Here is a 72,089-nt window from a genome sequence, read left to right as displayed (position 1 = left end):
AGTGTTTTGGGTGTGGCAGGCCTGGAACTACTTTCCCTGGTACTACTTTACCTGGGCTATATAAACCACACCCTGACTGCAGAACACGTTTCGAGTTATTCTGCAACCCGTAGCGTGGCGCTCACCGTGTCCAGCTCCTGGTCTTCGGCATCTTTCTGTAATCCTGCAAGAACAAGAACAAGATTATTCTGTTTTACCTGAGAAAATGTTGGGACTGTACCCACGACGTAAGACTGGGAAGTCTGTGGGTAAATTGAAAGACCTGACCTATGTATTGGCCAAGTGCTGCATAGCCATGAACTGGAAATCTGTGTCAAGCCCGCCAGTTGAGATGTGGTGGAAGGATTTGCAAATATGGACATTAGCAGAGATGGTGGTATGGACGCAGGCAGTCAGCATGCACCAGCAGGACCTAGGGGACGATCTATCGCGGTGGATCGAACTCACACAAACATTATTTAAAGCAGGAAACGCTGTAGAAAAGTGCCACAATGCTGCGGGAGGGAGACGAGATGTATAAAAGGGTAGAATACATGGACATAGAGTTACGGGAGGGAGGGACAAGATATTATACAAAGGCCAGTTGGGGAATGGGAGGTGGAGGGAAGTGACGTTTTTGACGAGGGAATGTTATAATCATACAGTTGGTAAATGTGATTTTGACAAATAGGTGAATTATGAAGCATCATAATGGGAAAAGCGGGCTGTCATTGGAGGTTACTGACATATTTGTTTTCTTTTGTGCTATTTTTTGTGTATGTCTAACTGTATGGCTGATTGTATGGAAAATTAAAAATAAATTTAAAAAAACAATAATCAAATGCATATTGAATACCAAACTAAAGGGAAACTTGAAATTCAGCATATCGAATACCAAACTGAATGGAAACTTAAAATTAAGCATATTCAATATCTGTTGAACACCTGACTGAATGAAACCTTGCCATTAAGCTTATTGAATAACACTTCATGGGCAAAGTAAGTAGCAGAGGACAGTGAAAGCAAAAGTGCCCATAAGAAAGCAACCTATGTAACAATGTGCAAGTGTGAAAGAGTGCCATTGAAAGGTGGGACATGAACAGACCACCAAAAAGTGAACTATATGAGTAAATGCAGTGCGGAATGGCCAAAGACTGTCAAGAGGTGTGTGACACGTTATGTCAGAGCTAAGAGGCTGAACAGGAGAAGCCAGAGGAGTGTAAACATTGCACATAAAGCCAAGAGGCCAACAAAGAGAAACTAAGGGAACATTACTCTGTACACAGGGACAAGTATAGAAGAAACTGTGTGAGTCTAGGGATCCTGGTTGCAAAACCTGTGGTGGGTGCCCCGTGTGGTCTGACAACTGTACCTAGACCAGTGAGCCCTGAATTGTGAGAACCAAAGACATTGTGAAATAAACCAAGGAGAAACACTGCAAGTGAACAGGTGGTGCTATCCAGAAGGAGGGTCAGGTTGACCTCGAGTTGTGTTAAACATTTTGATTTGAAAAAACTAAAACAAGTACAAGGGGCTAAGCTAAAGTTTTGGGGAAGGGAACCCTGAGACTTGTGGAACTGCAAGTATTGTCTTGAGACCGAACCGTCAAGACCCTTTTCTTTTGAACTGTGTTGCTTGGAGCATGGGGATGGGAGCCCCAAGGGTTGTGTGGAACTGTATTACCTTGAAGGTGAGAAAGGTAATTGTGAGACTTTTGTGGAACTTTCTTGAACTTGGGGAAGGGGAGCTGAAAAGGAAACTAAGACCTGGATGATTTATTAACATCCCTACTTGTTGTTTAGATTTATTTGTGAGGGAAAGCATAGGTTTTGGACACAGACAAACATTTAAGTTGAACTCTTTGACTCAGACTTTCCTTAGTTTTGTTCAGGTAGGGAAATCCCACCTTAGTATAGTGCAAGTTAGGCCTTCTACCATCCGGACATTCAATTTAATAAAGTATTTTATTTTGAACTTTGAATCTATTGTCTGTGTCTTTCTTCATGATGCCTTCACATCTTACAGTTCAGAAAAGAACTCAAGACCCACCTCTTCAGGAGTCTCTCCTCCTCAACACCTAGGCCATCACGTTCCCACCCGTGACAACTGACTTGCTAGACACTTCCACCCCTCTACTCCCTACAAACCTGTACAGTGGTACCCCTCGTCTATGCCCCTACGTATCCTACCACCTGATGTATATCCGTTCTGTTGCTACATCTGAAAAATGCTTCGTTGCTTCTCGAAGCTAGGTCTGTGCACAATAAATACCATAATATTAATAACAACTGTAAATCAGCTTGTGTTGAATATATTATCACGTTCCCGTGTAATAACCATTTGGACAAAACCAAACGACCGGCTCAGTGAGCATAAATCGCGCATTCAGAACAAGCTGTTAGCAGCTCCAAAGGTGGCGCACTTTTGGATGTTATGTCATGTTATTGAGATTTATACTGTGTAAAAAACCTTAATTTGGGATACCTAGGGCAAACCACAAGTACAAATTAGACATCCATTACCTGAGGGTGGCTGTGCTCCTACTTTTCTCTCAGAGATGAAAGGGTCTAATGCACAGATGAAGCTCCTCCAGTTTCATTGTATTGGCCACTAGGCTTTACTGACAGATGACGCAAGGGCCAGGCCAGATTATGGGATCCCAGATAATGGGATACAAACTAATGGGATTGTTTTGAGCGGTTGGGATGAATCAGATGAGGAGAAAGGGAATGGATCCTGAGATAACTGTTCGTGTTTATTTTCTTCTCAAGAAGTTAGATGCCCAAAACCGTCCAGATTGACTTTGAAAGAGAAGATTTAGCAGTCCAGTGCTGGTAGCCACAAGAAGTTCTCAACCAAAACACCCCTATCAACAGCATTGAGTGGATCAGGAGATCTTGGGAAATGGACGACTTAGAGTTTATTTGTCACTTAGAAAGTCCACTTTCCAAGCAGAAGTTTGCATTAGTTATTGATTACACCTTTGAATGATTAGGTGTTTTCTTTATTTGCAACATCCCTAAATCATCGACTCTTAAGGCCTTTCATACCCCTTTTTATGAGCGTATGCTAAGTAAATCATTTTTGAAAATGGCATCCAATAACGTCTCATGCCAGGCTGCCTAGCTCAAAGGTCTGCTCTTGTCTATCACAGGGCACCCCTCTACCATGACAGAGGTTATGGCTAAGTAAATAAAAACAGCACCATAATACTCATTATCGTGCACAGACCAACACCACATACCACAACAGTTCTATTCAAAGTAATGACAGGGCATTAGCCATATTACTGATTAAATCCAGGCTGGACGGTAGAGAAATCTCACACCATGACTCACTAGCACAGCGAGATACAGAACTTCATAGAGGCACTAAGGCCCAGGGAGAAGGTGTTCAACATATGGCCATGCCATATCTCCTCCCGCCCACTCCACAAAAAAACAAAACTGGGCGAAAATGAAGCTACCCACGAAGCAAAGGGCATGGTTCCAGCTCCTCTAAGCAATTAATCCATACATAAAAGAACAGGGTACAACCAGGGAAAGAATGAACGTTGCATCGGAGTCACGTGTTTATCTAAAAAACACTACAACAGGTTGTGAAAGTGTTTCTGCAGCAAAGATAAAGAATCGTCAAAGATACAACGTCACAAAACGCCACACACAACATGCATTGCTAAACTCATGAAACTAACTCTGCAATAGGCAATCATAGTCATTTGGAGAACACTAGATCACCACATAAACCATATGCAATACAGTCCATGACTCATTGGAGCCACAGAATGGATGTCATGTTACGAATGTGGAAGAACAGACAGACCAGCGGGGGAGGGTGGCCCAGGGGTGTACTCGGGACCAAAAGAGGCCCTGGAAATGTTTTTCAAAGTAACCCCATATTACACAGTGTAAGCAAACATCCCCCTTTCCCGTAAGAAAATGTGGAAATAAAATAGGCAACCACACAAAAAAGACTCATGATACAGAGGCCTACAGGGAAAACACCAGAGTTCCCTGTAGGCTAGTCAACCCCTGGGATGAGCCTACCCAGAGCAGGAAAGCAAAGAACACACCTCATGGTCTGCAAGACTGTGAACTTAATTGCCTCTATACCTTTCCTGCAAATGAAGATGGTGAGGCATCCTTTCCCCTCACATGCTACGGAGCAGTCTCGAGTGTCTGTTGTTGGAGTGCGAGGGATTATGGGCAAACAAGATTGGCATACATTGAGAGGGGCTAAAGAGTGCGTATAATGGCACATGAGTGCATGACCTGATCAGGTGATCGAGTGCCATATTTAGTTTCAGTAGTGAAGTAAAGGCTTCCATTAAAGCATTCATCAATGTTGCAATTAAGCAATAGGCCCTGAGCAGCAAGGGCCATTACCACTTCAGGTAATACCCCAAGGCCCAAAGTTACAGACCCTAGTGAAGCGAGGGCCGGAACGAAGGCCCTGGGATATTACCTGAAGTGGTAATGCCCCTCTGTGAGGGGCCTATTGCTATTAGTACCCCGGCCATAAGACCGGTGTACTAGGAGTATTTCTTTTCTGTTCCAAAAAGCTCAGGCGATTCGGGACAGAAAAAAAAATGTACAAAAAATGTCCCGCCATGGAAGGGAAAATGAAGTCCGTTTTCGGTTTCCATGGTGGCCATTTAAAATGAATGCGCAAAAGTAAACAAACAAAATGGCCTTAGCGGCCATTCAAAAAATAGGGAAAAATGGAAACAAATAAAATGGCCGCCATGAAAAGGAGAGAAGGGACTACGTGTAGTCCCTTCTTCCTTTCCATGATGGCCTGTTACGGATCGGGAGCGGACGCGCTGGGTCAGAAGTGTTCCCAGTGTGTCCACTCTGCAAATGGACAAAAAAGAAGGTAAGTGGGGTTGAGAGGGAGGGGATTCTTTGGATTGGGGTGGGGGGTGGGAACAACACTTAACTTGAGCTCCGGTGAGGGAAGATGGCAGCCTCCAGCCGTGTGGTGGCTCGGAGCGGCGATTACCCCATTCCGAGCCTCCTCATTAGGCGAGTGGATGCCACGCCCCACCCACCGGGGACAGAAAGGAGGGAACGTTGTGGGGGAGAGGGATTCCCAGTCGGGTAGTACCCGGCAAGGGCCAATGAGATTGCATGTTACAATCTCATTGTCCCTCTCCAGGTACTAGTTAACCATGCCTTTAGGAGGGAGTGGAACCATTAAGGAGAGGGCAGACAGGAAGTGACGTGGAGAGTGGGGAGGCAAGGGAAGGCAAATTCAAGGAAAGGAGAGGAATAAAGAGTTTGGAAATTAAACCTATGCATTGTGTGTGTCACATTATTTATATAACGGCGGCCTCCAGCTGTAGACGAGGGCTACAAACATGTGGCAAGTCCAGGGTGGCAAGTGTTTTGTTTCAGAAGTGAGTCACTTTGCTTCCCCTGCACCCCGGACATAACAATACTGTACAGTACATGCTGAAAGACGTTTCCATAATAGTAATGTTGAAAAGAAACCAAACACTGACTATACACAGGTTCTTGTCGAACCCTGCAATCGACTGTTGACATTTAGGGCGGGATTCATGTAATCATTTTGCCACCTGTGTGTAGATGGAGGACCTTACATAACTTAGCCATCTGGTTAAGAACATCCACTGTGCTCGGTTTTGACGATAGACGTAAACCGGTAATAACAGGACTGAAGTCAATTATAGGTTTGCATAGACTGTAGAGTAACAATGGATTATAAGAAATCCAAATTATAGGGCAACTGAAAGCTGTGATTTAGTATTAGTAAAACAGAGTTCACGAGACCCAGAGGCGTTGCTAGGGAGAGTGTGGGGGGGCTATAGCCCTGGGTCTTTTGGTTGTAGCCACGGATAGAAGCTCAGGAGTTACAACCAAAAGGCTAGCCAGCCCCGGTCCCGACAATCCTGACATTAGTGTAGCCCCGGATATTTTCCAGACCTAGAAACACCCCTGACAAGACCTATAGTGACGATGCAGTTAATGATCACAAATAAAAAGCCGCAGAATGGCTGTATGGTGGGCTATGTTAGGCTTCTGTGCATTAGTATGAAAGTTGATATGGCTTGGACAGGTGTAAAGTTGTGCATTTCTCACTGGCCAAGCCACATACAGCAGGGAACGTTGGCACCCGAATCACTGCTGTCAAATATTTAGAATGTGTCCAGCCCTGAAAACCCACGCGCGGAGCAGTACCCACCCTAGTATTATCGCAATTACCTCAGCCTTAAGAGACAATATTTATAAAGCTCTATCTCAAAGAGTCGAACATTCTTCAAAACAGGGATGGGGACCGAGAGCTGGAGCTCTGCCAATTGTTTCCATTCTTACACAGTAACTATTCTCCCCTGAGAAAGAGAAACCATTTCAGCGGCACCTTCGCTATGTGAGGCATTCGAATGAGTCAAAAAAGAATGCGCCACCGAAAACGCATGCGAGAAAACCCAGGAGGCACAAGACACACTTCCAAAAGCAGCTTGATACATTTGGAACTACTGCCAGCGTGAGAACAGGCACCGACGGCCACACTTCAAACAAGTATACAATTATCCGGCTAGGCCGCAAAGCAAGATGTCTACCTTCAATGACGGCCATAATCGCAATGAAGTGAAATAACATTTTCCAGGAGCTTCTGCTTGACAGGTTAGCCGAGTGGTATTCATTTAGTCAATCTCTGGGTCAATTGTTCAAGCTATGTTTCTAAGCTGTGGCCTTGAAAAAAACAAAGTTGAATATGCAACAAATATTTATAATAATTTTATTTACATTGATTAGTTTGACACAAATGTCTTCTTTGATTAATATTATCTAAATTGAAATCAATGCTACACATTTGAAGTAGAAGTTGTGTAAGTCGTTCAGAGCTGCTTTAGGTAAAGGGTGGCACTCTGTGGCTTCAGGGCAGATCAGTGGCACAGTTCGTGAGCTCGCCTTCTCAGTTAAGGTTCATGCTTTCCCTCGAGGTAGTTTCGGGGCCTTGAAAATATCAACATTTTGGTGGGCATCTGCAGTAGTTAATTTTATGGTTTTAAAACATCTGCTATTATTTATAATGTTGTTTCTTTTGGAGATATAAGTGTTTGGCGCTTGCCACCTGGTATTCAGACTCTGAATAAATCAGCCAGCACAGCAGGAAGACAGGCTGCAACTCTCTCCCTTCTTTAAACTATGTTTTCATTATTTTTGTAATATTGTGCATCATGCCACGCCCACCAGGTATCGAACACATGATGCTCTGCATTGCCTTGTTTCCAAGACAAGTGCTTGCCCCTGAGCTATCCTCCTTGCTTCCATGTTTGCCACCAACGTTTTCATTACGTGGTCTTCACTCTTCTACCCTCAGCAACCTGATCTTGGATCCATTTGCTAGATGGGGCAATTTGGTACCTGGAACATTATACCCAGGATAATGGGCTTGCCCTTGGGACGCTGAGTCTGCACCACCCATGCGGCTTTCAGGAGCTGTCACCCATATCTTCGTGTCAAGGTGGCTCAAGCTTACCTAAGTGGAAAAATTAATTATTACAATATGGAGTTGAAGGAGTGTCTATGCCACAGTCTATTTGATTAGTCATTATGGCTTATATAATGATCAGCAAAATAAATTATATTAGCCCCCAGATTGAATGATATAAGTGCACTGTTTGTTTAACCTTGACAAGTTATAATTTATGAGTGGGATCCAATCCTGAAACATACATTAATATCTAGCTTTTAAAACCACATTCACAAACAGACAAAGGGTGTCATTCCGAGGTTGGAGGTAAGGGAAAAACAATGCCAGTAAAGGATTACCGGCATTGCTTACCGCTACGGGCCATTCCAATCAACCAGACCGCTATTTACGGCACCGTAAAGTACGATGCCGTAAATAGCGGTCAGGGCGCGTGCGCGCGACACACCAAGCCCACATTAGCGGCATGCCGTAACCCGGAACTGATCCCAAGTAATGCGGAAATGCAAATAGCGGCCACCTGAAGGCCAAAAAGACCTTAACGGCATGGAGAAAATACCGGCATCTCCGAGAAGGTGTTAAGAACCCTGAGCAGTGTTTAAAAGTGTCACAGGTGCACACAATCAGCACAGGTGGAGGCAATGGAGTCAGGGCCAGTACAAAAGGAGCACACCCACACATGACACCCCCTCCCACACCAAGATGACACCGATAGTGGTAGCATTACTGGAGCAGGAGGCCCTGCTTGCAAGGCCTCAACTACAACAACAACAGCAGGCCCCACCACAGAGGAGACACAGGAGGAGAATGAGGGTGAGACAGGCCCAGCATGCCCTACCAGTGCAGCCACCGTTACCACGACAGCCCCCAATCCCTCACATCAGAGCCACCCCCTTCAACCTAACACCTGAGCAGATCCACACCCTGTACCGGCTTGACCGTGACACCATCACCACTGTAGTGGACCTGATACACAACGACATAGTGAGCCTCATAGAAATACGCACCACCATTCCCCCCCTACTGAAGGTAGTGTCTGTCCTGCACTTCCTTGCCACAGGCACCTACCAGCACACAGTGGGGCACATGCATGGCATATCACAACCCTTATTTCCCCGGATACTGACCCAAGTGCTGGATGCCCTCCTCAAGCACACAAGGGACTACATATCCCTATCACAGACTCCCCAGGAGATATTTGATACAAAAGTTGCCTTCCATGCACTGGCATGCATGCCACTCGGTTGCAGCCATGTGAACTTGGTGGTCCCTCATGCAAGGGAGGTAGCAGATCGCAACCGCAACCAATACCACTCAATCAACGTGCAGATGGTATGTAACGCCAGCAAGATCATCACACATTGCTGTGCCCGATATCCAGGATCAACTCATGACTCTTTGGTACTGAGGGACTCCACGCTACCACACTATATAGAGCGACATGCTAGATGACGTGCCTGGCTGTTTGGTGAGTTGCCTGACGCGGCCATGGCAGTGCATCGGGGTTGTGAGGTGGGTGGCTGCATACTCCACCTGGGTGGGAAGGGGGGGCAGATGCATACTCCACCTGGGTGGAAAGGGGGGGAGATGCATACTCCACCTGGGTGGGAAGGGGGGGATGCATACTCCACCTGGGTGGGAAGGGGGGAGATGCATACTCCACCTGGGTGGAAATGTTGAAGCCAGAGCACATTGTGCACCTCACCGAACACTGTGCCCCAAAGCAAGTGAAACGGCACATGACTACCAAATCCCACAGTGATGAAGTTCGGCCGACACCTAATACTACATGTCTAACAGGTAACCTGGCCGCATTCAACAACACATGCACCACTCATCGGCAGCCCTCACACATCGTAAGGGCTTCCAACACTATGCACTGCATATGCACTATGTCGCTGCCTCCAGCATATCACCACACAGGACAGTCATCCCTGGGAGTGCATCAAGGTGAGCCCAACAGGGATACCACAGAGTGTCACTGGTTCCGCACACCCATAGGAGTGGTGCAAGTCACCATGGTACTGATTAGTGCAGAATGACGAATATGCTGCTGACTACAGCCAACACTCCCTACTACCAAATCTCACAGAACACAGCACATCAATGATTTTACCCCAGGACTGCTGCATGCATATACGATGCACGTGCTACAAGATGTGAGTGCACACCATAAACCATCTTGAAGATGCTACGCCCTCCATCATTCCATTGCACAGGACACATAGCGGGGCCAGAAATGGGGTAAATGCATCCAGGGACATGTGCATATGGGCAGAAATCACCTGCTGCCATGTAAGACTAGTTCAGTTGTCCACCATGAATGTACAAACACTTACCTTCATTCCCCTCTCATGCAGGTGATGGTTGCTACCCCTTGACGCTGTGGCTCATGACCCCTGTCTAGAACCCACAGAACAGGCACGTGGAGGACTACAATCGTTCCCATACCCGTACACATGTGGTGATTAAGCAGGCCTTTGGCCTGTTGAAGGCACAATCTTGTTGCCTTAGCCGGTCGGGTGGGGCACTCATCTACAGCCATGAGAATGTGTCCAAGATCCCCATGGCATGTGTAATGATGCACAATATGTGCATCCATCGGAATGTGCCCCTGCCCCTTGACATGGGACTGCTACCACCTGATGATGATGAAGGGGAGGAGGAGGAGGAAGAAGGGGCAGGACAGCATCATGGTGCCGATGCACATGAGGGACGTGCCGTGCGGCAAGCATTGATTGAACAATATTTCGGACACACAAGTCAGCAGAGGGTGTGAGGATGTCAGGACATCAGGCACTGGTTGTGGGGATACATGTACACTATGCACTGTGCAATATTGAATGACACATGTGCAATGATGAATGTCCGCTCTGTTTTTTTTAGATGAGCAACCGGTGCATTGAAATTGAAGGTTCAAACGTGAAAAACTAACCCTCCACTACCCTCTCCCCTCCCCCTCCCACCACAACTCCCAAACACACCCTCACCCCCCTCCCCTCCCACCACAACTCCCAAACACACCCTCACCCTCCTCCGCCTCCCACCACAACAACCCCACACTAGTCCCATAAGGACCACATAGGCCACATGTGGATGTCTGCATTGTCACTGTGTGCTCCCAGAGCCAGGGGGAGGCATGTCCGGGCGGCGCATTGTACGTTGAGACCGACGGAGCGGGCTGGTCTGGGTGGAGGAGCATTGAGAAGGTGTGTCCTCCTGCTGGGGCTGTCGTGCAGGAGGTGCAGCCTCCAGAGCATCTGCTATCCGGCCAAGGACCTCGCAGAGCCGGTTTGTGCTGTCTGTAATGACCTTGCCCAGTGCCCTCAGTTCATTCCGCCACTCCTCCCTGGCCTGCCGATTGTCTTGCATAAAGTCATTTATGAGGCCTGTGAGCTTCTGAGCCTGCTCTGCATCAATGGCTGATGTGGTTGATGTGGTTGACCTGCTGGGAATCAGGCTCACATGTCTTTCCGGTGCTTCACTAACGGAACTGGCCACAGGACTGGCATGTTCCTGTGTTGCTCCTTGCCCGTAAGCCCAGGTGTATCACTCTCACCAGAGTCACTATATGAGACTTGGGGGTTGGTTTGGCCATCAGGGGTGTGGGCAATCTCATATGTGTCCTCCTCAGTTGCTCCGCATATGGATGAGGGGCTGTCGGCAACATCAAGGGGGCCCGTGGCTGCAATCTCCCCAGCCACACTAGACTCCTCAGAGTGCGGCGTAGGGCATGTATCTGCCGCCAGTACAGGGTGGGGTAGGGGTGAGGGTCGGGGTTGTGCACCCTCCACAGGCCTTGCTAGAGCCGGTGGTGTGCCTCCAGGTGTATTCCTGCTCGCAGGTAGACGGCGAGCCCTGACTTGGCCCCTGGAGGTGCTGGGCCAGTTGCTTGCCTGGTCCTCGCTGTCATGCTCGCTGCCTGTGGGGGTGGAAGAGACGGACGGCATGAGTGATGATTTAAGAGCCAGCATTTGGACATGCCTACAATATCACAATCAGATTCTAGTGGGTTATCGGCATTTGGGTGGTGAACGGCACATTAATCTATGCTTGGGTGGTAAATGCATGCATATGTCTGTGTCACTCATGTTGGCCGGGTACTGTGCTGGCTCACATGCACACTGTTTTTTTTTTAACCACTTTATTTATTGTTGCACAAGGTAAGCACATATACATTCATGTAATAACATTTCTTACAATAATTTGCACACAAGTCAGTCTTCTTCTGCTCCAGCATTGTCAATATCTGCTTTATCTGCTAAGTATTGCTTATACCTGGCCCATATATTTTTGGGTTTGAATGTGGACAGCACTGAGTCTATATATAGTTCCTCAGTATCATTTGTCCATAACATATCACTGTCCCAATCTGCCTTAGTTGGCGGGCTTGCGTTTTTCCACTTCATAAGTATTGTCCTCTTTGCTATCAATAAGCTAAGGTTTAACTGTCTTCGCCAAGTCAGGTTCATTTTGCCCGTTGCGCCCAGCAAACACAGACATGGCGTCCATTCCACAGGCTGATCTGCCATATCATCCAGGGCTGCACAAACCTCTGTCCAGTAAGTTCTCAATTTAGCACATGCCCAGAGCATATGGTACATTTTCGCCTCTTCACCCGTACACCTCGGACATGCTCCTGATAAGGCAGGGTAGATTCGTGCAAGCCTTTCTGGGGTGTAATGGGTCCGATGCACTACTTTGTAGTGTATTAGTTTGTACCTGACATTGCATGATATTTGTTTGGTTAGCTCGCAGATCCGGGACCACTCGTGGTCCTCAATTTGTTGCCCCTGCCCCAGGTCTTGTTCCCATTTGTTCCTGGCCGTGTGGTTTCCTACTGGGCGCGTTTGCATTATGACTTTATACAGTGATGAGGCTGTGATTTTCTGTGTCCCCCCTGTGAACATATAGCCGAGTCCCATATTTATCTCTGGTTCATTGGGGAAGGTGGGGAATATCCTCTGTACCGCTGCTTTTACCCTCATATATTGTATCTTATTTTTGTTAGTATTTCCCACAATATCTTGTATTTCTTCCCATCGTACAAAAAGTTCCTCAAGGAACAGTTGTCCCCATTGGGCTATACCTCTGGAGCTCCAATGCAAAGCCACCTCCCCTTCTAATGTGAATGATGTTTGAGGATCTCCCCAGAGCGGCATACTCGGGTGGTATAACCTATCTGTCCCATATATGTCTGCCAGTTTGGCCCATGCCGTGACTGTTACCTTCATGGGATCTATGGAGTTGTGGTGTTTGTGGGATGATTTAGTCATCATGTGTAGTGCTATCGTTGCCTCCCATTCTTTTGTATCCGGAGGGGGGACTCCGGGGTTGAGGAAGATTGTGGCCCAATATGCTGCATAGTGCGCTTGTGCTGATAGATAGTACAGTTCTAAGTCAGGTGCCATCAGACCTCCCCTTGTGTATGTGTTAGTTAACGTCTTCCAGCTCAACCTTGGATTTCCTCCCCACACGAAAGAGATACACGCACTATTCATCTTAGTAAACAGGGCTCGACCTGGCCAAACCGGGACTGTATTGAACAAATAAAACAATTTCGGCAAAATTATCATTTTAACTAGTGCTATTCTTCCCATCATTGAGACTGGTAGTGCATTCCAGCATTTCATCTTGGCACATAGGATGTCAGCTAGTGTACTATAGTTCAGAGCCCGGGATAATTGGGCTGTTCTAGCTATGTGTGCCCCCAAATATAGAATGTGTGTCGGGCTCCAGATGAAGCCCTGTAGATCTTGAGGCGCTATTGTATTTTTTGTGAGCGGGAAAATCTCTGACTTGTTATGATTGAGCCTTAAGCCGGAGTATTCGCCAAATCTTCTAACTTCTGCAAGAATTTTGCCCAGTGTGCTATTAGGATTACGTAGATATAGCAAAATATCATCGGCATAAAGGGTAATAATTTGAAGCCTGCCCTCGATCCATAGTCCAAATGAACTGTATCGTGACCTCAATATATCAGCTAGGGGTTCTATCTCTAAAGCAAACAGCAGAGGCGATAGTTGGCATCCCTGCCTAGTGCCTCTGAGTAGTTTTAGTATCTCTGTCAGGGTGCCGTTGACTCTTATCCTAGCATAAGGGAACGCATATAGTATTCATACCCATTTTAAAATATTAGGACCAAACCCGTAATTTCTTAGCACCCCAAATAGGAAGGGCCAGAAAACTGTGTCGAATGCCTTTTGCATATCGAGAGACACCGCAACTCCTTGAGTTTCGGGAGCTATTTTGGCTAGTATGTTATAACACTGCCTTATATTTGTGGCTGTGGACCTGCCCATGACAAACCCAGCTTGATCTTCATGGGGCATCAATGGTGATAACCAAGTTGCTAGTATTTTTGATAAAATCTTTGCGTCTGTTTTTATTAATGACAAAGGTCTATACGAGCCACACTCCTCTGGTGGCTTCCCGGGTTTAAGTAGTAGTGTAATCACTGCCTCTCTGGTAGTTTTGGGTAATTTGCCTTTGTCTAGGGCTTCCAGCCAGATGGCATGTAGTCTGGGTACCAAGAGGTGACTGAATTCCTTATAGAATTCTGCCCCAAGGCCATCCGTCCCAGGGGCCTTCCCATTGGGCAAGGTTTTAATTGCCTCCGCTATCTCTGCCTCAGATATCGGGTTTTCTAATGATTCCCTAGTAGCGTCTGCTAATAATGTTGTTGGTATTTGGGAGAGATATTCATCAATCTCCTCCACAGTGACGTTGCACTGCGGGGAGTATAATGCCTTGTAGTATTCATAGAATGTCTCAAGAACTTTATTGTTATCCGTGGTAACTGTGCCATCAGTTAATTTCAGACATGGTATTGTTGTAGGGCCTCTTTCACCTCTTACTGCTCTGGCCAATAGCCACCCTGGGCGGTCACTCTCCCCGTATCTGCGTGCCGCAGCCGGTTTATCGAAGTATCGGATCTCTTGATCCGCCGCTTCTTTGTATTCATCCCGTTTAAGCTTAATCTCTAAGCTTAACTGTGGGGATGTAGTGTGTGCGTGCAGGGTTTGTAGGGTGGACATTTGCGCTTCCAAGCGTGTTAGCCTAGCACGGATGTCCCTGAGGGTTCCACTCTCTGTAGATAATGAACTGCCTCGTATACAAACTTTAAATGCCTGCCAAAATATAGCCTGACTAGAGACCGAGTTCTCATTTATGTCGAAATATTCCTGTATTTGTTTTGTCAATGCGGTTTTATATATCAGGTCTTGTAAGGCCGCAGGCTTACATTTCCATGGTGGTCTGGGTACCATGATTTCCGGTATGTGCAGTGTTAGCTGTATGGGGGAATGGTCGGAGTATGTCCTGGGGTAAATATGTATGTTATCAATCCATGCCAGCACCTCATTGTCTACCAACCATAAATCTATTCTGGAGTGTATGTCATGTACTGTGGAGTAATATATATATTCCCTTTTCGAGGGGTTTAACGCTATCCACGCATCCTTCACATTTAGATCTGTCATGTGGGTAATTATATTTTGTGCTGCTTTGGTCAATGCCCTCGGTTGAGTTGAAGTACGATCTAAATATGTATCTAGGATCATGTTAAAATCTTCCCCGATTATTAAACAGGACGTGGGGTAGAATACCAGTTTCTCAAACAGTTCGGAATAAAACTCTGAGCCATCTATGTTCGGGCCATATACATTGAGTAAGACTACCTCCTTATCATATAAGGTACCATGGAGCAATACATATCTTCCTTGGGAATCACATTCAGAGGTAGTGCAGGTGAATGGGAGAGTTTTGTGAATTAGCGTTGCTACTCCTCTAGCCCTTCTGGAATACTTTGTATAGTATTGATGTGTGCCCCAGTGCGGTACCAGTTGTCCCTCATAGTGAGGCCCTACATGTGTTTCTTGCAGGAAGATTATTTTAGGGTTCTGCCTGTTGATGTATGCAAATATCTTTCTTTTCTTAACTCGTGCTCGCAGGCCTCGTACATTCCAACTCAGTATTTTTATATGATCTGCGCCCCGTTCAGCCATTGTCTACTACGTAGGTGTGATAGTGTGCTTGATGATGTATTTCCAGTGTGCGATCGGAAATCAAAGTGCTTAGTACCCTTGTGCTTTTTGTTTTAAGTTTTCCCGTTCCTTTACCAACTCCCAACAACCCCCAACTGACCCCTCCCTCTTTCCCCCTCCCTCATAGTTCCCCAAACTTCAACTATGCTCCTCAAGTACCCCCCCTCTCCACCCATCCACTTATCGTGCACCTGCTACAGGGGGAACTGTGGCGATTCCAAGTGCCATGCCTTTTCCGGTCTTTTACAGAATTCTGAGTTCATCATGTTGCTCTCATTAGTGATAACTCATGCAGGGTCTTCTCACAAGATCATGACTTGAATTATACATCATAGCTTCCCCTTATGTTTGACCCCCGGGGGGCCTTCACTTTCATGAATCACTTTTTTTTTTTTAATCATTTACGTGCTTACTATTGGATAACCTCTAAGTTCAAGAATCTTTCTCGTTTGTTTGCTGTGTATATGAGTTTCGATGAAGTTCTCCGCCTCTTCTGGAAATGTGAAAAAATTAATTTTGTTCTGATGGTGGATTTTCAGTCTCGCTGGATAAAGCATTGCCTATTGCACCTGGAGCTCCCGGAGTAGTTTCTTGACTCCTGTGAATAGTTTCCTCTTTTGTTGTACCGCTAGTGTGAAATCTGGGAAGATGCCTATGATGTTGGCTTCCCATCTCAATTCTTGCTTTTCCCTGGCAGTTTTCAGAATGTCGGTAATTTATAAGACGGGCTATTATAGGTCTGGGTATGCGCCTGGTTTTGGTTTTGGAGCGAGTGACCTATGTGCTCTTTCCACAATGAACATTGCCGACCATCCAGGGTCCCCCAGAAGAACAAGAGATCTTCCACTGCCTTTTCCATGGATCCTTTCATTGCTTCCTCTGGAACTCCGACTATGCAGATGTTATTCCGCCAGGATCTAGCCTCCAAATCTTCGCATTTAGCTTTTACCGTACCAAGCTCAATTGCCATTGTTGACACTGTGTTTTTCAAGGTCTCCAGTGCATCCTCTGTGCCAGATATCCTCATCTCTGCCTCAGTCATTCGTGTTGTTGTTTTATCCAGTTGGGATTTGATGGTGGTCACGTTTGCTGTTATTCCATCAAGCTTTTCATTAAGGGAGGAAAAGCCCTGTTGCATTGCCAGAAAGACAGCCTGTGGGTCCATCATTGGTGCTGGGGTCCCCGATTGCTCTGGAGGGGGCGCTTCCTCAGCCATTGCTCGTCCTGACTCTTTTCTCACTGCTGTTGTGTATTTATCAATGGCTCCTTTCCCCTTCTTAGGGCCGAAACCTTTTGGCATTGTTTCCTTCTATTCTCCTCCTGGATTTGGGGCGAGTCCCGGGGGGCCAGCCCAGAAGGCCCCTTTCAATGGTGCCCAAGCCTATGGATATATGGGAGGGTGCGTAGCAGACAGGCGCAAGCCTTGTAATGTTATCAGCGCTGATATGGTACACCAGCAGGTGTCTAGCTATCCATGATTCGTGGACCTGTTATCCGCAGTGTTCTCCTTATAGGGGGACCTTACTCATGCGTTAATCCACCAGCCGCTTGCCATCCCCAGGATAATGATGTTGTTGGGGGGGGTGTATGTTCTCTGTAAACATTTCAGGTGAGCAGTATGATGGCCACCGTGCCTCTCCGTCTCTGTATCTTCTTTTGCGGCTCACCCGCCCGCCCGCCCAAGGGGGGACGCCTCTCGCAGATTGTGGGGATTCCGCCCAGGGGTCGCTCTGCCCCAGAGGCCTCAAGGCAGCCGCTCAGCTCCCCCAGCGCGTCTTACGCACTGTGATGTAGGAGGCTTGTGGTTTCAGTTATGCCTATATGAATATTGTACTGCTTAGTTCTTAACTTGGGGGCAGGGGGCCGGCCCGATGTCGTTGTGTAGGTGAGCGGTCCGGAAGGGAGGCCCGATATCTGATTTCTGATGGGGTACAGGGATCAGCAAGGACTCCTTCCTATTCCCTCCAGGGATCATTGGTGCTGGGTTTAATCCCAGGGCACAGTATGGTCTCCCGCTTGTCCCTCTGGTGTCCTTAAATGATTAATGGGGCCAAACAATGCCTCAGATGTAGTCCACAGGGGCACGTGCCCCGTGTATATCCGCCTACCTGATCGGTGCTTGGGTCAGCTCCTGTGTGTTACCGCTCCTTCATAGGGGCTGCTGCAGTGGTTCTGGGGGGGTTCGCTGGCGCTCGACGGCCTCCGGAGCGCTCGCGGCGCACCCCCAGTGCAGTCGAGTCCTCCTGTCTCTGGTCTCCGTTCGTGATGGCTGGCGCCAGGCACCTCCTCGTCGCACGCGCGGCACCCTTGGCACGTCTTCTTTTCCGCACGTTCACTTTAATATCCTCTGGTTCTCCAGCTGTCCTCTAGTTCGCAGCTTCCACGCTGCGGTGGCAACAGTGGGTCTGGGGGGCATCTCGGGCGCCCGACGGCCACCGGTGCGCCCGCGGTCCTCCCCCTATATGGGTGATTGTTCCTGTCTGTGGCCGCCACACACTGTGATGATCACCGGGCTCCTCTTTCCCGCTTATGCTGCGTTTTAGGCTTGTCTCTCCTTCAGCGCGTGTGATTGTAAGATCGCCGCTGTTTCAACGTTCCGCCAGCTCACTTTCTGAAATTCAGTCAGCTTGTTCTACAGTTGTTACTGCACGTCTTCAAATATTTTCATAACGAATCAGGAACTAATGGCAGATATCTCGGCATTTCGGCCCTCTTGTTCACCACAGCTTACACAGGAGCGGCTATTTCCACTTGTGCGCAACAGCTCCCCCACATGCACACTGTTTACATCAACTCCCCTGTGTGCCTCACGGAATGGGCCTCTTTGTGTGGTATTTGTCATATAGGTTACGGCCTCGCACCTGGCACTAGCATGGGTCTCACTTGTTTCGGCATGATTTAAAGTGGGGGGGATTTGGCCGACCATGCCGTGACACCTTTCCCAGCCCTTACCAGTGACTTTCATGACATTTGCGTTGGCAGTATTGACTCTGGACACTCACCTCCATCAACGGATGACGTTGCCCTGCACTCCATATCTCCAACCCCTTCTATGGCTTCGGGGCCTATCATGGCCGCACACGTCTCCTCCCACGGCATTAATTTAATCGGAGAACCTGGCCCTCCTCCTGTCTCCAGGGCCTGGCTTCTGTTAGCCAAGAGGATGCTCCGCACCCTCAGTCGCAGGTTGTCCCACCTTTTTCTGCAGTCCTTAGTGGTGCGGAGGGTGTTGCCACGGCGCTCCCCTTCTGCGCTACCATAGCCCAGATCTCTTTTTTTTTATTACCGACACCCTCTGCATGTCAATGCTGAATACGGTGTTGGCATGCTCGTGGAGGGTATCCACCATCACTTGGAGCTCATCAGGGCTGAATCGCTCCTTCCTGAGGCGGGCAGCTCCCTTTTTTGGTGCTTTGAGCATTCCTCCTTGATGATGGGATGTTTCCATGGTGTTGAAAGTTTGCCTGGGGTCCTTTCTGGTGAGGATGGCAATGGATTGTGTTTTTAAAGATGGCCACCGTGCTCCTTCCAGTTCCTGTGCAAAGACGCTGTTTCCGGCTCCGCAATTTAACGGTGACCGTAAATAACGATGACCGCTATTTACAGTCACTGCTAATGCCGCGTTACTCTAAGGCGGTAGTGTTCGCTAGGGTGTGATTCATGCCGGTAGAGGGTTTTTCCGCCGTTTTTGCGGCATGGCGCTAGGTTCATTACCGGCATGGCGCAAAGCTTGTGCCCGCGTACTCGTAATAGGGCGCTTATAGGAGTCTATTGCCAGCTCGGACACGCTATTTGCACCATGCCGGTAATGAACGGAACTTACCTCCTAACTCGGAATGAAGCCCAAACACTCTAGATACATAGGGCTTTTCAGGTGTTGCATTAGTCACTGTAGTGCTCAAGGGATAAGTAAAGGCAAGAGCATTACTGGCTTGAATGGCAAGATGGTTCAGTGATTTGATTCATGGACTCATGCATCTTGCAAGGGGTATTACAGAGGGCTACCAAAGGCCCGGCCATTCCAGACAGCAGTGGTAGACAATATACATAATCCCATATACACGTCAGAGAAGCAATCGAGTCACAAAGCACACTACTCTGCCAGACTGGGCATCATCAGTGGCGTGTAGCTTGGGTCTCTAGGCCCAGCAGGCTGAAGACCCACATCTGGGCATACCTGTGCCACTCAGGATGACAAAAGCAAAACTGAAGGGTTTGGCTGGAAGAGCAATGCCAATGGTTATGGTTGATTCAAAGACTTGCATTTGAGTTGTAGACACTGGTTCGAGCTAAAGCTCCCTGCACCTTTTAGGTCTACTCTGTCCGGACACCATGGGGGTTGGCGTGGCTCATACAGAACAAGGGTGATAAAAGAAAGCGCTTGCCCACTAGTTAAGGATATAGTTATAGTTGGAGAGGATCAGAGGAAAGAGATTCTAGAAGCAGTGTTGGATGTAGAATAAGACTAAAATTGAGAAAGAGGACGTTGTGGTGCAAAGAGAAGAAGCAGCAAAGGTTTTAGAGGAGGGAACTGGAGGTGAAAGAGTGGCATATACTAGTTTTAAGAAAGGCAATGTTACATGTGAGTCCAATGAAGAGGAAGGGCATATGGGCAGAAATAAAAACATGGATGGAGGAAAGGAATCTGAGGAGTCTACATGGGATATACCAACTGGATAACCAGAAAGGGTAACAGGTGAACAGGTAGAGAATAATGATATAGGAGCAATGGGTGTAACTACCGGCATTGACAAGCGTAAGAGTGATGAGGAATTTCAGGGGATGGAACTGGAACATAAAAAGACTAATAGGGATGATGTGAATGCAGATGATTGTTACAACCCATGTCTTTATGTATGGCCACACAATCAATCAAATTCTGAGGGAAGGGAATACTACCGCCACTGAGTCTTTGGACTACACGCTTGAATGGGTGCTAGTTAGTGACAAGGATGCCAATGAGAGGAAGCCTATGAGAGAGAGTGGGGCATATACCTGTGCCCCCAAATCCTAGTCCACTCGCTTGAGCAGAGGCTGTGGTTAAGGGAGGCACAGGAGCAACTTGGATTGGAAGGTTCTGTGATTCTGTGATTCTGTCCAGTCTTCTACTCATTTGTTCCCTTTTTTTCTTTCTTTGTTTGCTAGTTGAAAATACATGGTAGTTTGTAAAAAAATAAAAATAATACGCTTTCTCCAAGGATAGGGGGCAGAGCAGATTTTGTGTTAGATTTTCTGTTTAAAGGGAGTATCTAGAAGTTAATAAGAAGATTGAGACTTACAGATTGTATTATAGTAGAATGGCTTTACAGAATACAATAAAAATGGGTGCAGAACAGATGTATTGTATTATTCCTCTGCCCATTGGAAATGCATGGGCGTTAGTCTCTATGGACATTGCGAATGCAACCATTTTTGGGCTGCATACCAAAAGGAGACGTTACAGCTTATTTTATTTAGGAGTGAATAGAAGAGGATATTACAGTGGACACATACATGTAGAAGGTGTGGTGAGAAGAGTGATTTCAATGCTGATTCTAACACAATAATTTGTTCTAACTTTAAAAAGGTGGTTTGTGTATCAAAATAGTGTCCAGAGCAGAAACAACGTAACCATTGTGATGAGTTTAGTTATTTAAACAGGGATTGTTCTCAATCGTTAGCCAGTGCATTACTGAACAAGGGTGATAAAAGAAAGTGCTTGCCCACTAGTTAAGGATATAGTTATGGTTAAAGAGGATCAGAGGCAAGAGATGCTAGAAGCAGTGTTGGATGTAGAACAAGAAGAAACAATCGAGAAAGGAGCTTGTGGTACAAAGAGAAGAAGCAGCAAAGGTTGTAGAGGAGGGAACTGAAGGTGGAAGAGTGGCATATACTAGTGTTAAGAAAGGCAATGTTACAGGTGAGTCAAATGGGGAGGAAGGGCATATGGGCAGAAATAACATGGATGGAGGAAAATAATTTGAGGAGTCTACATGGGATATACCAACTGGATAACCAGAAAGGGAAACAGGTGAACAGGTAGAGAATAATGATATAGAAGCAATGATTGTTACTACCGACATTGACAAGCGTAAGAGTGATGAGGAATTTCAGGGGGTGCAACTGGAACATAAAAACACCAGTAGGGATGATGTGAATGCAGATGCTTGCTACATCCCATTTTCATATGTATGGCCACATAATGAATCTGGTTACCTTACAGTAGCCTGCATAAGGCACAGACCAACTCCACCACTGAGCAAACTCTCAAATTGGGAGACGCTATTGGGATAGCTCCTAAACAATCCCAAATCTAAAGGATTGTCATCTAGAAAAAAATCACTTTGGCCAGCACTCCAGAGCTTGAACTCTTTCTCGTCCACCTCAAGAACAGAGGGGTTTGAGAGAAACTTCCTTTGGATACTCATAACCTGAACACAGTGATAGGCTGTCATTTGGAAACAATTTTCATTGCACAGCACCCCAGAGCATGTGCTCTTTCTGACCGAGCCCAATATATTAATGAGTTTCTAAGACAGATACCTTTCTGGACCTCACAAGCTTAAAAGGCTGACTGGTAGTCATCTAGACATACCTCTCACTGGACAGCGCTCAAGAGCCTATCCCCTTTTTGGTCCAACGTGGTTCAGTAAAATGTATCTCAAACAGCTTCCTTTCTGGCCCTCACAAGCTTAAAAGGCTGACTGGTAGTCATCTATACATATATCTCACTGGACAGCGCTCAAGAGCCTATCCCCTTTTCGGTTCAGCCCCCATTCAATAGAACATATCTCAAACAGCTTCCTTTCTGTTCCTCATGAGCTTAAAGGACCCATTGATTTTACTTGTTCCCATTCCATTCAGGAACACATCTATTTAATCCAGGTTGCTGGGACCACCCCAGGGAATTTGGAATCATAGAATTGCCTGTTTGCTGAAAACATGCAATTCAGCCATCATGGTGGTGTGTTTTGTATGATCAGGTCATGGGTAGTCTGCCTTGGCAATGCATGCTACATCCTGCCTGGTTATTATTCTCTCTGACGCATAGTCCTTCATGGAGTTGCCATTAATATATGGTGATTCCTACACCTGCCATTATTGCACTGAAAGGTGGAGGTATGTGTCATATAGCTCCACAAGAGGACATGTTAAACTGTTTGATTCCATTCACAATTCAGCATGTTCGCATGTGTTGGTTCGATATTCTGTCTGTGCATGTCACCAGGATGTTGGTGCATGGGTCAGAAAAGATGAGAACTTACCTTCCTGGCATGTACGATTGTCATGCAGGACCTTACTGTTGTGGTGGTGGCATAACATCAAGTCATGTTGTGGGTGCATGATGGCCTTGATGAGTGTTCTGGAATTCCTAAGAGTTGTGGGGACTAGTATGCATATCATGTTAGAATTGCTGATGGTGGAGGGTGTTCTCCCACAGCAGATGCTGGTGATGGAGGTGTCCGAGCCAGTTCTTTGCTGTGTGTATAATAAGTGTTGGGGGAATATTTAGACAGTAAGGATCTCCCCCACAATGGGACATACATGATTGGGTGCTGGTAAGTATGAACAAAAAGGAGTTGCACTTGTATGTGGTGAACTGGTAGGTGAGCCACTGAAATGCAGTAGGAGAGAATGCTGTTAAAGTTAAGGTTGCAAAATAATGCATGCCAATGGGCCTGGTTCACAAGAAACCCTCACATTGGAATTATATTTTTTGATGGCTGCATTCCATCATACAGCCTGTGTGCAGAGGTTGTGCAGAACCCTTGACAAAGGCTTTGGTCCTGCAGGCACCGGCTTGGTGGACTGGAGTGATGCCTCATGGAGCAGGAGAGTACACACTCTTCCACGAGTAAATAGCCATGAATGGATATGTGTGTAACATAGGATATATATCTACCTCCGGCCATGCACCCAAGAGCCTAGGGACTGGCTACAACCACCACAGCATTATACGGCCATGCACCCAAGAATCTGGCCACTGGCCACAAGCATTGTAATAATATGTGAACAGAAATGGAATTTGGCCATTGGAAAGAAGCATTACAATAATATGTGTATAGTCATTATACATACTGTATAGGCAGTGTATACTCTGTGGAACACAGTGACACAATACCATTGACGTGGAAATGGTACTTTTCATTGATGTAAAATTGCAGGCACAGATTGAGTTTGTTGTACATGGTAATGCAGGAGAAATTATTGCTTCTTTCTCTGTGAAAAGAACAGCATAATATGTTAGGTAAGGCACTTCACAGTGTTGCATTGCACACAATCTCACATATTCGTGTACTTTTTAGACCCTCACAATTAGTACATTACAAGTACTATGCTTCAAACAACATTACTGTGCGTTTTGCACAGTTGCTGAGTTTGGTTGCATAATCATTGTGTGTTTGGGAGAAAAAAAAATCCATGTAGGATTAAAAAGATCCTACTACATTTTTTTGACGTTACGTGTCACACTGTTTGTTTGAAGTGTGCACTACTTACAGGAATGTTTAAGGTGCACAAATAAGTGCATTTGCTGTTACAAGCACTGTTAAAGTAGGAGGAATTGAAATGGTGCATGTGTTTTGATTTTCAAAAGTGGTGGTGGTATGGCTGTAGTTAGATGCCATTTGGCGTATTCTATCCTTTGATGCAGTTTAATTCCTGTTTGTGCATTCTAAGTACTTTACTATTCAAAACTAATATTGTAGTACTGGGGGGTGCAGTTAGACACCAGTTGGCATATTCTAACTGTTGATAGTTTTACAGTTTTCAAGGGTATGTTTTGAAGCACTTTCATTCCTGATTGTGGATTTTAACTGTTTCACTATTGGAAGTAATATTGCAGTACTATGGGTGTAGTCAGATACCAGTTGGTGTATTCTGACTGTTGATAGTTAAAGAGTCTTGAAGGGTATGTTTTGAAGCACTTTCATTCTTGCTGGTGGATTTTAACTTTCCCATGATTGGAAAATATTATTGCAGTATTATGGGTGTAGTTAGATACCAGTTGGAGTAGTCTAACTGTTGATAGTTTTATACTTTAGAAGGGTATGTTTTGAAGCACTTTCATTCCTGATGGTGGATTCCAACTATTTCACTGTTGGAAAGTAACATTGCAGTGGTATGGGTGCAGTTAGACAGCAGTTGGTGTATTCTAACGGTTGAGAGTTTTACAGGTTAGTGACTAAAGTTTGTAGACCTTCATAATCAGTCAATATTAAGTACTATGGGTGAAACAATGTTAGTGTGTGTTTTTGGTCAGTTCTTGTTAGTGTGTGCATAATAATTGGGTCGTTGGGGAAAAAACTGTATAGCATTATCAAAAATGTACAACATGAACATTTGTTGGCATATTGAAACTGTTTTCCATTTCACAGACAGCATTGTAGCGCTAGGGACGTACTCACATACCAGCTGTTGTATGCTACGTTTTTATACTTTTACAGATCAGAAGGGTATTTTATTAGCACTTACATAGCTGTTGGTGTCTATGGTGCAGTAACTTATGCTAGTTTTACAGGTCAGTGAGTAAATTTAGGTTTAAGGAATATTAAGTAGGCATTTGTTAGATTTGCTGGTAATCTATGTTTTAGAGTAATGGAAGTGTCATTGCATTCAAAGCAACCACATCATTTTTTAATGTATGCAGTATAGTGACCTGCACTGGTTGTGGCACCAGTGTGGTAGATTTTGCCTACTGATGTGAAGGTTTTCTTGCCAAGCGATACTTGCACATGTGTGAAGCTAGTGAGCTTGCAGTTGTTTTTGGTACCTTCTGAGTTGTATCTTAAAAGCATTACTATTACATATTGGCTATGTGAGTTTATGTGTAAGGTGGAACGATTGTCTGAATTGCAAAAAGTACATAGTATGCCATGATTTGCATTTTGCACCAGTTGCTGAAAGGGAATGGATTTAAAATTAGGTATAGATATGTACACAAATCGTTCATTAGGGACTTGCTCCTGTGCAACATGGTTGCAAAGTGCACATCTATGTTTCCACGCATATGAAATCTAGAAGATTTCATTTATAGGTATATTTTTGCTTTATAGTACTTGCAGTAAGTACATTAGAAATTGTTGTGGATCTTCTTGTGTGTTTATGGTGAATCTTACCATTCCCACACAGTAGTCCAATTTTTGCCTTATTCCTGAGATGCTGTGTTATCAGGATTGTTTGTTGCATTTCTATGAAGGAGGATCATTTGCAAACACAACTGATCTGCGCCGTTCAAGTAAATGTTTTGAACAATTGGTGGCAATTGGAACAGAACATTGATTGCTACATTTGCATAGCAATTTACACCAGTTGTATTGGAAAATGTAAAAGGACCAGAGAGTTCTGTGTCTGTGTCATTTGCTGGACCTCCACTTGTTTTTTTAGAAGACATATTTCTCTTTGTGCTGTTGGATGTGCACTTCCACCTGCACTGCATAGGTTTGTGGTTGTGCTACTTGATGGAGTAGCAGTTGCTTTCACTTTCTTTGGTGATACGGTTGGGAGATCTCTTATACGTTCTGTTTGCATTACTTTTCTGTTAACAAGTTTTTCTTTTTGAGGAACAGGGTACATATCGAGATGGGGTGTGTAGAGTGCACATGGTCTGTTGTACTCCATGTTGCAAGGAATACAGCCTTGACTTTGTATCAAAATTGACTAGAAATAGTCCTTTGAGTGTAGGTAGACGTGACAGTGCTACATAATTCATACCTTCTTAAAGACTGTGCTGCCAATGTCAATCAATGCCTGATATAGGGTTAGACCTTGCGATTTGTGAATAGTGACTGCATATGCAAGAAACAGACAGAATTCTTCTCTGCATACATACATTGTCAGGTGTCTTGACCCACGTTCAGGTTATTATGCTGCAACATTTGGTGCTGTGGGCTTAGAAAACCCACATTTGCGCCAGAATCCAGGAAAACCGCGCAGTTTTGCGCACACCAAAATGGTTGCCTGACCTACCACCCACCAGTGCGAACAGGAGGGGCCAGAAGCGCCATGAGTGAAACATGGTGCCAAAGGAAAAACAGCAGTGCCTGTTAGCTCAAATAAACACTTTGAAATCACCTTTGTTTCTCTGAAATGCAAGCTAAAAATGCCTATTTTAAACATTGCAAGATATTCAAAAATATCACTGAACACCAGCAGACATTTGGCAGAGTGTAGTCTTATGTGCATACAAAATCTGGAAAGATGAAGAGCCCAAAACAATGTTTATATCAAAACTAGCTGAGCTGTGGATGTCAGCAGATTAACTGAAATTGGATTTAAAACCATTAAAATCGAAATGTTTAAAATAAATGAGTGACCTAGTTCTGAGTGTCACATAGGTTGCAACTGTTTAAAGGTCATAGTTTTGAACTTAGAATCAGCGTTCTAGCTGCATGTGTAAAAATTGTAAGTTTGATTTCAATGAAGAAAAACTGGGAACAAAAGTGACATTTGGCTGAAGCCTGGCTTGAAGAGATTGAATTCTGCCCGCCAACTACCCCTGACAGGAGTTGAAACTTGCCCAGCCACTGCATTCGCAGGCCTGGCTGCCTTTTGCTGCTCCCACCAAAAGGAGATTACACCTCTCTGATTGAATCAGGGGAGGAGCACCTGCGAGCAGGGAAACAGACAATGAGCTTTCCTTGCCTCAGGCAAATGTTAAATTAGGGGGGGTCGTAAATGGCTTCCTCTTGGAAGAAACTGGGAGGAGCAGTGCCTCTATGAGCAACCTGAGTTGGAGGAAGTGGACAAACCAGAAATTCCACCATGTGCTTTGGGAAACCACACCCCTCTGGGCCAGAGCATAATTTTAAAAAAGATGGATAATTCATAGTACAGACTTGTCAAAATTATATAATTAATATCATTATTCTTGTGATTTTTCTGTGCACATTTTAAGAGGTGTTAGGACTCTGTGGTATTTTCTGGGGGGTAGTAGCGGAAAATAGGGTATTACTCCAAATGTCTGTATGTTAAAAATCTGACACTTTATCATCTGATTCCCATATTTCTTGTGTAAATTCTGGAAAAGTTTAGAGGTTGTGTTATTGATGAAAAGGGCAGAATTCTGACATAAGTGGACACGACATCTTACAAAGACAGGGATCGAATGGGTTGGTGCTACAGAAAATATGTTAACTGGACATATAATATTAGATAAATGGTACATAGATAAATATGTATTTGGATCAAAAATAGATTTGTGTGCAAATTGACAAGGGTAGTGTTCTTTCTGTGTGCCATAAAATTGATGCCTGATTACGCTCCATTCCTTCCCCCAATCAAGGGAGAGAGGAGAGCTTGGCCAATGATAAGTTGTGAGGGGCATGCTTAGTTATGCCCACGCACACACCAATATTCAAAACACATAAAAAGAGACTGCTTTGGACAGGCAAGACACTCACTTTCCATTTTCTTGCAAAGCATTTTGCCGGACGACTTCAAGATCCAGAACTCAACTCCAGATAGATCCAGAACCAAGCCAGAACTTAAAGCAAAGACGCCTAACCCAAACAGCTGAACTCTTCTCAGCGGGCCTCAGCATCCAGCAAACCTAACCAAACTATTCAACAGCCGGGCAAGCTGTTTGATTCTGGCCTAGAACCCTGTGCCAGTACCCAGAAAGCAGTGCTGTATCCAGAATCCACTTGATCCAGACCAGCAGAACCAGAGACCCAGACCAGGCCGCAGTGCCTCTAGCAGACCCAGACCAGACCGCTGTGAGCAGAACCAGTAATAGAAGCCGCCAGAAGTCCAGTCCAACTTGTTGACCAGATCCGTGACGAGACCCATTCCTTCCAAAATTAGGAGTGAGTATCCTGAGGCCTGTGCAGAACCCATCTCTTAGTTTAAAATAATCTGATTCAACACATTTGAACCTGTCCAGAACTTCATCGTATGAATCGTGTGTTCATTCTGTCATTTCAAAGCTGTAAAAAGTGTCATTTTGTCATTCTGAACTTTCACTTTAATTTTGAGAATCTACCTTCACTAAATCGTCCGTATCTTTTGAATCGTAGGTGCTAGGAACGAGATTTAACTTTCATTTTAAAGCTAAGATTCTAAGCTTTCTAACAAGCGTTCTAACAAGCCTAAAACCGACAAACTGCATCTCAGCACAGATGTTTTTCTTGGTGAAGAAGAGTTCAAGTTCATTAAGCTCAATCAGGCATTGACAGGCCATAGAAACCTTGTTATAATGTCAATTAATTAAACAAGTATGTTTTTAATGTCTTCCAAATATTGAAAAACGTCAAAATGCTACAAATATCCAATGGCAATGAGTTCCATAGTCTGGGAATGTAGACTGAAAAGGGCCTATCACCCCCTGACGATGAATCTAGAGGAAGGGATCACCAATAGGAATTTTTCAGAGGAACGTAAATAGCGTGTGGACTCATAGAGGATCAGTATCTCAGCGAGAAATGGAGGGGTGAGATTATGTACACATTTCAAACCTAGACAGAGGATCTTAGGGAATGGCTTCTGCCTAACACCTATGTCTACACCCTCCACTCTCCACCCTACCTGAGACTGGGTGATATGCTCCCCACTTGTTCCTCCCTTGGTTGCTTTCAGATCCCTTGCTGCCAAATTGACACCCTGCCCCATTGTTATCTCCCTGCTCTCTTATATCTGTGCTTCACTCACCGTGCCCTTCCACCATGATTTGTAAAGCGCTTTGTTGCTTCCCAAAAATAGGTCTACAATAAAATATATTCTAATAATAGGCATTGTACATAGTACATTAAATTGCATTATCAGCATCTGCATTAAGGGAAAAATGGGCCATAGCCTTGCTTGCTGTTTTCATATATCACTTTAAATAGTAAATCCAGCTGGAAACCTGGCCTGCATCCTGTAAAGCATGGTTCCTAAGGAAAATAGACTAAAAGTTCAATTCTCTGGTACAATAAAGCCCATCATTAACCCATTACTAATTCATTAAGCTGCGCTGGACCCACAGATGAGAGATTGCAAACATATGCTAAAAGTATTAAAACAAGTATAATAGAGCATTTGCATTCCAAAATCCTCCCTTTTGCAGTGTCTGAACCGTTTTATGTGTATCTATTTCTTAGTAAGACAATACATCAGTTTCAAGCAGACCACAATATTTTTGAGCTCTGGCTAGGCAATAAATGACCATTTGTGCAGGTCTGTTGAAAGGCATGTATCCCAGTGGACTCAAGCTAGCCTTTAAAGTTAATATTTAAGTGGCAGAGATCTGCAGTGCAGAAAAACGCAAACATTAATTACAATATTTGATGTAACATGGTACAGAAATGAAATCACCTTAATAGTCATCACTTTGGAATGTTTTGCTTGAATTAAAAACAGATTTGAATTCAGCAAAGTGTTGTTCATAATGTAAATACAAACATGACATATTAATATCTGCCTTAATTCCAGTAAGATGGAGATTCCCCTCATCAGCACACCTGCACCCTTCTTTCCTGTCACTCGCTGGCTGGCCTCCCTTGGCCCTCTTCCTGCTCCCACCTGTGAGGCTAAGAACCTCAGGGTCATCTTCGACTCCACAGTCTCCTTTTCTCCTCACATCTCTGACATCTCTAAGAAGTCAAACTACCAACTGCACCTCCTCAGAGGTATTCTTCCTTTCCTCTTCTTCCCCCAGAAGCTCACTGTCTCTAGAGTTCTGGTTCTATCGAGGCTGGACTACTGCAACATCCTCTTCCTTAATCTGCCTGCTTCTACTCTCTGCCCTCTGCAACCCATCCAACACAGGACTGCAAGACTGGTCCTTGGCCTCAATCCCTAGGATCCTATCTCTCCAGCACTGAAATCTCTGCATTGTCTCCCAGTGGCTGCAAGGATTAAGTACAAGACCCTCTGCATTGTCCACAAGGCCGTCAGGGGCCTGGGTCCTCAAAACCTCGGAATCTTTCTTCGTAAATACCTTCCTACGTGAGCTCTTTACTCCTCCACCTCCAAATCCCTCAGGGTCAGTCACTTCTCCAGGCAACAAGTTGGTGGTAGATCTCTTTTTTCGGCTGGGGCCTCCCTCTGCAACAGCCTCCCTGCCTCTTTGCAACTTGTGGAAAACCATCTCCGGTTGTGAAAGCACCTCAAAACCTCCCTCTTTGCTTCAGCCTTCTTTATCCCTCTCCCCTGCTGATTTCCTGTCTGATACTGCACTGGTCACCTGGCTACCCTCTGATTTCAGGCCCAGGTCCCTGCCCGCCCAGTTGCACACCCGCACTTGGGTCTGTATCTGTAACCCCACAGGCCCACCTACATGCACTTTTGGACACCTGCTGTCTGCACTTACCCTTGCACCTGCCACGTGCTGGCCGCATTTCTTGTTATTGTTTTGATCCCATGTATTTGTATTTTTGTATTTATTTAGATTTATGTAGCGCTTTAAGCCAAAGCGCTTTACATGAGGAACAAGCATTTACAACAAGCAATACATAACATTGAATCAAACCAGAAAACAGTACAGGGAACAATTTACATTATTGGTGAGGTTAAGTGCATATGGAGGGGGACTGAAGTGAGAGAGGAGGGTTAGGAGGTGAAGGAGGAGAAGGGTTCAATGGAGAAAGAGGAAGTTGAAAGATGATAGGGGGATGAATGGAAGAGGTAGGATTTTAGAGACGTGCGAAATGAGGGGTAGGTGGTAGTAGAGCGGATTGGGAGGGGAAGGTGGTTCCAATGGAAAGGAGCAAGAAGTTGGAAGGAGCAGAAGCGGGAAGGGGCACATGATGGAGGAGGAGAAAGAAGGAAGAGATCTGCAGAACAGAGAGAATGAGAAGGGGTGTAGAAAGTGAGAAGGGAGGATAAATAGGGAGGGGCAAGACAATAGAGGGCTTTGAAGACCATGTACAGCACCTCCCCACCCCTTCCCCTGGCACTTTTCCCCTCTCCTCCCCTCCCCTCCCCTGCAGTTGCACGATCTCAATGTCACTTGGCCTAGTAAGATCGTTGTCTCTGTCCTCCCTATGTTCCCCCGTCCTTGCCTCTCAACGCCTTGAAACACTTGTGTATAGCCGAGTTACAAATGCCATATAATATCATATTAATAAATATACATACTGCCGCAACTTTCTCATGTTACAAATACTTGGAACAAGTAGGATATCTGCAGATTCAGAATTATCTTGGGATTTTGTAAATGTGGACCCCAAGGATGGCACAGTTCCATAACAAAAGGTGTGGAGGAAACGGATTTGAGTCCAAATCTGGTCAGAACTACAGAAGGAAGGAGAACAATCTCCCATTATCGCATGGCAAAATACATTGTACCTATCAAAATAAATGGGAGGTTTATTGGGAGCGCTAGTATGTGAACAGAACTAATGATAGGCTCCGCCCAATGTGAAAATGTTGCAACAAAGGATGCTGCATGGGTGGAGTTTATCACTTATTTAAGGCTAAACCCACAGACAATAGGTAGAATTCTTGGGTAATCTGTGGATGAAGGGTGCTTCCATTTTAGGAGTAGCTGTTGGGAATCCCTCTAAAAAGGCCTTTTGCAGCGGGGGCCTGATGTAGGAACCTTGCCCAAAACAGAATCAGATTAACTGAGAAGGATTTTGAAAGCAGGGGGCAGACTGAGTTCAGTGCTCACATGGCTGAGCTGCCCAAAGTTGTAGATTACACTACCTGTCCTGTGCCTTTAAAAGAGAAAACAAACTATAACAGACTAGAACAACTCCTGTGGATTTAGATATGTGTCTCAATAATTAATGAAAAGCGCTGATATCAATTGAAATTCTTTTAGGGAATTCATTTACCAACTAGGCATGTATAAGGACTGGGCTGTTTGTGAAACTTTGTGAAGAGTATTTAAAATAGTGTACCCCAGAGTTCATGATTGCGTAGGGCATGTTACATTTTCTGACAGTAGCCAAATACATTTTTAAAAAATCTTTTTATTAATTATGGGTTGAAACAAAACCTGTAATTAATATACAGGGAGATACATCAATATACTGCATACATAAACTTCTAAAACCTTTAAAACAGTAAATAATGAATAATTAGGTAAGTCTTAGTAATACAAAATACAAAAAGAAAGAAGATGCAAAATTAAATGAAATCTCAGTTGCAAAAAGTATCTAAATTCAATGCTCTCATAAAACCTGTAATAGCAACCATTGAAGAAGTAGTTCGGCCTGCTAGAAGAAGGGACCAAATAAAAGAATTTCCCTCAGCCAAATTCATTTGGTGGAATTCATAATATTTCCTAAAATATATGACATGTAGATGAGAAAGGGCCCTACATTCAAGGACCCAATGTCGAAGTGAGTCCATACCATTTGTGCAAAATCTACAACTAGCTTGATCGGTAGAAATCAAACCAAATCAAACAAGAAGACTCTTAGTCCCTACTATGTTCCAACTAAAATGCAGGAAGCCCAACCGAGTTTATCTATCCTGGTAAATACTCAAAAAGGGTGCTAATGTACCCAGATCTTTATGTCCTCCATGAAAATGTTGAAGAAAACTATAAGTAAGTAGGGATTCCTGTGTTTTAATCCAGTCTCAACAAATTTTTTACTTTCATGGGGTTGATACAGAATTCCTCGGTTGAGCTTCCTGTCACCTCCAAAATACCACCACACAATGTATAGATTGCTTTCAGATGCATGACTCCCTGGCTTATATAGATCCTATTTAGATCTATGAATAGTGAGTTCACAGGTGGGCAAAGAAACTTTTGTGCTAATGAAAGAATCTTCCAACATGCTCTGGTCTTAAGCAAAACTATACCCAACTTGTATCTTATTAGTGGCAGGGGAAGGAATTTTGGAGCTAGCATTACTCTTTTCCATATTTTGCCTTCCAAACGAAAGAGTAATTCTATGATCCTCAATGGGTACACCTCTACTCGATATAGCAATTTTGTGACTACTTTTACTTCATCATAACGAACTGCTGGTTTAAGAGAGGATTTACCAAATTTAGAGTCCACTCTTGTCAATTGGTTTGCCAGAGTGGAGGCTCTAGACTTAAACCAGGAAGATACGCTAGAAATACTTGGGCCCACATTCACAGTGAATCCCAGATATGTAAGGAGGTTTACCTTTATGATTTCTATTTTGTTAATGTGCCATCTATGTTTAAAAAACATTTCCTTGATTTAGTTAACTGAATGATCTAAGTTTTTTCAGGGTTACCTGTCAGAGAAAGATCGTTCACATATTTCACAAAAGCATTGATTGGTCTTTGCAGGCCAATTGCGGTCACATTGAACAGTAGGTAGTCGTCTGCATATGCAGGCCATTTAAATCTAAGCCAAAGTAGTGTGGGAGAGACTAAGCCTTCAGAAGATATGCATTCTCTGAGATCTGCTAGGTACATGTTAAACAGCAAGGGTGCTAACATACAACCTTGTAGTACACACCTTCCCACATTGAATACTTTCAAAATGGGCCTCTAAAGATTCATACGTACCCTTAATGACGTGTCTGAGTGCAGGGCCATTATCAGTCTCGGTAGACCACTCGGTATTCCCCATGCTGCCCATTTGCACCAGGCCCCTATCGACCGCATCAAAAGCAGCGGTAAGGTCAAGGGAGGCCACAAATACGCTCTTATATGTTCCATTCCATGCAAAGGACTGAAGACAATTCACTACAGTACCATTAAGAGAGGTGCCCATATTGTGCCTGAAACCAGTCTGCCATTTCTCTAGTTTCCCGATAGCGCCAGCCACGACTCCAGATGTGAACGCAGGATAGATGAAAAATCTTACTGTCCGCATCTAGAATCATGATCAAGGGATTATACGGTCACCCTTTTTAAAAACAGGGACCACAAACGCAGTTGGCCAAGAAGAAGGATAATCCCCCGTCTTTATAATATTCTGAAAAAGAGATGATATGACCACTGTCCATACATGGTGATCACCCCTGAATCGAAAGTTTGAGAGACCGTTCGGCCCTGGGAGGTTAGAGGTACTAATCTTACCAAGCATTCCCAAACTCTTTCTCTGCTAAAGTCTTCCTTGGTTAGATCGTTATTATTGTCGCATAGTTCAAGTATTTCACAATGTCCTGGAGGTTCCCCTGCAAAGACTCTGGAAAAATGGGAAACCCACACTGCCTCATCGACTCCATTCAACTAAATCTGTGGTTGAATGTTATCAACTGCATTTATAGTCTGCCAAAAAGCTCTAGCATCTTTGTCCTTAACAACGCATCACCTCTGCATCGTCCTTTCTGGACTGGAGGAGCCACTTTTTATAAGCTTGTCGCACCCTTGTAATCCTTTCTGCCATGTCCAAATCAGAAATCAGAGGTGCTTTTCTATGATGGCTGATCATTTGCCTCATTAATTCTTTATGGGCCACTACACATTCATTATATGCATGCATTTGAGGGGTATGACTGCCTCTCGGATGTCCTCTCTACCTGTGTCCACCTTCTATTAACAGTGATGTTACAAATTTCCAAAAGTTAGCCGGGGAAAAACATGATATCTCCATGCCTCTGAATTTGAATTCAAGTAGCTAGAAAGTAGATGGTTAAACCTCCTCTCTGAGCCCCAATTCCAGGAGATCCTATTCCTACTGTTGTTTACTATAAGCTCTTTAGAGACTGCTAATTCAGGCCGAGCTTGCCCCTGAATAAGCTTGATCTGAAAGACAGTTCAGTTTCCACTATAGCGTGGTCACTAAGAGCAGTAAAGTGAGCTTCAAAGTTAGAACATCTAAGAGACAACCATTGATCAGTAAAAACGTAGTCCAGTACTGATGTAGAGTGACCATTGGTCCATGTTGGAGAGATGGTTGGGCCCCAGTCATTCAACATGGATAAACCAAGGCCCTCTAAACATGTAGACCGGAGCTTCCCATTACTATTTTTTTTGTTCTTTCTGTCTAGATCGGTATCAGGTAATATTATCCCCATAAATAATGTTGCTATACATATAGTTGCCAGGAAACGGCATAGGCAACATTATTTATAGGGACAATATATGGGGTAAATGGGAGCAGGGGTTCTGGGGGAGTCCCCTGCTCCCTTTAAAAAATAGGTAGTTTGCGGGGATGTCTCCCGCAGGTTCCATGTGGTAATATCGCCGCAAAAAAGGCACCATTCTTGTATGGCAACATTTTTGCTGGGATATTATCACAAGGAACCCCAGGACATAGTCGATTATTGCATACCAATTGTCATTATTAAAACAGTTTGAGTTAAGGTCACCTGCCAAAATGACGTGTCTCCTAGATAGCGTGGAAACCATGCCATTATATATTCTTCAATATCCTGCAGAAATTATTCCAGTCTACAAGCTTATCGTGCCAATACACATTAATTACCATCAGCTCCAATCGTCCTTCTGTTGTAATAATTTTAAAAGTGGCAGCTAGGGAACCTTGACAGATGTCATTGGAGCTTAGGAATTTAAGTGCCGGAGACACCTTTATCAGTGTAAGAAGGCTACCTGAAGGATGGCCCTTTGATCCTTGGTGGCGGATTGACCATTAACCACATATCCCTCAAACATCGGGAACTACATCAACCATGTTTCTTGCAGGGTAATAACAGAATAAGTGCTCAACAACGTTGTGACCTCTACTGAGGAAAAAAGACGCCCATGACCCCTAGTATTCCAGCATACTAAATTCAGCAAATTCTTTTTAGGAGCATCTGATTCGCTGTGCTCTCCACTGACTCACTTACCATTCAACCCATTTATTAACCAAGACCAATAATTAGATATCTCTAATTGGACCATCTTCTGTTGTAGGTCTTGAATAATTGCCCAGGTGGTAGAATCCCTCAAGAGACTTAAATTGTATTGTGAATTCTGTAGCCCCTGATTAAATCTTGATACGTCGAACCCCTGCACTTTAATACCATCTCTTTTCGTCGGTATTTTATCTACTACAAGATTCGAGTTAAAGGCAACCACTGAACATGCCAGGTTTTGTCGATCAGGAAAATCACCTTTGAAATGTCCATGGTTGCGATACCCTCAAGGTTCAGAATCAGGGAAAGCAGATGTAAAATAGTAGAGCACCAGAGAATTACTGTTTTGTTCTCAGGTAGTACGCATTTGGAAACCAAAGTGCAGTTTGCTTTATTATCACAAGAGACTGGACCCTTTTTTAGATTGCAGTTCTTGGAAGGGCTGTCACTCGAGGAAGCCATTTTTACTTCCCCTTTTCTATTACAGGGACTTTAGGTCTACTAGCCCACAAGGGGTTTTCACCCCTCATTCTCCCCTCCATCATGAGTGTATCCAAATGGGACTTTTGTGGTATTTGGCCCAAAACACTAGGAAATTGGCAATTAAAAAAATAGTTTTTATTCAGGTCCCTTCTAATAGCCGGAGGAATTAAAAGCATCACATTTTTTCCTGGTCCAGTTATTTTTTGCTCCTTACACTGAATTTCCATAGTTTGAGAAAATTGGACTGGGTAGCGCAGATACTGTTTGGGGGACTAGGGTCATACTCTTTTCCTCACCGAATTTAATAATTTCCTTGACTTGTTCGTCCCCCAACCCCTCTATCCCAATTTGCCCCCCACTGGTAGGGCAGATCTACATGGGACTGAGATGAAATATTATTTAGGACTCGGTCCGACCCATCGTGTCCTATAACTTGGCCTTTATTCCTGTTCACAGCCGGAATGACTGATAGTTTCTTTTGCTTGGATTTTCCGAGTCGAGTCTTATCATTTGATGAATGTTGATTTCCTATGAGAATGTTAGGGACTGCGTAACTGGAATCCCCAGGGGAGGTTTCAAAGTGTTTACTATGTTGGGTTTTGGGGTGTCTTTAAATAACATATCCCTTACCACTGGCTGATTTAAGAAAGTGGAAATGAAAGATGTGGTCCCCCCACTAGTCCGCTTGGGCAATGGAAGATCCTTAGGTTTCTTCATGGCAGGATCTCACTGCCGCTCCTGCAACTTCCTTTTTTTAAAAGTGTAGATCGTAATCATTGGTATCCATGCAGTTTCAGTCTTATGAGAGGATTTACCAATAGCGGATTCTGTAGGATGCAAACTAAGAAGCTGACTGGAATTAGCAAATGTACCACTTCTCAAATTTTCAGGGTCAGAATTCACACCAATCCTAGAAATTCCATCTTACACTTTGACCTGATTTGTACTTTGTTCCCTCCCCTTCAAATCATTTATACCATCCCTCCCTGTTACCAGAGAAGCATGGGCAAAGGTTTAAACCCCTTGTCTCCCGAACCACCCGGACTTGATATTCTTGTTGGGACGTTCTAGCGTTGTGTTTCTGCAAGGGCATCATCATATCTATTATTTTCAACAGGTACTCTAAGACATTAAAGTTTTACTTTAATGTCTTCTATCATACCCTCATACAGGGAAACCAAAGTACAAAGAACTTGATTTATTTCCAAAAGTGTCTGATTCGTCGGTGCTTGCCAACGAAAGTTCTTAGCCGAGTTTTAGAGCAAGGGGTGCCTCAAAAGTTCAAAGGGCAGTGGAGGAATAAAATAAGATGTATCAAAATCTGCCCCCCCTTTATCAATGCCCCCCATTGTCTGATCAGTACTGATGGATTCTCGTGAAGATATATCATACATCGAAAAGTTTTCCTCTGATATAGGTGACTGTTGGGGAACATTGTTAGAATGTATTGTAGTATTCAATGATGGGCCCTTTGGTATATTTCTAGTACCCCTTGATCCATCAGGCCCCTCCTTTGGGAAGAAAAATTAAGTCATCAGAGACCCCTTTGCCCCTTCTCCTTTTTAGCCTTCGGGGGGATGGTATCGGGTGGGCCACTATGAGTAATTTCTCCCAACCTACTCCCTTGATTACTCAGTTCTCCGATCTTAGTGCCTCGTGTATTTAAATCTAAAACACCATCTGGGGATACGGGAAGGGGCAATGACATGGCCATTAACAGATTCCGTCATATATTGGAATTTTGCCATAGCCAAAGTGTAGCTTTTTGCACTCATCAGTTCACGCATTGCAAGGTCTATTATAAGCCAAAAGCTAGGTAAAAGCTAAAGGGCTATATAAGATCGCCAGCGTCCAGTGCCCACAAGCACTCCACCCTGAGGAGAGGCGGAGCAAGGATTGTATAGCTTAAGAGTTAAGTGCAAACAGCAGTTGCATACGACCACAGGTGTAACAAAATTCAAAATAATCCAGAGCCCCCTCTACATGCTTGAAAGAAGAAATATAAACAGGAAAAACAGCAGAAAAATCAATACACCGTAAGAATCCTAGGCAAATATAGTCCCAATCACGTAGTAACTTCACTTGCATGTCACAGGTGAAGCAAACTACCGTTCCACCAACAGCAGACAAAGCCAGCAAATAAGGTATTTTAAAATACGTTCCCCGAAAAGGTTTGCACAAATAATCAAGTCTCAACAATCTATCAAAGTTTACAAGTGCCCAGCACCAGCGCCCAAATTGTTGAACTCTGTCTGTTGGAGCTCAAAGGTGAGAAACCACCCACAGTCACTCCCACAGAAAACAGAGCCTATACAAAATTTTGTCAGAAATGCATTTGTCAGATGGTTTTAGCCGATGGTCAAATCAAGTCACTTAAATTAAACAAGTCCAACCTTAAAAAGGATATCATCTGGCAGGCAAGATGAAACTAAAGCAGGTATAAGGTAGGCAGGCCATCTGCGAAGGCAGCACCAGATGAGAAGCGGAATAAGGTGGCCAAACTGAAGGGCATGGGTCAGGTAGAGGATGAGGGAGGGAGCAAGGAACCCACTCCACATAATAGCTGGATAGGGAGGCAAAGGCAACAGAAAAGGGGGTAAATACAAAGTAAGAAAACTTCTTTGCAGGATAAAGGGGCAAGGCCAGGCTAGAACAATGTAAAGGCAAGAACCACAGGGTGGGCAAGGGAACTATAGTAACACGTAGCAATAAGAAGCACCGTCCTTGCCACAGTACAGACCTATGCAGTCTGAGGCCCCATATGATTGCTGCATTTCCAGAGGCGTTTCCATGGTAATGGTGACCCTAGAGTCATCTCTCCATAACCAGGGAGCTGCCCACCACCCAGATGTGAGCCAACATATGTGGTGGCTCCTGCGCCGTCACACGGCTTAGAGCCCCAGAGGCCGAGGCCACTATGGGTCTGAACCTGCTGGGCCCTGCACCCAGTGCATTGGTGCCCACACCAAGGAAGATGCCAGCGTGAATACAGATGCCATCCGCTGCATGTATGTGGGATGGCACATGACGGCTTGTGCTGGTTACAAAGTGCCTAACAACTTCATGTATTGGTTTACAATGTATAGGGCTACCGACTGCTGGTAATATAATTGATAACAAAGTGTTATTTCCCATTTTAAACATTTTTCTGCAAGGTGAAGGTCTTCACCCAGTTAAGTAAAGTTTCAAGGTCAGAAAATGAGGTGTTCAGTTTGGAAGCACTATACAGCACAATGTTGGTCACTATCAACACAGTGATAAGAAATAGATTGCTCACTTACCTCTTTTCTTATAGAACATATGGTCCCATTTAGATTGGGAGCTACACATTTGAGTAATTATTATAGAGGTCAAAATTGATTTCCAGATCGTTTATACCAGATGGAATAAACTTGGACATTGTCTATAGATCACATACACCACCAGAGGATCTCTGGAGTTTTTATTCAAAAGGTGATTAATCATGCTTAAGGTGATCCTGGCAAAATGTAAAAAAAAAATATTTTAAGAATAGCATCTTCGAGTGTTTTCTTTTGCATTTTCTTTGGGTTAAATTACAGTAATCTTCACAAAATAGTATCACTGGTGTCTCCTGTAACTCGAAACGCGTTGGGTTTCCCATTAAAGTAGAAACTATGAAGAAAAAAGGAGCGCTCTGAAATTCATTTCTCTTGATGAATGTTTGGTTGAATACTCAGGTTATCATAACAACTTTGAAACTGCTTCAATGTATACCTTTTAAAATCTATATAGTAGTGTTGTGGCTGATATTTGGCCTTTGATAGTGTGCAGGGGGCAGAAGTTCCAACATCTTTGGGAACTTTGTCTTGTATTGCAAGGTCAAAAAATGCAGCAGGGAAAGATAAAGTTATTTTTCGGATTTGTTTTGGCCTGATGAGCCCTGGTGGCTCACAGTGATGTTTGTAACTGACCTTAGGGCCCTTATTAGGTTGCGTGTCATGCAGGTGAATGGGAAACAGAATAACTCTATAAACCAATAAGCAGACCACTCAGGAAGATGGCAAAGTCCTTTCACTGTTTTATTATCAATTGTCTAAAACAGGGAGTTACAATGGACATCAACGGATGTTGCACAATGGTCTCTCAAAGCATTTCATAAAAAAACAACACTTTTACAGCAAAAACTCATCATACGTGACATCATACTAGTTGGCAAATAAGAAAAACCTACAGGGGATTGTATTTGGCTCAAGGGGAACATCTAATTATACTTTCTACAAGGGGTCAGGTTGTAATTGGGTCTCTACATTCAGGTGGACAACTCATGCCCACCCCTAGTGCAAGTCATCTTCAACAATTATTGGACACGTGGCACATCATTGGCGATTAAACTATAAGGCCCTTCGTTATATGGCCCTCTACAATTGGTTGGCATGCTTGTGCCCTTCTGGAACATTCCTTTCACTTAGCAGCATGTGAGCTCAGACCCAGGTGTCGGGAGATGGACTTTACTTTACTTCCCCACCCAGTTAGCCCATCATCTCTCATCACCCATGCCTTCTGCCATGCAGATTGTCTTTGAACTTGGCCTTGCAATGTCTTCTCGTCTCTGGGAATATATGGGAGTGTGAGCACACGCTTATCATAATTCTGGAACTGCGTGCCCAACTCTATTTCCTTCCTTGGCTCACGTGACAGGAGACCTCAATTTGGTCAATTTTATAGCATTTAATTGTCTTGAATTAATAAACTTGGCACTGATGGTGTTCTTTCTTTGTACCGTAACAAGGGATGAGTCAGCTTCTCACGTTCTCTGCCTTCAAGAATAGATAACCGGTCTTGCCTGCCTTTAGTATTGACACCAGGCCAGACAGCCCTTCTCATTTCTTCCATGCTCCCAGCTAATTCTTTGCTGTGACATTGCTTTCAGCCCTTCTCTTTATGGTTTGAACTCACTAAAATTGTGACACTGATGTCCAGCTTCTTTATAATGGTGGCTTTGCCTGCAATCTATTCAGTACGTATACCCAGCTTCTAAGATTACTTGATCTACTTGTGTTGCTGCTTATGTACTTTACTGAATGATTTGTATTTTCTACAGTGCTCTTCAAATGTGCAATCTTCATTTCGCACATGACAGTTTACTCGATTCTTTACTTCATCATCAGTTTCTATAAGGTCCATGCATTCTCTTCTACAGCCAGTCTTCTCTGTGCGCCATGCTCATTTCTTGTGATGTCACCAATTTCTCTTTCTCTCTTTTTCATATTCCTTTGGGGATCTCTTCCAAGAGATTGTCATCTCTTCTGGAAAACACCTGAGAGGGTTTTCTTAGTGAATACATTTTCTCAAAGACTCGAAGCAGAATAGTCATGACTGCTGGTGTCAAGCATGGCACCATTTCATGCTTTCAGCATACATGTAGTAGGGGGCAGGACTTCCTGCAGAGGCAGTTGGCTGCTCCTCTACACTCCCCCCTCTGGTTGATTCATCAACCACACCTTCAATAAGCTCTACATTTGCATTTCTTCTTGTGAAAAAGTCCTTCTTCGCTGTCCAAATCATTACTACTCCCTTCAGGGATCCTGCTGATTTTACATGTTCATCAACACTCAAGGTCATGTAGCTGCACTGTCCGTTTGGATTACTATAGACCCATCATCCCACATACTTCTTGTGATTCTTCAGATACAGGAACTTTGTTCCCTCAGGTGCTACAATGCTGGACTCTGTATTTTCAGATATCTTCATCTGTCAACTCCTTTGGTCTCAACTCTGATTCAACATCAATCATGATCTTTAGTCCTACTGCCTTCTTAGTTGCCTTATTGCACTGTGTAATTATTATCCTGATCACACAGAATCCAAACATTACCATCACCAATATTGCCCCAAGAAACTTGGGGATGTTTGACAACCACTGTGGAACCCATGAGAAAATGGACGCAAACCATCCGTCATCTGTGATGTCTTCTGGCTCATCTTCCATTTTGTTGTGCAGGTTTTTCAGCAACGTTATGGCCTCTGTCAATGTCCCATTCTCGTCATCGTGAGAAGGTATGAACTTGCAACATGATGGCCCGATTTCGGCACAAACTCCTCCATCCATCACTGTGATCATGTCAAGGACATATCTGTTCTGCAGGGTCATATGTCGTATGGCTCTCAGCTCTTCCCTAAAAGCATTGAATTCCTTTATGGTAGTGTTGATGGTCTGCAGAAGTTCCCATCTGGTAATCTGCAACCATTTGGCATTGGTCATCATCTGGATCCCTGGCATAAAGATAACAGTGAATATTGAGGCAGTCTTTCTGAACAACCAGTGCTCATATGGGATGGCATCAAAGGCTTCTATTGATTTTGCTGATAAATAATTTTACCTCTTTGTTCGATTGAGAAATTCCAGTGATCTTCTTAAATGGGCATCTGCTTTTGGAAATTCACCAATGTTCAGGTCACCCTGAGGAATCACTAACACTGGAACATGGATGAGCACTAATGAACATGCCCCTCCCCTGTCCTTGGGCAGCTTCATGTAGGCTCTGTAACCACAAGCCCAATAATAATCCATTAGGACGGCTGTTCCTTCCTCATGCCTGGTACATCAACAATTCAGCCACACTGGCAATTCTCTCCAACCTTCTTCATTCCATCATTTCTGAAACATAAGGACAAATCCTTCAGGGGTACTATTTGCAATGGTCCTCCTTTGTCGTCGACTCATGTAAAAATTCTTGCAATCTTTGGGCATTGATCCTTGCATTCTTTTTCTGCATTTGCCACAACTGCTTCCCACAATCCGGTTAATGCTGCTGCTTTGCACACAACCAGTCCATCAGCCCATCCTTTGTGAGTAAGCACTGTTCCTTTGATTTGTAGTTGACCTCTTTCCCAACATTCTCTTATTTCCTTCACATTCTTATCTTTGCATTGCAGAATCTTGTTCTCTTCAATCTTGATTCCAACTCCATTAATTCCAGGCTTTTTATATTTTATTATTTTTTAGGTCTTGTTTCTGGCTTCTCTTTTGTCTTTAAATCATGCACATAATTGTCTTCTCTTTGAGATGTCACTTTATTCATCCACACCATGGATGCTGTTCTGCCTTGGAGCTGTCCTCTTGTCAATCAAAGTGTGAGATGTGTCAGACAATGGGCTTTTTTCACTGATACTTCTCTGGCTATGAATATTTTGGAGGCTTCCAAAGCATAAGGTATCAGGGAACACGCATAGTAACTCCACTTAGATCTCTCTCTCCCACCTATTTAATCTTTTGATACCACATGTTATCACTCAGATGTGCTGCATTATCTAGATAGGTATTTATCCCCTCATTATCTTTCCTTGTACTTCTCTTGTATCTCCCCAATGCATGATTTGTGTAATACTCATTAAGCAAGTCAAAAGAAGTTCTCCCAGCTGGGGAGATTAGAGGGGCCTCTGCCTCAGTGGAAATAAACTAATCAGAAGTAGTTCCCGTAGTGGGAAGGATCAAAGCTATATCTGCCTTATTTGGACCAATGAAATAGAGAGTGTGAACCAGGAGAAACAGAAAGACAAAAATAGAAATTGTACATGCATACAATATGCATAAGACTATTGACATCCACCTCTCTCGCCATACTGGTACTCGTTGTGCTTGTTCATTCCCTAAAACTGGGTTTGCCTCATTCTTCCTCATTTCTACTGTGATCATTTAAGAAAAAAAAATATTTTTTTTACTCCTGCAATTGCAATATCTCCTGGTGTTTCAGTATATGCTCAAAAACTACAATTATCAACCTCCTAATCACGGGGCCATTTTTAGGATCCTGTAAAAAAGTGCGAACATCAACGTTTCTTCTGACAAGAGCAGGATAAGCTTGAAGGATAAATACAAAAACAGCAAATATAAGCATATGTACATCCCCACCGGTCAGGACCATGGGGCTAACCAAATAGCTACTCAGTAAAAAAAAGAATCAGGGTATTGTTCTCGTTTCCAGTTCTTAACTAGGAACTGTCATTTAGGCATAATTTTGACATATCCATGTAATTTCTAAAGTTCAATTTTTCAAGATTCCAGTGACTCTCAATATAGCATTCCCTTCTTCAAAGTTAGCTTGATTTTTGCAATCCTTTCCTTAAGGAGGCTGGTGAGTCTCTCACATATTCCGTTTGATTGCGGGTGATAAGCAGAAGAAAACGTGTGTTCAATACTCAATAATAGTCCTATCTGTTCGAACACTTCATTAACAAAAAGTGGCCCATTATCGAATCTCAGCATTTCACACACACCCCATCTTGGGAAGACTTCACGTACTAAAAATGTCACTCCGCAAGTGGCGTAAGGGTGTGTACACGGACCTGCCCCGATTCACCTAGAGAAGGGACACACCACCACTATGAGATACCTGTATCCATTACATGCTTGCAGCATATCAACACAATCACACAAAGCATTACTCCTCCAATTGATCTCAGTGTATGCCCACAGGTACATTTTTGACACATGATGCAATTCACTACAAAGAATGTAACGTGCTGTAACAAATTTGGAATGAACCAGTCTTCCACAATCATTGCAGGAAGACTTTCCCTAGATACATGTGTGGGTTAATGCAGCTGTTCAAGTGCTAGCTTTAACAATGCTACTGGCATCACCAGCTTTCGAGTGCTATCCTGTCACCATAATGCTTGTTTGAGTGATAAAGAACACCCCCTTCATTACCATAGATCTTGCTCTTTCTGCTGTGCTCTTCCTTGGATCTCCATTAATTGGGTCTTCAGCAAATGATTGAACCCTTCTTGCACTGCCATAATTGTGACTACTTTCTCTGTGACATTTGCAGCATCCAAACCTGAGATATCTGGTGAACATGCAACCCTTTTGGCTTCTGCATCTGCAGCTTCATCCCGCAAGAAATAAAATCTGTTTGCTTCGTTTGAGCGGCACATTTAACGACTGCTATTGATTACTACTGAGAGTTGTAATGCCCTAATAGGCTTATGCAATAAGGATGTGTGCTGCACTGGAGTGCCGCCCGCTCGGAGGTAGTGCCTCCTTTTCCAACGTGCTAGCCATGTGTGTACAGTTGATGTCACGTAGGCGGAGTCACTGTACACCGTCACTTCTTGACTTTCATTTTTCTCGAGCATGACAATAAGTCCTACCAATTCTGCCACTTGCGCTGAAAAGTGAGACAGTAGCCTGGCATTTGCTACTATTTAAAATTTCCCATTTAATCTATGCCTTACTACAGCTGCACTAGAATGCCTTTCTCCACTAGTCTGATCAATTTTCAAAGAACCATCAATAAAGAGAATGTCCCCTCCTGGCAAAGCATTTTCTTTCACACAAGGTATATCATCATAAAATTCAATATAATTTGCACAGTCATGCACATGATCACCTTCTGTTACTGGCTCAGCTACAAATGTGGCAGGATTCTCTATTTTACATCTGACAATTTTGATTGTTGGGTTCAAAATGATTACTTCATGGGCTGACGCTCCCTGAGATGTCAGTGTACCTTTGGGGTTCTCTAAAATGGCAAACAGAGTATGCTCCATGAAGAGAGTCATAGAGCAGCCCATAACAATACTTGTAGACTTTTCAATTGCGAACGCAGCGGCTGCCAATGACTGTTCACAAGAAAAGTGTCCTTTCATAACTGGGTCTAAAATCCCACTGTAATAGGCTAGAGGCGTGTACCCCAATGTAGTCCTCTGTGAAAACACTGCTGTCATGACTGTCCCGTTTGTGTGCAAATATAAATAGAATTTGTCAGCATAATTTGGAATTCCTAAAACAGGGGCTGTACAAATAGCTTTCTTCATTTCCTCAAATCCTTCCTCTATCTCCTCAGTCATTCTATTTCTACTTTGTTCACCTGTGCTTCCTTTAAAGCCTGCAAAAGGGATCTTGTGTATGAACTATAGTCAAACACCCAGGCTCTAACATAAATGCATATTCCCAAAATTGTTGCATCTGTTTTACTGTGTGAGGTTTTAAGCCTCAGCTCTTTTATGTGTCACCTTTTTTCTCTCATGTGAAATCAACTGTCCTATGTATAACACCTCTTCTTGACAATATTGTAGCTTCTCCTTGTCTACCTTGTATCCTTTGTCTGCCAAGCTAGTCATCAACTGAATCGAGTCCTGCCAGCACTCATCTTCTGTAGTGCTACAAATTAAAGTATCATCTATGTATTGTATCACCGCACTTTTCAAATCAATATTGCCTAGGTCCATCTGGAGGACTCTGTTAAAGATTGATGGAGATTCACAGTACCGCTTGGGCAAACAAGGATGTTTTAGATGAGTTTGGCAAAATATAAATGAAGTCAAGTTTTGTGGGTCCTTGTGCAACAGTATTGAGATAAACACATTTTTCAAATCGATCTCCGTAAAATATTGTGCTTCTACTGGGATAAGTCATAGTATCATCGCCGGGTTAGGAACTAGATGAAACTCTGCCTCTACAATCTATTTAATCCTTCTCATGTCTTGTATGAATCTCCATAACCCTCCCTTTTATTTTTTGATAGGATACACCACAGTGTTGCACAATGATTCTGATGGCACCAGAATACCTTATTTTATCAGTGCTGAAATAGTCTGACACATACCATCCTCAGCCTCGTGAGACATGGGGTACTGTCTTGCTAGAGGTAAAATCGCTCTTGGCTTCAGCTTTATTTTGAATTCCCCTATTCCCTTTAATAATCCTACTTCATAAGGGCCTGTAGTCCATAGGACACTTGCCACCTTCTCCAAGTCCTCTGCAAAAAATGCTGGACGCTGCCGCATTATTTCCATTTGCTATAGGATTTGCCTCTTTTCTATTCTTATCCAGTATGTAATGCTTATAAAGAACACTACTTCATCATCCATTGGGTCTCCTCTAAAAATATCATCATCAGTAATGTCAGTCAACCTGTACCCTTCTCTGAGAGCTATTATTGTTCTCCATGGTCTACCCTCATCATCCGTTGCTTCGAGCATCACTATTTCCTTTTGTACTATGGCTGCTTCCAACTCTAGAGAGATGGTCTGTCCCCCCTCTTCGTCCATAGGTATCTGTGGTCTGAAAAATAATTCTTCAGGTTCCTCACAGTCTTCCCCGCTAAACCAGGTAACCATGTTAGTAGAATGCTCACCCCATAAAGAAAAACCTCTGGCTCTATTGGAACGCCTTTCAGAGCCATTTGCACTGTGAACGCCAGTATGAATTCACCCACATTTAAGTAGTGTATTCCAGGAGTGGAACTTACTATTCCTTCGTCAGTAAAAGGAACTCGACTCGTAGCGCCAGAGAATGCTTAAGCATTCATGGCAATCCCCGACACTGGATATTTTCACTCTCATATACATGAACGAGTAGCCCCAGTGTCTACTAGAAAAGAAAAGGATTTGCCTCCTATAGTCACATCAACCCTTGGTTCCTCTTGGGGGTCTAGTCACACAACAAGTCGCTCTGTGAGCTGTCCTATTGTGTGTACATGCATACCCCTGTACCTGTGAAAGGATTTTCTCCTACCACAGTAGCACCTCCTATTCTAGGTGTCAGTAATTGTCCTGTGTTTGCATACTGTTGTGTCTGTGTGTGTGTGTTGCGACTACCCTTGTGGTGGATTCATTTGCACTTGCTCTAGTTGCTGTGTCTGTTGCATTTGCGGTGCTTGTGTCTGATATACTGTCTGATCTTGGGCAAACCCTTCCCTAGATTGTATGCTATATGGTGGAGGATAAGCTGTCCCCCATCTCGAGAATTGCACATTCTGTACATTCCCTTGGCTCCCACATATGCGCACAATGGGTCCTGTCCCCCCACAAGTCCAACATACAGGGAGAGGCCACCTGACTAGTCCCCCTTGGTTGAATTCTCCTTGCGCATTCTGATTCTCATTTTGCGCATTTTGAAACCCACCTTGATTGTTTTGGAATCAACCCGTTCTTCTACATCCCATACCTCTGCCTCGTGGCATGAACCCCTTCCCTCCTTGGTCTATCTGGTGTTGATTATTCGCCTGTGATGTACCTACTGTTTGCTGCATTCCTAATCCTTCTCAGCTTGACAATACAGCCCCTTCTAGGGCAAATTTTGACAATTTCTTTTGGGCTAATTTGGCTTCCTCAGTCTTCCTAGCCTCATCTTTCTTCTTGTTTTTCTCCTGCAATAGCCGACAGTGATGCATTATCATCAACTATATTTCAGCCCACGGCTTCACTTCCATTGCCACTTGTTTCTTCATTTACCTCTGTACTTGCTCGGCAATTCCTGACATAAAATGTGTTAAATAAGGTCACAGTTTTTCCCCCGAGGCTTGTGTGTTTCAAGTTGCCAACACTCTTGAATATCCAGAATCTAAACGGGTCTTCATCTTCCTTCATCTTACGTGTCATGATTGCACCCATATCTGATGTGTCGGGATACTGCACCCTGAGAGCCCTCCAAGCGTCTGCTTTGCAATTATTAAATGGTGTTCCATTGTGTGCTGTGTTTTGTGCTGTCACACTTGAATAGCTTCCTCTCCTCTATATGTCATCAGCTCTCTCCCCAAGGATATCTGCCAAGAGACTGTTAATGTCCCCTATGGCCAGTGTGTTCCCTCCTGTCATTTTTTCAAATTCATATATCCATTTCCCAGCACCTGACGTCAAACTGGGGAGCGTGCACCTTAAATTATCCTTATCCATCTGCAGCCATGGAATATACTATGGTCTTGTTCACCCTTTTTCCAATAAGAGAAACTGCGTGAACCCAAACCTGCATTCGGCTCCCATCGTCTGTCTATACATGGCAGGGATGATTGTCCCTGTCCGTCCCCTCACTGGTAGCGATCTTAACCTGCTCACATATGGCAGTGATTCTCTCTTGTTACTATACAATCGTCCTCCGGGACACTCTGAATATGCTATGGGATCTGGAGTCCTATCCTTAGGTTGCTCTAGATCAGACTCTCTTACTTCTTTGTCTGTCTGCAAGATTTGCTCTGGGGCACACACGCTCCCTTCCTCTTCCCCAAGGAAGGATTCATTCATCTGACATGTCTAGTCCCCAACTAGTGTGACTCTCGTCTCCTTCACCCCTATCTAAGTTCTGTCTACTTAAGGATAAGGCTCTGTGCTCGAGCCTAAATGGATTTTCTTCTTCACTTCATGATTGGAATACTAGGGACTGATCTCCCTTCCCTCGGCTTCCAGATTTCCTACTTTCCTTCAATTCTTGATTGGCTTTATCGATCCTGTCTCTGATACTTCCTATATCAAAGTTTTCATCTTCTAATGTTACTCTGGATGCCCCTGACATTGCTGCCTTTAACGGAAGAAACTCTTCTATTCTGTCCCATCGTATTGCTGGGCTCAACTCTACTGGTTCCTTACGAACAAGGCTAATCTCAAAGTCCTGCTTTCTCCTTCTTCGTTCTAACTCTTCATCTAATTCTCTTTGTTTTCTCGCCTCCCTTCTAATTCTCTCCCCTTCTTGTCTTTGCTCTTCTCTTCTCACTTTTGCTCTCCTTTCCTTCTCTTCTCTTTGTCTCTGTATCCTTTTTTCCCGTAACGTCTGTGCTTCCTCCTCCTATCTCTTCCTTTCTTTTCTATCCATATCTTATATTGCTCTCTGCCTATTATTGTACTTTCTTTGCTCCTCTGCCCACTCCTGTTTTTTCTCTTGCTCCTCCTGATACATCTGTTCTTGTCGCTCCTTGCTCTTTCTTTTGTGCTCATCTTCCTTCAACCTTTTTTCTCGCTCTCTGTCTATTCTATCCTGTTTGTCCTTATCTTTTCTTTGACTTACTTCCTCAATGCTTTTCCCATCTAGCTTGAGTAATATCTGTCCTCCCATCCATTTGTTCTGCACAAGTGTTACCTCGTCAGCTTTGTCCTTTTCCCCTTTCTAGCTCTTAATCGCTCTTTCTAATTCTGTTGGTGCATTTGATCACTCACTCTTCTCTTCTTTATATTGTATGATCTTAAAGCTCTCCTCTTTTTTCTTACTCTCCTCTGGACTATTGTCACTGCTATAAGCCAGAGGTTCGTAAATCGGGTTACTGTACCCCGTCGCCGCTTTCAGTTCCTTTAGAGGGTACAACCGTACTTCTTCTGCACTAGCACTTTTACTTCAGGTGAGGTAAGGGGAGCTGAGGGCTCACAACCTTCCTCCTTACACTGGCCAAGCATCCACTGCTCAAGTGGTGGATCTTCCCTTTCTTCTTGGTACATTTTCCAGAGTTCGAGGATAGCTAATATTTTCTCCAATTTCTTCCCTGTGTTTGCAGCATGCAAGTATGTGGTCATGTGTTTCAATACTTCTTTTGACAGTGATCCCCCTTGTGGCCACAGCATGAACATCTTATCTGCTGTGCCTTTCACCCGTTCCGCACTATACTGTTTGAGCGTGGGCATGTGTTTTGGCAATGTCTTACATAAATGCATCAGGGGAGTGTCTCCATGGGCGTAATTATAGGGGGGATGAAGGGGACACGTCCCCCCCAACTTTTGTGGCATGCCTTTTTGTCCCCCCATCTTTTGGTGGGAGGGTCAGGGGCCGCATTCTTTGATCATGTAATGGGACAGCTTGAGCCTGGCTGAGGTGCCCAGCCAGGCTTGCGCTCTCTCATTACATAATGCCGAGCTGAGCGTATGTTTATTGGAAGGCTGGGCTGCACTGCAGGCTGACTTTAGTGAGGGGGCATATTTGGACAATCACATTTGGGGTCAGTGGAGAATCCAGCATTGCAAGAGTGAGGGGAGCCATGAAATGCAGTGCGTGAAAAATCTTTTAATTTACTCCCCCAAACCGCCCACCCCCTCCCCAATCTACTTTTTTGGTAACACTAGTGGCAGATGGCATTTTTACAGATAAAAAAAATAAAACTGCAGGGTCCTTGCATATGCAGGAAAGTCATCTATTAGAGCTCTGTCCAGGCCCTCTGGGGCAAAATACATGGAAACCTCACAATTTGCACATGGATTGCACCAACAGAAGTGACTTCACAGAAAAGGACATTGCCAGGAGCATCATTAGTCTTTGATACATAGAGGCACCATGGAAGCGACTTTAGAATAAGTTGCCATAAGTAAGCCAAGTGGCAAATAACTTTGTGGTGCACAATACCTACATTGCACTATTGTTATATATGGAGCAACTCAATAGCCATTAGGCTTTTCCATTATAATAGCATGATATATTAACATAAGCTTTGAAGTGAATCAGAATCAAGTACAGAGCTTCAGTGTGATTTAATGAATTGGCCAGGATCACACACTTTGGTTAAATGGTGAAACTGGGATGCGAACAATTTAAGCAACTGTGCACTTCTACCCAGGTTTAGTTGATTTAGACATTTAGTAAGGTTTTGCTTTACATTTCATGTGCTTAACTAATTACTTCTGGCAATGCCATGGAAGCAAACCACATTACATAATATGCTAACCTTTCATAGTAGACTTACCATACACTATATACATTGTCATACAACTACGTTGAGCAATGGGAGTATGGCTTTAGATTTACTCTCCCCATCTTGCATGCAAAGCCACCATAGCATTATGCAGATTAATGTGAACCTAACAAATCCCCCTTGGGTTTTAAAGCCATAGTAATTATTTCATAAAGCCTGCAGCATTATGCACCCTTATCACTTCTGATCACTCCCTCCCATACACATTTCTAAAGGGACAAAGGTTCCTGATAATAGTCGCCCCCTTCCTCCCATTGGTGCCTCATGGCTCACATTGAAATGCTCTGTTAACACAGAGCAACGTGAGGACTCTCTGTTTACCGGAGCTCCTTGGGACACTGTCCTGGCAGCAGGACACCTCTATCGCTCGGAAAGGGTAAGGTGTCCTGTTGCTGAGCAGGAATTGCTTGGCAAACATTGTCCTACCAGTGGGAGTCCTTTTCCTTTGGGCACCCTCTTTGAGGTGCCGAACGGGAGTGGCGACCCCTGACAAATGTCCCTGTCTGACCTCCCGCTCGTTACGCTACTGCTTGTGGTCATTTGAACACAAGAAAACATACCTTAATTTTAATGAGTCAGAATGTTGCAAGTAATTAATGAATAAGCAACCTAATGTGCTGTTTTAAAATCTTGCAGGCATCCATTTTGCATTATGTCTATATGCTTGTTTCAGTCAGTGCCCTGGTGACAATAATCACACACCCGCTCTCTTCAGCCTGCTTGAAGGCCCTCCTTAAGTAGAGGGGGCGCAGGCTTTTTAACTGTTGCAATGCAGTGCATTCTAAAGACCAACTGTAGTGTTATATGTTTCAGAAGACTGGGGTGTCTTTAGAATTGAATTTTAAAGATATGCCACCAGTCTTATGAAAGTTATAACAGAGCATTGGTAATAGACTCTTGTGGTGTAGTAGTTTAGTGTTATACCTCAGAGCCACCGTCCGCTCTTCCTCCACCCTGCCCCCTTTCTTTCAGTTGTCATGTCCCCCCCAACATTTTCAGCAAAGTTACTCCACTGAGTGTCTCCCATTGTGACAAGTCTCAATTGACTGTCAATACTTAACAGGTTTATAAAATACTTTCACCACTTTTCAATATTCTTAAAACAACAAATATGAGCGCTCTCCAACAATCGCCGCTCAAGCCTCTACCTTTCCAATTATCTCTGTCTATCTCTGGATTGGTGCCAACCACTTCCCTAGATAGTCTTTTTGGCTCCTTAACTTTGTTTCAATTCCTTCACAACATTTGTCACTTCTTCAAAAGATTAACACAACACAAACACAGACAGACTAGGCGACTTTACACATTTACTAAAAATACTCTGTAATCACCTTTTTCTTCTCACCCCTAATCAAATATCCTGTCACAGGATTTAAATCATCTCCTTATGTGAACCTGTTCACACGTAGCCTAGGGACTCCGACTGGAGTGTGAGACGACTTCTTCTCAACCCCCTTGGGTCAGGTTTCTGGGCGTTTCTATCTCTATCGCTACACAATATTTCCTGTTACCTTTAAATTACCACAATCCTGTCCCTTAATTTGCCATTCCCCTTATGCTACTCACCATTCAGTCATTTGATTCAAGGCCTTTGGTGTCATCTCCTCCTGCGACTGACCACTTTTGCCTTCCGTCCGCAGAGCGCCTGTGGAAACCAGGTAGAGATTTCGTCAAAGAGGGACCCTGCCCACCATCTCGGTTTGTCTTGCAAGGTTTCTATTCGGCCACTCTCCACCGGAAACCCTGTGATCTGCCGGCTAGATGGCAGAGGATGTCCGATCGCCCGAAACTCTAGAGCTTACAGGTCGATGGATCTGAACCATCCTGCCACTGCTACCACGTGACCTTAGGGCCCTATTAGGTAGCGCGTCATGCAGGTGGATGGGAAACAGAATAACTCTGTACACCAATAATCAGACCAACTCAGGAAGATGGCAAAGTCTTTTTACTGTTTTATTATCAATTGTCTAAAACACAGAGTTACAACGGACATCAACGGATGTCGCACAGTGTTCTCTCAAAGCATTTCATAAAAAATAACACTTTCATAGCAAAAACTCATACGAGACCTCATACGAGACTTCATACTACGTGGCAAATAAAAAAAAACCCTATGGGGGATTGTGGTTGACTCAAGGGGAACATCTAAGTATACTTTCTATAAGGGGTCAGGTTGTGATTGGGTCTCTACAGTCAGGTGGACAACGCATGCCCAACCCAAGTGCGAGCCATCTTCAACAATTATTAGAAAAGCGGAACATCATTGGCTCGCAAACTATAAGGTCCTTCGTTATATGGTGCTCTATAATTGGTTGGCATGCTCGTGCCCTTCAGGAACATTCAGTTCACTTAGCAACATGTGAGCTCAGACCGAGGTCCCGGGTGGTGAACTTGACTTTACCGCCCCACTCAATTAGCCCATCATCTCTCATCACCCATTCTTTCAACCATGCAGACTGTCTTTGAACTTGGCCTTGCAATGTCTTCTCATCTCTGGGAATATATGGGAGTGTGAGTACATGCTTATCATAGTTCTGGAACTGCGTGCCCAACTCTATTTCCATCCTTGGCTCACGTGACAGGAGACGACAATTTGGTCAATTTTATAGCATTTAATTATCTTGAATTAATACACTTGGCACTCATGGTGTTCTTTATTTGCACCTGCCTTTAGACTTGACACCAGGCAAGACAGCCCCTTCTTGTTTCTTCCATGCTCCCAGCTAATTCTTTGCTGCGACAGAGCTTTCAGCCCTTCTCTTCATGGTCTGAACTTACTAAAATTGTGACATAGATGTCCAGTTTCTATATAGTGGTGGCTTTGTCTGCAGTCTGTTCACTGCGTATAGCCAGCTCCTAAGATTACTTGATCTACTTGCGTTGCTGCATCAGTACAGTTATTGAATGATTTGTATTTTCTACAGTGCTCTTCACACGTCCAATCTTCGTTTCGCACATGAAAGTTTACTCGATTCTTTACTTCGTCATCAGTTTCTATAAGGTCCATGCATTCTCTTCTTCAGCCAGTCTTCTCTGTGCATCACACTCATCTGTTTTGACGTCACCAACTTCTCTTTCTCTCTTTTTCATATTCCTTCGGGTATCTCCTCCAAGAGATTGTCATCTCTTCTGGAATACATCTGACAGGGGTTTCTTACTGGATACCTTTTCTCGAAGACTCGACACGGAATAGTCACGGTGTCAAACATGGCACTATTTCAGGCTTCCAGCATACAGGTAGTAGGGGGCGGGACTTCCTGCAGGGGCAGTTGGCTGCTCCTCTATAAAACTTATACAACCTTCAGAGATGTTTTCTGTGACCCATGGCAGAGCATGGTGTGAGCCCTAGCACTCCATCCCTCTCTAATGGCTTTTTCAGTTATCTTAAGACTGCCCACATTCCGTAATTGACATCCTGCCCACCTGACATAACTGTTGGCCCCAAGTGACACCACTCATTGTCATCGTCAAAACAGTTCCATGTTTTGCTTAGCAGAGGGACATGGCACCACAGGGGGAGTCGGAAACAGCACACACAAGTTCGCCCCCGTCGTAGCATGGCAACACTTCAAACAGAAAAAGTAAAGTATTTGCATGGTAGAACTCCTGTTGACATGACAACGGCCTTTGTGCCACACATAACCCAAGGGAGGAATTGACAAGTGCAATTTTGCTGCTGGTTAATTTCTGAAGGCAGTATTTAAAAAGATCTGATCCAATACAATGGCATTCATCTCTAAATGGGTGGCATATTCTATGGCACATGGCAGACCGTGCCATACAAGGTTATGTGTTTCTTTCTTGATAACCTATTGTTTAGATGTTCTAACCCAGCCATGAAATGGAAGACACTGAGAGTGGCGACCACAAAGGCCCTAAAACAAAGAACAAGGTCCTATTCAAAATCCCTGGAAAGTTTGTGCACTTTGTAAATGTGAGCTATTCTATTATTGTTCTCATTGTCATGGCCAAGGGAAGAATTTGAAACTGTATGGTGAGCAGTATGGTCTGCTTTCCATTGCAAGCTTTCCTATTACAAGTATCTCATCCCCTTTCTATTGGAATTGGGGAGTTTTGAAACTCTACGGCTCTACAGTACTGTCTTCTGTGTTCTTCCAATTACAGCCACGGTTAATTTTGTTACAAGTGTTTCATTCATTATATATTGACATTCGATGGGTTTGATGCTCTACTGTTGTATTCTTCACATTTTTGAAAGTAGTGACATTAATATGACGGATGTTCATTTCTTTATGGCCAACACCTCTGCCAGTGCTAGGCGTCATCTTGTAGGAGCCACATTCACTGAACAAAACCATTAAGTGGGAGAAAACGTAGAGACCCAATAAACCTGATCATAAATAAAAGGGGTAAGTACCTAATCTCAAGGACCAGAGGGGATACAAAGAATAGATTGTGCTGATGAAGGTGGCAGACTTTCAGGGTCAAGCACCTGCAAGGTATCCCGCGCACCATGCACTCCTTGATTTAGGCTATTTACTCTGAACCCTGTACCCGGAGACAGTATGCTAAGGCAGTTGGTGGAAGCGGTGCGTTTGGCAAATACATTTTTGAGGAACAGCTCAAACCTTTAGTTCCCATGACCATGACCTTGGCATAGCATGATGTGAGCCCTAGCACTCCTAATGGCCTTTTCAGTTACCTTAGGACTGCCCACATTCCGTAATTGACATCCTGTCCGCCTGACATGACTGTTGGCCCCAAGTGACACCACTCATTGTCATCGTCAAATGTATATCCCATTGAAAGAATCAACCGTGGCAGCTTAATCCAAAGTACACCAAACTGTCTACTGGACATCGGCACCCCAGTAAAACACATTCCTCCTTACAACCCCCGACTGTAGTTGCTCCTCAGTGTAGTATGGATCCCTCAACCCACCAAATGATTACCAGGAAGAAGAACACTGGTGCCCCTTTGCATGACTTCCTGTTACATGCTACTATCAGGGAGGATGAGCAGGTTATTGGTAGCATTTACTTATGAAATGGAATGCATTCTGGTCAAACATCTGCTGTAATATGAGCAATATCAATAACTAGCTGGTGTACCTGGTGTTGCTCATGTTCTGATCGAGTGGTGTCTCATATGCTCCGGAGGATATTACTCTTGTCCTCTTGTCGGCTAGTCTTGCTTCAATTTGCTCTGGTGTCTCATATGGCCTGGAGGATGTTGCTCTTCTCCTCATGTCAGAAAGTCTTGCTTCAGTTTGCTCTGGCATCTCATTTGCCCTGGAGAGAATTGCTCTTGTCCTCTGGTCAGCAAGTCGTGCCACTGTTTGTTGTTGTGTTTCTGAAGCTCTTGATATTGATTTTCGCTTTGCATCAGATGAAGCTTTTCCAAGTGATGTTTGTTTTTTTTTGTGGCTTGTTTCACTCACTCAGTGGTTTTAACACATTTGAGAAAATGGCCAAGAGAGATTGATTCATTGTGCTCTCTTCTCGTGAATGAACTTAAGTAAATTGTAACCTTGCCATTTCCCATATTTGGAGTGGCATGATAATATATATATATATTTGTTTAATTCCCTTTAAAAATGCTTTAATAAACACTTTCAAACTGTATACAATAATAATAAATTTCAAAGGAATAACCATCACATCAAACATTTTGCTTCACTTTTCCAAATTTTGCCTCCTTCTAGTACCTACTGTAGTGAATCGGGGTGAGCATCAATAACTGAGGATGTCTACGGAGTGAATTTTTTGCATCCAAACATAGACTACAATCTTGCGCCAGACAAATGAGGAATACATGCAAAATTTGATAGCAGTGGGATCAAGAGTGTGGATTTGTATAGCCGGACAAACATACACACACAGGCCAAAAATATTTTGCATATAAGATTTTTGCATCCAAACATAGACTATGATCTTGCCCCAGACAAAAGAGAAATCCATGAAGAATTTGGTAGACCTGGGTTCAACGGTGTGGATTTGTATAGCCGGACAAACATACATACACACACAAATACATACATTCAGCTTTTTATACAAAGATGGCATAAGAAAGTCAACTTTGGTGACTCGGCTAATAGGCTTTCCTGCCTATCAGTTTAGGGACCACCATACTAACCTCTGTGCGTGCATGCGTCATGAAGGATCACACCAAGCACCTGAAGGATACGATTAATGGATTCTTGCGGATGCTCTACCAACATCTCTAGACAGCTTTGTGTTTCCACTTCTCTGTTCCCTTCCCCCCTTTAGTCAGGGAAATATCCCTCACAGCCACCTTGGGCCACTGCACAACGACTACCCCAGTTAATAATCAATAGCTGCAATAGCCTTATGAATCTACATGAATCAATATCTGCAAATAAAAAACACAGAATAAACTCTTCATTGCTGTCTGGATGGTGATAACCTGAGTGAGCGTCAACCTCCAGGTAAATGAAAGCATGACATATTAATTGAAGGTATTCAACAGAGTTTGAAAATGCTATTTGTAGAACATTAAACTGCTTTGAAAGTATTATTACAGGTTTGGAGGACTCCGTTGTGTGGGGATGTCTGTGCACTGTACAATTTGTTGAGCCCTTACTAAGCACATACAAAGACATTACTAGTGTACACTCCTCAGGCATATGGTACATATTCTAAATCCAACGCCATGTGTGTGTGCCCCGTGTCCTTGTTATACTGTGCAGTACAAGCAGACTCATGTGCCTCTCACTGGGACTGCAGATGGACCAGTAAATGGTTTCAGTACACACCATCAGCAGGCCTTGCAATTCTGCATCATGAGTACACTGGTAAGGCATACTGCACCTGTAGAACAAGGTGGAGCATTTGCATTAGTGTTGTGTGCCATGTTGCATCGTAATGCACCATGATAAATAACGCGGTGTACTATTTGTTTGCTGAACAGCCTGGGGCGTAGAACACCATGGATACAATTAGCAATCTGGGAGTGGCAGCTGGCCAATACAATGAATGATTGTTATAACCATCTAGTAATCTGCTATAAAGTACTATGCATACATGGCCATCCCTACAGCTATAATTCTCTGGGGTTCACACATGAACGTTGCAAGTCAGGTAGACGAAATGGACCATGGAAATGGACATTCGCCAAACATAGTAAGGCAAAGGGCTAGAGCTATGCATGCTGGGAGTGTCCTGGAAGTAAATACAGTGAATAGTCCACTAACCTGTGGGGGTCATGGGGCTGGGAAAGAGTCCGCTGTGAGCCTCTGAAACTCAGGGTGACTTGCAGAGTCACTGCACATGTTACAAAAGGTTGGTGCTTCTGAAAAGTCTAACAAAGCAGGCTAAATCCGAACCTTTGCACTTTGGCCTCTGATTGGATTACCCAAACATGTCCATCTCGTAACACAGACTGGGTCACTTCCCCTGGGCCATCAAGCTGTGAGACAGTTTCCTGCTCCTATATTAGATTTATGTTTTTATTCGATTTAATTGAAAAACAATTTTTACAATAGAAACAAAATTCAATTTCGGTTCCAGTTCTTGTTCCCATTCCTTTAAATTCTCTTTACTTTCTGATCACCTTGATCGTATTCTTGCAGTCTTATGGAACTCCTTTGATTTGCCCATTTACCGCTGTTTCTCTCCTTATTTTGCAGGAGGCCTGTCTAGGCCTAAAGTTTGAAAAAAGTGAACAGTTGCAATCACCCATCTTGGCTTCTCTCCACTCATTAACCTGGACCATATTAGATATTAGAAAAGCTGCAGGCCAATATTGCCTTCAGAATGTATGGATTTATATCATTTGTGAATGGGTAAACAAAAGCCACAAAATACCAATAAATCACAAGGCCAATGCAAAAAGGCATGTGGATTGTATTCTAAACTAGCTCTCACAATTCCCACCATCCGGAGGCCATTGTCTTAAACTATTTGCAACCAATGTCCTATTGAGGAAGTTTGTGAGGTGTATAGATAAGCGTTAACACATCCTCATGAGCTCAGCTTAGCCCGAAACCTTGCAGATGGACGCCACAGTGCATGCTTAGCACATCACTCTAGAGCTAATGGAGAGGTGGCATTCATTACCTCCACGTCCTTTTTTCCTCGTCCCAGTATTTAACTCATGAGGCCCCTGCCTCCGACACAGGACCTTTGTCTATTTCTTGAAATCCCTATAACTCCTCCCCCACTTCCACGTCACTCAGTTTAATTTTTCCTGCTTCCAGCAGGTTGGACTTTTTCTTCCTGGTGAGGGTCACTGAGGAGCAACGAATGCTGGCCCCCTGGGGGGGGGGCTGTGTGGCGGGGCCCTCAGCTCCTTCGGGTGCAGCGCTGCTCCTGTGTCCCCTGCGGGGCTTGGAGTCCCAGTTGAGCGGGTTTGCCGGGCTCGGTTCTTTGCTGGGCTCTGGACCGCAGCGTGGGCATTGTGTCCCTCGTCCTGCACGGCCCAGGGGAAGGTAAGGAGAGGGGAGGGGGCTATGTGCTTGCTGTTTTTCCCCTCCCCTGCTGGCATGGCCATCTTGGCGTCCAATTCATGCCGGCTCCTTCGACAGGCCGTTTCCTCAATTTCTGTGTACACATCTTTATTGGAAATGATGGCAAGTACTTGGCAGTATGGGCTAGCCTTCCCTTTTTTGTAAGGCCTCTCTGCTTCTTGTCATGGGGTGACAGTGGCAGAAAGTCTTTGAAAGTGCGGGGGCTCTGTTCTGTCGCAGGCATGTCACATACCACCCGCTCCTCAGACACACACAGCCCAGGATGCACCGGATATTAGCTGCATTCTCTGCGTGCACCCTGTGAAAATGGCACAGATTTGGACACGTCTGCAAGCGGCCGGAAGAGTAGCAGCCTGGCATAGTCTACACTTTGTGTTCGAGTCTCAGCGGCGCTGACTCGGCCCTTCATCCTTCCAAGGCCGACGCATTGGAACTATTTAGAGCATGGAGCTACCAGCTACTTGATACAAAGCTCAATCTACCTCTCAGTCATGTGGCGAGTTAGTGGTGTGTTTGGGTCTGTGCTAGCCATGGGCCCAGGCTCCTTATCCAGTCCTCTTCCTCTGAACTGCGTGGGGGACAGACGAAGGAGATTCATTCCTTTTCCCTTGTCCGGCATGGAATTATAGAAAATGCATCATGGAAGTAACGGCCATGCACGGGGTTCCCAGTGTCTCTTCTTTTAGGGCCTAGGTCCTCCGATGCCGACATGTTGCTTTCACGCCTCCTCTCAGATGCGGGAAGTAATATGCAAGATGGTGGCACATGTCTGTGCTTAAAGGGATTCTCAGGGCCCCTGCTGCTGGTGGAGGGGGCTGTCCCTTCAGTGAGTTTTCCAGTATAGGCTTACCCCAGGTCTGGGGTTGCTTTTGGTGTCTGCTATCTGGGATGGATTGCATTGCCCCGCTTTGTGACAGTACTCTGCCCATTGACACCAGCCTGGTGGCTCCTCTGTCCACTGAGGGGGCCATGGTCTGCTGGATTTCTGGCCTGTCCTGTATCTTCCTTTTGATAGGTCTGATCATTTTGTGGGCTGACAAGCATGTTGTTATATTGCGGCGCATGCCTGCTTCAACATCCTGTGAATTTCCTCTGGTGTAAGTGCAGCGACTGGCGGTTTTCCCTGGCTCCTCGTCTCTATCTTCTCGGAGGTGTATGGGACCGGTGGGGTTCGGCTTCCTGGGTAATGGGCTCCTTCCGGAGGGGGATATCAGTTGCCGTTCCTGTCCCCTACTGTCCAGGTTTGCATGGTTAGGACTTTGGTACCCAGCTCACGGACCAAGTAGTTGCCCATGGGATCCGTTCCCTCCGAATGGTTGTTGTGGGTTACCGTTTTGCCCGTTCCTCTCCCTGTTCAGGCTCAAGTTTTCTACTCATGGGTGTTCCTGGTCCCTATGCCTTCTAGGATGTGTCACCTACTTATGGGTCCCGAGGCCCTGCACTGCTTGTTCGGAAGGAACGTTTCAACGTGGAGGCTTTGCGGAACGCACTCTGGATGTTGTGCAGGGGGGAATTGGATCTCAGCATTTTCGGTTCTGAGTGCTCCAGTCTGGGGTGCGATCGGCTCTCAGAGTGTTCTCCATGCTGCTCACTCCCCTAGTGGTAAATTTGCATCTGCATGGAGTGCAATTTTTGTTTTCCCTACCTGGACAATTGGTTGGTCGAGGAATCCTGTCGGCAGGCTATCCTGCCTCGTCTCCCTTTAGTCTGCTAGGCATTGTGGGACTGGGGTTTGCTAGTGAACTGGCGAAAGTCTCAGCTGGAGCCTTCTCAGGATCAAATTTTCATTGGGGCACTGGTTTGCACCTGGATGGAGAGGGTGTTCCTGTCCCTAGGGAGGGTCCGTTGCTTGCTGGCTGTTCTGGGCTGAGTTCTCAGAAGGCAGTATGTCTCGGCTCGCCTGTTGCTGAAATTACGGGGCATGTGGCGTCTTGCATGTTTTCTAGCTCCTTGGGCCCGTCTTCAGTTAAGTCCCCTGGTGTCTTATACTCTCTCCCACTGGCTCCCGACATCTCGGCTTTCGAAGCTTTAATTTCAGTGTCCCCAGCGCTGCGATTCTCCCTGCTATGGTGGCAGGGGGTTCCAAATCTGCAGGCTGAGGTGTCCATGGTCTTTGCTCCTGTGGCCTCTCTTACTACCGATGCCAGCAGAATGGGTTGGGGGGTCTACATTGGGGGTCCTCTCAGCTCAAGGGTTGTGAGATCTGGGGAGAGGTGTCGATCATCAAATTGGCGAGAGTGGTGCCATTCTCCAAGCTCTGGTGTACTTCGAGGAGTTGCTGGATAGTCAGGCAGTTTTGGTCCGAATGGACAATACAACAGCCTTGGCATATGTCAACCGCAAAAGGGGTTCCGGCCTCTCCTTGAATGCTCTGGCAGCACTGATAGGTACCTGGGGGGAATCACATCTGGTGTCTCTGGTGGTCTCACATATCAAGGGGTGGACTATGTTCATGCGGATCTTCTCAGACACCGGTTTCACTCCTCTGCGGAACTGGTCCTGTCGGCCCAGGTCTTTGCGGTGACCTGTATCAGATTAGGGTCCCCTGTTCTAGACCTGTTGGCATCCCCGCCCTCAGCAGAAGTTCCCCTCTTCTGCTCTCGGTTTTCAGGCCGAGGGGATTTGGGGGTGGACGCCCGCTCTGTACAGTGGCCTTGGGGTTTCCATTATGCCTTTCTGCCTATTCCCCTTCTGCTCTGGGTGGTTCGGCGCTTCAGATTGTCCAGGGTGACTGTGTTACTGTTAGTGTTACGCTCACCTGGTTCCACGGGGATGCCACCCAGCAATCAGGGTCCAGGTATCCCTCCCTGCGATGCCCAGTAGTGACCAGTGGAAGAATCCTGCCAGAAATACAGGTAAGCAATGTTTAGGATCGGGCAACTGGGATTAACAGCCTCCCACCACCCGGTATGTCTGCAGCCCCTCTGGGCTTCCTCTCACCTTGTTCTTGATGTTGGCGGGTTCTCCGTCCTGCTGTCTCGGCAGGGGCGCGTAGTGCTTTGCGGGCAATGGTGGTCGAGTTACTTCACTGATGCCGGCCCGACTTGAGTCTTTCAGGTAGGTCTTATTGCTATGGTGTTTTGCTGTCCTAGCATGCCTTCTGGAATTAACAATGTCTTTTTCTCTTCCTTAGGTACGTGTAAGTCTAATTCATGCCGAAGATTGGATTTGGGGTTCGCTGGTAAGTATTAGCGTTTTTTGGAGCACCTTGACGCGGCGAGTAGGACCTTTACACAGCGCTAAGGTGCCTTGCCTTTGCTAACCTGTTATCTTTTATCTTCACAGGTCGCGGTGCTCCGCCAGAGTGTAGAATTCCAGAGTAGTTGCTGAATGAAGTGCGAGTGGCAAGGAAAGCCCTTTGACGGAGTTAATTAATTGTGCAAAATGTCTAATGCTTTGTCTCTCCCTTTCTGCAGGTCCGTCGATCCGAAGGAGCGCTGGTTCCAGGATACCGGTCGGAAGAGCTGAGGACCGCTAATGATGAAATTCAGGTAAGCTGCAACGTTTTCTAACAATGTCTTCTTTCTTTTTCTGCAGATGCTGTTCCTCCGAGGTTCGTGGCTGAAGCTGAACACGGTGAGCGTCACGTTGCTGAATTGCAAACTAATGCGAAGCGCGTCAGTCCAGTCGGGTGTGGTTTAAATAGTTTCAAGAAAGAAGTCCTGGTTAAAGAGTTCCAAGGTACCACACCCAAACCATCCTTCTGCAAGCCAGGTTCCAAGAAGCCTGATTCTGTGGATGCTTCCACATTGAATGACAGTAACAAAAAGTAGTTCCCAAGCACAAATTCATTATTAAGTATGAGCCTGGTGCCAGAGGCACCAGGACTGGCCCCAAGAAGGCCTAGGTTTGGATCTAGTTGGGACTGGGGTCAAGGCTCCCCCTGGCCCATAGGTAGACCAGGGGGGCTTCGGGGTGAGGGTCGTGACAGTTAGCTCTGTTCTGGTCCCGCTGGAGTTGGTTCCCCTCTCTGTTGGAGCTTTGGTCCTAGGAACCTTGGCTAGTTCGGAAGTAGCCGTGTCCCCTTCAAGGGGATCTCCGGTTGGAAGTCTGCTGGATGCAATGTGTAGTGTGGCTATTGCTCAGTCTACGCTGATATCTCAGGGCTTCTCAGGTCCTGTAGTTGAGTACATAATGGATGCTCTTAGACCATCCACTCTGAAGGTGTTCGGCAGGCATTGGGGCCATTTCCGAGACTGGTATGGGCGGTCTGGGATCCCTCCCCTGCGTTCTGGCATCTCTGCTATCCTTCAATTCCTCCAGGAGGGGTTTTGACAAGGGCCTGGCGGTTTCTCCAGGCTTCGTTCTCAGTGGGCCTCCATTAAATTCCTTTTGGGGACTCTGATGGTCACTTGGATGTGGAGGTGTTGGTGGGGAAGTTGCTCCAGGGTTTTTCTTCTTCCTTTCCTTGTGCTGATAAAGGGCTTCCCCCTTGGGATCTCCCTCTTGTGTTACGGTTCCTTCAAGGGCCGTCTTTTGAGGCCTTTTCTGAGATTGATATCAAACATCTTCCACTGAAATCTGCTTTTCTTATTGCTATCACTTCTGTCTGTAGGCTTTGGGAGATTGGGGCTCTCTTATGTCACCCTCCTTTCCTGAGGGTGCTGCTGGACTCGGTGGTGCTGAGGTGTGGTCCTAAGTTTCTCCCTAAAGTTATCTCTCGGTTTTCACACCTCTCAGATCTGGTCCTCCCTGACTTCTTTCATGATCCGAAAATGCCTGAGGAGGTGGCTTGGCATAACATTGATGTCCGGCGGGCCATGTTGGAGTATTTGGCTAGGTTTGCTCTTTTCCGCCAATCTGATAGTCTTCTGATTGCTTGTGGTCTGGATGGGGCTGGGCGTAAGGAATCTGTGATTTCCATTTTCCGGTGGTTCCGTGTTGTGATCTCCATGGCCTATTTGGCTTCTGGCCTGCCTGTGCCTGCGCACGATCAGGGGTGGTCCACCAGGGGTTTGGCGGCTTCCTGGGCTGATGCAAGGAGGGTTTCTATGCAAAAGAGATTTGTATGGCTGCCGCCTGGGCTGGTCTAAGCACTTTCATCAACCGCTATGGGTTGAGTTTCTCCCACTCAGGGGTTGGTTCCTTTGGGGGTTGGAGTTTTGTCTGTGGGAATGTGAATTAAGAGTTATTGTGCGTGTGTGTTTTGCTGTACTGTTTTTGGCTCTGTGTCTCATTGGGACCTTTCCCCGTTGCTGCTTTGGTATACCTCATGAGGTAAGTACTGGGACGAGGAAGAGTGGACGTGGAGGTAATGCTCTGATTACTTACTGGTAATCTTCATTACTCCTAGTCCTACTCTTCCTTGTCACAGTACTGACGACCCTCCTTGTCCTCCCTGCGGGGAAGGTCCCATGCTCTGGCTGGGTAATATGAAACTGAGTGACGTGGATGTGGGGAAGGAGTTATAGGGATTTAAAGAAATAGACAAAGGTCCTGTGTCGGAGGCAGGGGGCCTCATGAGGAAAGTACTGTGATGAGGAAGAGTAGGACTAGGAGAAATGAAGATTACCCGTAAGTAATCAGAGCATTTCCCCCCAGGCCTATCAGCGACGACAAAAAATGAAACACTAAAGGTCACTCAGCAAGACGTCGTGCCATAGGGTTTAACGCGCGTCAGACTACATTACACATTTGCTGACAAGTTCAGTACATTTTTGGCCCGCACTTGATATCTAAGCAGTCACTGACAAGTGTGTTGCAGTTATCCTACTCAAAAGTGTGACAATGTCTCTGTACTGGAGGACTGCCGAACCCTACACGTTGAAAATGCACCTACTCACGACCCCCTGGAGATGTGGAGGAGAGCTCTGCTACAAGGGATTTTCCCTAATTAGAGACATTCCCAAGTAGCCATCTGGTTGAGTCTGTGTGTCAGCGATGGCAGAGTAGGTGACTTCAGGGGAGCACCGTCCCTTTCTAGTGAGGTACAAGAAAGAGGCAGAATCAGAGCAAAATGTTCTTGATAGGTTTCCATTACAGTATCAAGGGCTATGAATTTGTTGGATAACCCTACAGATTGTGTACTGCATCCTAATGTAGAGTATGATTAGAACGTACTTCTTTTTGGGCACATGTATTATTTTCCCGAAAACTCCCTCTTCAGAAGTCCTACAATGAAATGAAGAAACGCAAGCTATTGTTCAGTAAAAATACCCGGTGCAGTCCTTGCTATTTTGCAAATTCAAAATTAAGCTAGAATTGCCCACTCTGTTATCTATAATTAGGGACATTTCGATCTTTGCAAAAGGCTGATATTATAATGGAATTGAAACGAAAGAGAACTTGTCACCACTTGCTGGTAAGTTCTCAACTTCACTGGGAACCTGCCCACAGTAACCCCTGTGGTCATATCGCTATACTATAATGCCATTCGGGCTATATAGTATTGCAAAACCTTTTTAGGGGTTTATAGATTCACTTTTCTTTAAGACTGACCAATAATGTATGAATATCTTGGTTTGTAAAATCATGATCTTGTGAATATTGTGAGAAATCTTATAGCGTTTGGACGGTAATCGGCTTTTTGATACGCCTGAGAAATGTTAGTTTGAAAAGTAATGTAGTGTATTTTGTTTTTTCTTTCTACTCCGTGGTTGCCCATGAATATAAAAAATAGTGTATGATGTTTTGGCATGTCCATCTTTGTTAAAGAAACCCTGTATTTCTTTGGGGCGGGTGCGGGTACACATTCCAATAGGCTGTTCATTTAGAGCGAATACATTTGTGCTTCTGAAAGAATGTGTTTGCTGGCAAAGGATCCTTATTTTGTTATGGGTGTCTTTCATCTGAGGGTGTTGAAAGGGATTTCCATTCCTTAATGAAAGTGTTGGCTACCAGACATATGTTGTGTCAGCCTGCGACCTCTAGACGTTTTATTGTGGGTATTGGTACTTTTGGTACACCAATTGGACTGTGCTTGTAGTGATGATCAGTATGAACATTTCATTTGTATCGGTTTTCTACGGAGCATACTTATTTTTTTGTGGAATAAAAATGAATGGCAATGAAGGCGGGCATTTCTAAATGGAAGCATGTTTTGTTAGAGGCTCAACATTTGAACTGAGTGGCAACAACTTACTGCAATCTGGCCGATGAAGTATCGAAATAGTCAAGAACCTAAGGAAAATCAGGGGGTCGTTAGAATACAGTGCGCTAGTTGGTACCACAGGTTTTGGGTGATATTAGGGCCTGCTGCGTGGGCACCCTTCCACTGGTGTCCCCTAGTGAACACCATGACAAGTACATTGAAAGCTAGGCAATGAAGGTAGGCACAATGCGCAGATCCAAATGCTTGTTGTTAGAGTCCATAGGCAAAGTCGTATACAATGGCTTAAGTGCACATAGGACAGCCGACACGTGTTTCGACCTATCCGGTCGTTATCAAGGCTGTACATGTATCCCAATAGTAGAAAAGTTATTTGAAATAAAGTCAAATATACAAGTGAAAAAACATAACCAGGTGGTATAACATCCAAAATATAAAGAAGCCATATACATTACAAACCAAAGAAAAAAGTCATACCAGTGTTCAGTGTACGGTTGAAGCCAGTAGGAAAGAAATAAAAGGATCCAGAAATAAAAATAACAGTTAATGAGAACTTATTGAACATCATTAACAATGAGAGAGCATGAATCATAACTGTGCATGTGGAAAGATGCAACATAAAGTGTATCCAGAATCAAGAAGAGCAAAATTTGGTGTGATGGTAAATGAGATTAATACCTGAAAAATAAATGAAGCCTAAGTAAAGCAGGCAGAGAGTGGAAATATTGAATTCTAGTGAGCCGGTGTTAAAGCTAATACCAACTCTATGTTTAGACAAAAAATAATTTATGCGCCCAACCTAAGGCAATACAAATGATAAGAAAAAAGCTGGTTTACATCCGGTAGAGGTCAAAAATGAAATGATTCCAATTCTAAAAATGGAATTGTGAAAACAAATTGTAAGAAATATTACACAATTGTTTAAATGTTAAAAGTCTATAGTTAAAAAAGGGTTGTACCTGTAGCAATAATGCTCTCTACAAATTGAGGGGTCAGATCCCCAAGCAGCAGTAAATCACCATATCCAGTCCGTGTAGGTGACTGGAAAGACGGGCACATTAAAGGCCGTACTGAGCGAAGCAGCAAGGTCGCGTGTGTGACGTCACGTGAACGTTCTAAGGGTGACGTCACGCTTGCACGTTTTTGCGTATGACATCAGCACGCATCATTTGTGTACATCCCGCGGTCTGTGTAAACACTGTGAACTTCATAAAGTAAATAGTATAATACTCTTGATCAATTAGCTCAAGCCACTTCAATAGATAGATAATGCCATCGGGTAAGTGTATAGAATTTAGATAACCCACACCTAGTTTAAATGTGAGTGCAAAAGTAAACGTAAATCAGGAATAAATTGAATTATATTGGAAAGCATATACATTAGGTTGGTAGAATGTGCAAGTTTCCACAGCACGATATGCGATCTGCAATGTCTAACAGCAAATGATTCTCAAAACACACAGGGGCCAACAGAGGAGTCAGAATGTGAATATATGGCAACATTACCCTCAAGTTTCACATCGTTAATGCACAATATGATAGGTGGGTCAGTATTGCATAGATTTACAGGCAAATATGGCATCATTACTCACCTACCTTTCGCTTGGCTACACTAGATGTTACAGCTTTATACTCCAATATCAACCATGACCTGGCTATTCAAGCCATTGATTTCATCTTTTGAAACACATCAGTATCTTATCACTGTCATATTCAAATGGTTAATTCATTTCTAAAATTCGCACTCACAAATAATGTTTTTCTTTTCAACAATGTATACTATTTGCAGCCCAAAAGTGTTGCTATGGGTGCTAAATTTGCACCTTCTATGGCAAATCTTTTCATGTCACACTTCGAGGAAACCCACATACTTAGCAAGCCTGAATTTCAAAACAGCCTGGTGTGTTGGAAAAGATATATAGATGATATTCTAATTATCTGGCAAGGCACTAGCAACTCATTTGATGACTTTGTTACTCATACCAATAATAACCATTTTGGTATCACTCTGTCTGGCCATTCAAATCACACTATGATTGCATTTTAGACCTGGAAACTTTTGTTGAAAACAATGCCCTGCAAACCAGAACATTTCGCAAACCTACAGCTGCCAATGCAATATTGCACGCCAAAAGCTGTCATCAAAAAGCCACTATACGAAATATCCCTAGTGGCGAATTATACAGAGCAAGGAGGAATTGTTCTAAAGATATAGATTTCAAATCTGAATGCACACAGCTCACCACTCATTTCAGGCAACGAGGCTATTCAGCTTTCCCGTTGCACAAGGCATCCTACAAATATCAATCTGTCAAACAAGTTGATTTATTGGGCACTAAACCACAGGTTGATGCCAAGCAAAGGCCCATTCCTATTATTACTCAATTTACTAGAGATTCCTCAACCCATTTCAAACCTGCCTCTAAGCATTGGCACCTTTTACATTTGGATCCAGACCTAATACCTTATATCTCTGAGAAGCCTAACTTTATTTTCACCAAAGCCAGTACTCTCCGTAACAGACTTAGTCCTTCCTTTTTTGATCCCTCCAAGGCAGTAAAACGAGGCACATGGTTACAACAACCAGTGGGTTTCTTTAAATGTGGCAATTGCAACCAGTGTCAACATGCTTATCCTAATTGTCAGAATTTTGTTAATCAAAATGGGACTCAAATTGATTGCAATCAAAGATTTCATTAATTGCAAAACCAAATTTGTGGTTTATGCAATTATTTGTGTCTGCAATAAATTATACATAGGAAATACGATCAGGCAATTGAGAATCCGTATTACAGAGCATCTTTCTAACCTTAACAAAACTGGTATTAACTTGCCATTAGCTTTGCATTGGCAAATGGAACATCAATTAGCCAATAAAACAGACATTCGTTGTTTGGGCCTGGCTAGAGCCTCACTCAACAAATGTGGTGGCAATCTCTGTTTGAAACTGAGACAGCTTGAATGTAAGCTTATCTGCCATTTGAGATGCACTACTGCCGCCCTTAATTCGGACCATGAAATGCACGTTTTTCTTTAAGCACTTGTACTTCCTGTGGATTTTAATGTACTAATATCTGATGTTTATTCGGATTGTATATGGCTTAGAAACCATTGTCCCATAGTTACCCAATTACACTGTTTTTCCCTATGTCTAGTCATAACATATATGGCTGACTAATTACTGTTCCCTGTTTGCCTAGTGCCTTGCCAGGAGCTTTCTTCAGTATGTTGCCGATATACAACAATTTGCATTAACGTATTTACCAATCCTATGCCTATGTCATCACAATTTTTTCTGTATCATTGATGTGTAATACTCCACCACTGACACTTTTGTTTTTGGTTTCGCCAATATGTGCTTTATTCTTTTCTTGTGGACCTTTAATAATGTTCGCCTCGTACTCTATGTTACGTGACAATACTGATATCTATCTTTGCGAGTAATGATGCCATATTTACCTGTATATCTATGCAATACTGACCCCCCCTATCAGATTGTGCATTAACGCTGTGAAACTTGAGGGTAATGTTGCCATATATTCACATTCTGACTCCTCTGTTGGTCCCTGTGTGTTTTGAGAATCATTTGCTGTTAGATATTGCAGATCGCGTATCGTGCATAATTCAATATATTCCCGACTTACGTTTACTTTTGCACTCACATTTAAACTAGGTGTGGGTTATCTAAATTCAATACACTTACCCACTGGCATTATCTATGTATTGAAGTGGCTTGAGCTAATTGATCACGAGTATTATACTATTTACTTTACGACGATCACGGGATGTACACAAATGATGCATGCTGACGTCCTACACAAATAGGTGTGTGCGTGCGTGCGTGATGTCACCCGCAGAACGTGCACGTGATGTGACATGCGCGACCTTGCTGCTTCGCTCAGTACAGCCATTAATGTGCCTGTCTTTCCAGTCACCTACACGGACTGGATATGGTGATTTAATGCTGCTTGGTGATCTAACCCCTCAATTTGTAGAGAGCCTTATTGCTACAGGTACGACCCTTTTTTAACTCTAAACTTTTAACATTTAAACAATTGTGCAATATTTCTCACAATTGGTTTCACAATTCCATTTTTCGAATTGGAATCATTTAATTTTTGACCTCTACCGGATGGTAAGCCAGCTTATATCTTATCATTTTTATTGCCTTAGGTTGGGCGCATAAATTATTTTTTGTCTAAACATAGAGTTGGTATTAGCTTTAACACCGGCTCACTAGAATTCGATATTTCCACTCTCTGCCTGCTTTACTTAGGCTTCATTTATTTTTCAGGTATTAATCTCATTTACCATCACAGACAATTTCGCTCTTCTTGATTCTGGATACACGTTATGTTGCATCTTTCCACATGCACAGTTACGAATCATGCTCTCTCATTGTTAATGATGTTCAATAAGTTCTCATTAACTGTTATTTTTATTTCTGGATCCTTTTATTTCTTTCCTACTGGCTTCAACCCTACACTGAACACTGGGATGACTTTTTTCTTTGCTTTGTAATGTATATGGCTTCTTTATATTTTGAATATTATACCACCTGGTTATGTTTTTTCACTT

This window comes from Ambystoma mexicanum, chromosome 10, assembly GCF_040938575.1.
Source record: "Ambystoma mexicanum isolate Mex_15411 chromosome 10, UKY_AmexF1_1, whole genome shotgun sequence".
Classification (NCBI taxonomy): domain Eukaryota; kingdom Metazoa; phylum Chordata; class Amphibia; order Caudata; family Ambystomatidae; genus Ambystoma; species Ambystoma mexicanum.
The sequence above is the reverse complement of the archived record's forward strand: the minus strand, read 5'-3'. Positions refer to the sequence as shown.